Below are 72,089 nucleotides of genomic sequence, written 5' to 3' on the forward strand. Positions count from 1 at the left end.
AAACCAACCATGTTGTCAAACACCCTCCTAAATCATCAAAAAAAAATGGTGCTACATCAGCGCCATTTTGAAATCTGATTTTTCGAAAAATGCCTGATGTTTGGTTAACCGGTTTTTCAATAAGCGTTTTCTCGGACCATGTCTTGGAAATCAGGAAAGTTGTGGTCTGAGAAAATGTCGTTTTTACTATTTTCCTGTTTTTATTGTTACTATAAACAGTGTACTAACATAGCATTGAAAAATTCCTGTGTCTGAAAAAACATTTTATGAGAAAACAGCATGCCTATACAGCACCATTTTCTGAGAAAACGCTTCTCAGAAAACAAAATTGTTTCCAAACACCACCTTTGTTGATTCATTTAAATTTGCCTAAGGAACTATGCTTTTGGCATGAAAACCCTAGGCGTCTAATGGAGCAACAATAACTGTCCCCCAGCACCCTCAAAGCCCTCGTACCTAGCTAGGAATGGTCTCAAAATGATCAATGTTCCTGTGAAACATTTTCTTCGAGTTTAATAACATCGGCATCTAGCCCTTCTATCACCATAGATAGGCAAAGTCCTAACTGATAGATTTCACATGTGAACAGTTGAATTTGTTTGGATAATTTTTAGTCCCCCTTTGCTCCTTAGCTTTTCTTAATCAAATTGTGTTGGCCTGTTAACTGAAGGTATTATCTTAGGGTTTTGCTCTCCAAAGTCTATAACCACTGCATCTATCAGCAGCTAGATCTATTGCTTCGTTGTCTTTTTATAAATGAGCTGTCTTCCCCCAAGGGATTAGAGTGGATGTAAAATCCTATCTCTCAAGAAAAGCAAGGTATAAATCCAGTAATATAACAAACTGCAATTACACCTATGCTTTTTAGGTTGTGTTTGGGAAGAGTGCAAATGCCGGTTTAATGCATATATGCATTCGTGGTTCAATTTTGCAGGTGGTTTGTAATAATATATTTGTTTATCGATAACGACAGCAGACATAGATTCTATGGCATGTTTGCATTCAAATGAGAGCAAAAGTTTGCATCCAAAAAATGAATGCAAACTTTTGAACTCAAGTTGTTCAACGTAGAAAAGGTGAATTCCAATCTTGAAATTCTTGTTTGTACCTCTCACAAGTCACAATTAAAAACCATTATAAAACTAAACCAACTTTACATTTTTTTTGAATCAGACAATTGGTTTTGTACCGCATTTATGTATTTATACTCTTCGCAAATGCATCCTTGGTAACATGGACACTCAAATAACAAGAAATCTAGCAAAATAGGGCATAGAATATCTTCAAATATTCGGGAGACTTGTCTCAAATATCTAACTCAACATACTAATCAACCAAAGATTTATAATTCAAATTAGTTTCTCTCTTCTAATAGTGAAATAAAATGAACAAAAAGGTGTAGAAACTTTTTTCATAATCCTTGTTCTAGTACTATATTCGCCAAGGGAGATTAGCTTTAATTTACTATTGAAAACAAGGTTTTAAGTATCGATTGTATCGGGAGTTTCCCGATACGCCCCTACAGAGGGTATATCAGGGTTTTGACCGGTTCAGGGCATACACGGATCTTAAACCACCCCCTCTGAATCGGATTTAAAAATAAATAAAAAACTACCGATACTGTCTGATACGCCTTTACCAATATATCGGACATATCGATATTTTGAATATTGATTGAAAATATATACAATTATCATGCAACAACTTTCAACAACGATATAGTGTACGTAGTACGTAGCTCTAGAAGTTGAAATTCCTGCTTTCAAAAGAAGCCCCTGTATTATTAATAGAACTAAAAGTCAGCTTGAATAGATTGGCACAGGTATCTTCCTATGTTATATTCAAAGAGTTGAGCACCACGTGCATTTATTGATTTATAGATACATATATGGAAGAGGAGGGAGAGAGAGAGAATAGAGAAGAGAGAGGAAAGAGGGAGAGACTAAAATTTGTAATGGTTGACTAATAAAAAGAAGTAGGAATGGTTGGTTGTCATTCATGGCGGAATTGGCATAGGCTGAACAGTTCAACCAATAAGTTGACCGGTAAAACCATAATATCCGTTAGGGGTATTTTTGTCAATAAACATTCTTACATTGTTTTTCATGGGTATTTTTGTCAATATCCGGTAAAAGTAAATCCATTGTCTTTCAGTTTCAGTTGGGTTCTTAACAACAAACTAAGGAAGGGGGTCTTTTTATAATTTCTTTGAAATGTCAAGAGAGGATTTTGGAAAGATCGAAGTGTACAGAGGTAAAAACATTTGGGAGGTTTATGCAATTTTTGGAAGAAGGGATGAATTTAATACATTATTAATGGTTCCATACTTCAGCTCATTCACCACAATGAAAATCATTTATAACAAAATGAAAAACTATTTTTCGTAATTTTTAGACTAACTACTACAATAGTTCTCCAACTCCACCCTCCCCATACCATTAGATATCGACACCTCTTTCAACAATTCTCAGTTCCTTAAGTTATCTAGTGCACCAAATTTTGCATTCATTTGTGGTTCTGGTTCATATTCATTTGGTAAAGGGAAAAAACCCTAAAAATCCGTCGGAAATGCCCGGCAAATACAAGCAAATGCTCGATCAGTTCTTCTGGGAATGTGATCGAAACTCTTCCTGACCATAGAAACACACCAGAGGTTGAGAAAATTCTCAACGACGACCCTGTGTTCGAGAAAAAGGAGAATCCAACGGAGGAAGAGAGATCAATGATAATGCTCAGTGGTGGGAGGAATTCAGGAAGATCAATGATACTGTTTGTGCATGTACCTCATTACTCTTCTTTCTCCCCTCATGGTTTCCTTGTAACATTTCTCTTTAAAGTGTCTGTGCAATGTACAAAAATCCTTCTGGTACACATTAATTTTTTATATGGATGCAACAGTGGCTGAAATTTTAGGTGCAGCTGAGTTGGCCAATGCCCACAAGTTTATCAATGGGTTGCAACAGGATTGAACAGTGCAACCCAACCAAGCTTTCTTCCCTCTCTCCAATTCAATTCAATTTGGGTATAGGAAATATGAATCTAGTTTATTCAATTCAACCGAGTCAGAACAAGTGGTACAGGATGCATTGGACAGTGTTATGGTGGATAGAACGACAATTGTGATGGCACATCGGTTATCTACCATTAAAGGTGCACACCTAATAGCAGTTGTTAAAAATGGGGTAATCGTAGAGAAAGGAAAGCATGAAAAATTAAAATAAGAATCAAAGAAAGAGTTTTGACCAATCAAAACCCACCCATGAATTTTGATAAATAACACCTTAAATCATATCGTTTCCATATCATAGTCGAACCCTTGTTGCTTCTTCGCTTTTTTCATGCCTATACCGCCTGTCCTATATTCAAATTATATAATACAAGTAGAATCTTTAACAAAAAGGGCCTCTGTGGTGACAACTTGATGGTATATAGATGCACAACCAAAGTTAGAAGCATCGGCACTACAAACCAAATAACAAATGATCTCACAAAACCATATTTTGCACTTTATTTTTTGTTTACTTCCAATGGTAAATGTATGTTGCGGATCTTGTCCTTCCAATTTACAGGGATGGTTTAATTGTTCGATAGAAAGGGAGGCCACGAGATTCACAATAACAATGCCTTCTCCAGAGGCCATAGCAGATAGAGATACACACAACAATGATCTGCAGTGAGCCTCAGGGGATAACAGGTTTGCTATCATAAGCTAATCTTGGTTCTAGTACATCGGGGCAATAACGTTGTGAGAGAATTTCTAGTTGTTCTGCAAAAGACTCGGTCTTATGCTCACCCAAGTAATGGACCATTTGGTTCCAACGTTTCCTACAAAGATCTCCGGACCTGAAGAAAAATGAAATGACAAGCATATTAAAAGAATATAAAGAAGACAAGTTTAAGATACAAACAACGCACAGATTCGAGGAACAATTTACAAGATGTAAGGTTGCAAATATCTATGAAAATTGAAACACACAGACAAGCCTCATTACGCACATGCTCTCTCTCAAGAAAGAGGCTGGAGAAACAAGTAAATCGTGTGTGTGTGTGTGTGTGTGTGAGGGGGAGAGATGAAAATTTTGAGAGTTGACAAAAGCACATGTGCTTGTACATTTACAAATATAGACAAAGTTAATAATGTAATAACCTTTTTGCCTGTGTTTGTTTGCAGTGCAAATGCCAGTTGGATAATACATCTATGTACTCATGGTTCAGTTTTGCAAGCATTTGGTATGAATGTGTACTGGAAATGACAGTTATCACAACTTCCAAGATAAGTTTGTACTCAAAATTAGAGCAAAGTTTGTATCCAAAAAATTGATACAAATTTTGCACACAAAGTTGGACAATGTAAAAAAGGTAGATTTCAGTCTTGCAATTCATGTTTGTACTCATTATAACTAAAAACCATTTGGTAGGAATACAAAATTTATCAAAACTAAACTATGCATTCATGAACTGGTCAAAGGGGGGTTTTGAACTGTGCATATTTGTTTTTGCACCGGAAACAAAAGCAACCTAAAGCACAATTTTAAAGACATCAAGTTGTATAGGCCACTATTTGAACTAAGGGTGTGTTATGATTGCCTTGGTGTTCCATTTGGTTCACAGATATGCCACAGCAGGAAAGAGCATTCTGTACCCTGTCACAACCAGCAATACATGGTTCTTTCATTTGGTAGGCTAACAGGCTAACACAGCAGGGAGAAGCCCCAACCCTTAGAACCCCCAACCGGTGAAAGTGGGACTTGATCCCAAGACTCCACTACAACCAGCTAAAGAGTAAAAACTTCACAAGAAGGCAGCTGGCACCTTCAGCAAAGCATGGTTCCAAAATCAGCAAAATGGGCGTTTTTTGAACACAATGTTTTATAGCTTTCCCAACCAGGAGATGTTATATGGTGACTCTCACACACCAATGTAGTTCTAGCAATAACATCTCTACTTAATAATGACTGTATTATGATCAGAAGTAAATAGTGAACATACATATACACAAGAACCATATATTCAAGACTCACATATCATGCTTAAAGAAAAGCATTGTCATTAAAAAATGGTATGGTTCCAGAACCATACCAGTCTTTTTCAGAACCACAAACAAAAACCACTTAAATGGGGTGTCAACAATTTCCAAGGGCAGAACCCTTGGCAGTTCTACAGGATTTAAGATTGAGCCAAACCCTCAACTATGAAATGGTAGTGGTGAGCTGGTATTTTTTTATAAATAAAGGAAAAAAATTATTAGGGAAAAGAGAAAAAGATTAGAAGGGGTGATAAGATATCACCCAAACCCATAAAATATCGAATCATAAACCAGAACACAGAAAACCCTCAAAACCACCCAACCCGAGGCAAAAAGTGCAACCAAAACCTTCCCTTATCCTTTCCTCCCATCATCCCAAGCCCAGACTAGAACCGCCCCAAGATAAACTTTTTCCTAAGACTAAATTTAGGATTCAATCATTTCAAACCTTCCTCTATTCAAAAATTACATTCTTTTTTTCCTCTTCAAAGCCCTTCTAGTCTTCTTTACCCTATTCTTAATTCCGACCCCAAATAGACCTCCCCTCAAATCTATCAAATACCTTCAACACAGTCACAGTTCTGCAACTATTCTGATGTTTGAATCGTTTAACAGCAGAAGAATTAGCCTTAATCCTTCTTCTCTGCCCATAGTTATCATTAATCCTTTCATAGTTCTAAAACCACATTCTTCTCAAATACTTGCCCCTCTGTCAAAACCACACCCTTCTCATCTTCAATTTAAGTCCCAAGAACAGAGTTTGGACCTTCAGCCTTCTCTTCCAATGATCCCCCGGCCAATTCTTCCACTTCCATAAAGGCTTTTCTAGCAAATTCCTCTCCACTCAGGAAAAATAAACCTAGAATTTTACTAACCTCCACCCCTTTGTCAATAACTGTTTCCAGATCAGCTTTCCCCTTGACTTCATGAGTTTCATCCATCATAACCATATCTTCCTCCACTTCCTTTTCGTCATTCAAATCTTCATTGAGAGGTTTCGCCCTATAGATCCTTTTACTTTGATAAACCGCTGTTTCTTCAACCCCACTCCCTTCTGCATCCCCCACTCTCTCCCCTCCTTCAATAGACCCAATCTTATCCATCTTCTCCTCTGAACTATCCTCATTAACATCCCTTATATTCTTCCTTAAATACCTCTCTGCTTCTATGTTTTCCTACCTTTTCGCTCTCTCCACCACTTCTACCCTTCTGTCCGTGGCAGTCAAACAAGGCCCTGTTCCAGTGCGAAATTGGGAATACAAATATCTCATGTGGGAAGTTGGCAAATTGGCAACTGAACTGATTAACATTCCATTGAATGCTTAGATGTGCCAATGTAATGGATGACAATTTGGCTTAGATAAGGAGCCTACGAGGACTAAACATTCTGAGGGATAGTTCTATTGGGGAACTAATTGTAAGAATTTCCATTATCGTCACCATCCAAGCCTTATCCCCACCATATGGAGCCGGCTACACTAATCCTGTTTTGCCAGTCCATTCTGTTTAATGTCATATCCATTTCTAATCCCTTGGCACTTAAATCATTTCTTGCTACTTCTACCCTTGTCCTTTTTGGTCTACCCTTGCCCTTCTAGCCCCTTCAACTTGTAATAAATCACTTATGGATATTGTGATGGTCTTCCATGTTCATGACCAAACCATCTTAGTCTACTTTCTCTCAGATCCTATCCATTCTAATTTTTCCACTTATCCATCTCAGCATACACATTTGTGCCACACTCATTTTCTGAACATGTTTCTTGATTGCCCAACACTATTCATCCATGATCAATTAAAATGATATCATCAACAAACATGCACCATGGAGCAACCTCATGAATAGGTGAATCAAATCATCCATGATCAATGCAAATAAATAAAGGCTAATTGCTAAACCTTGGTGAAGACCCAATGTAACTGTAAAATATGTTCTCTTACAGGTGTTCTAGCATTGGTTTTTGCACCACCATGCATATCCTTAATTAGGTCTATGCACCTACTTTGAACCACTTTCTTTTTTAAGACCCAACAAGGATTTTAAAGGTGTGGGAGGCATACACCTGGAGGCATGCCTCCAGACAAGGCACCCCAAACGCCTTTTTAAATGAGGCATCCTAGAGGTGCACACCCCATGCACCTCATACAAAAAAAAAAAGACAGAAAGAAAGAAAAAAGAAAAGAAAGAAAAGGGGAAGCAAAGAGAAGGGGAAAGAAAGTTTGGGCCCCTTTTCAGCTAGCGTTTTTTTTTGGATAAATACCCTTTTCAGCTAGTGTCATGCATCTTCCTTCTTTTCAATATAAGGCACCTTCTTCTCCCTCCCTGTTGGGGAGGATTACGCCTCTTACATTCTGAACTACCTCACGCCTCCAATTTGTGTAACACCTCTCATCACGCCTCTGCGTTTTAAAACATTGGACCCACCTTATTATCTCTATAGGAACTTATCAAATGCTTTCTCTAGATCAATGAAGATAATAAGGAGATCTCTGTTTTGCTCTCTAAACTTTTATATCAATCTTCTTAAAAGTAAGATGGTTTCCAAGGTTAATCTTCCTGGAATAAACCCAAATTGGTTCTCTGATATACTTGTTTCATGTTGTATTCTTCGCAAATTTTCTCTCCCAAAATTTCATAGTGTGGCTTATGAGCTTAATCCCTCGATATCATAACTAGAGCTGCAACTTGGGTCACATTAGCACAAACCCAGGCCGAAAAAGTATGCTTGAATTGAAATTCAGGTTTGAGTTAGGGCTGATAAACGCAAGCCCAATTTAACTTCAGATTGGGTTAGGGTTAAAACCTTGACCAACCCAACTCAACTCGAACCTCACTTAACTTCATATTTGCATGTATAAATATAATATAAATATGTATTCATGCATGTAAGAACTTATGTATATGTGTATTCACTATTTATGCATGTATGTATATGCGCAACTATGAACCTATAAATGTATATTTATGCATTTTTTATACAAGTATTTTATATGCATATTTATATATCTATACTTGCTTGCATGTATATTGTATGTTAAAAGTTTAGTTTAAAGCCATTTTTTTTCTAAATCATGATAACCATGTTCTTTTACACAATGCTAATATTGAATTAACATGAACCCTTAGAATCTAGAAAATAACTACATTTGGCAAAAAGGAAAGTAGAGAAGTTGGGCCAACCGAGACTAACCTAAGCCCGACTAGAACTGAACCCAATCCTAACGGATTGGGTTAGGGTTGGGGGTTCAAAACTCAAGTTAGGTTAGGGTCATAGTTTTCAAGGCGCCAAGGCAAACCTAGGTGATAGGGGAGCGCTTAGTCGCCTAGTCGCCACCTAGGCACTGCTTGTCTTAAAAAGAAATGCACAAAAGGGGAATGTGCCCCTATTTTTTTCCATTGAAATAGAAAATAAAGAAGGGCAGAGCCCCTATTCTTGTCTTAGAAGAAAGAAAATTCTCAAAAATGATGGAGAAAGGGTAGAGCCAAGGTTCAAAATATCGATATAGTCTGATACGCAATCAAAGCTCGTATTTATTCTTTTAGCTTTTTTTTTTTCTTTATACCTAGTTCAGGGGGTTGGTTTAATGCCTATCTACCCCCTAAAATAGGTGGAACCCTGAAACACTAAGTGTAGGGGTGTATCAAAGGGGCCCTGATACGATCGGGGCATACGGGGTGTTCCACTACCTAGAGGCATGAGGCATAATTCAGAATGTAAAAGACATAAGCCTCCCAAACACAAGGCGCATAAGCCTCCCTTTCCTTTTCTTTCTTTTTCACTTTTTTCTTCTCTTTCTTTCTTTTTTTTTTCCCTTTCCTTTCTTTTCCTTTTCTTTTTTTTCTTTCTTTTTCTTTTTTTCTGTCTTTTTATGTGAGGTGTGCATGAGGCACATAAGGCGTATGCCTCTAGCACACCCCATGAAAAAAGCATATGGGGCGTACACCTCTTGCACCTGAGGTGTACACGTAAGAGGTGTCAACACCTTTGGCATATGCCACAGGGCGGGGCGCGCAGGTGCCCCCCCCCCCAACGCCTTTTAAAACATTGATATATATCATATGGTGTATGAATGAGGCAAGCCCCAAAATGTGCCTACACACTAGGCGACACCTTGACAACTATGGTTAGGGTTGACATCAACCCGACCTAACCTAGCCCGACCTGCACCCTTAATTATTACTTTGTATATCGCCTTTGTTCTTAAATATAGGCACCACGTCAATCTGTTCTGTTTAAAGCCAATATCCACTATTAAATAATTAGTCCTTAAACCATTTCTTACTACCACCCATGTCCTTTTTGGTCTACCCCTAGCTCTTCTAGCCTCTTCCACTTGTAACAAATCACCTCCCTTACCTTTCCATACTTCTTTAGAATCCAATCAAGATTTAATGCTTTTCCCTTCTTTATCTTATTTAGCACCTCTTTAACTTTAGTAGTTCTAACTTTACAAAAGTATATATTATTTTTAACACTATTTATATTACTAGTCTCTCCTCCATTAGCATCCTCTATATATTATTCATTTAATAACTTCTAAAAATAGCTTTTCCATCTTTGCTTGATTTCCTCATCTTTTATCAATACCATTTAATCTTCTTCTTTAATACACCAAATATGTTTTAAATCTCTACCTTTCCTTTATCTCATCTTTGCTAGTTTATAGATTCCTTTTCTCCCTCTTTAGTGCCTAGTTTATGATAAAGCTCATTATATGCCCTAAGTTTGACTTCACTTTCTTTTCAACTTCCTTTTTATGATTTTATATTTCCTCAATTTTTTTTACATTTGTAATCTTTTGTCATACTCTGTAATATGCTCAATTTAATCTAATTATATTTTGAACCTCTTCATTCCACCACCAAGTTTCTTTAGCACATTCCCATTTCCCTTCAAATTTTCCTAAGATGTCTTTTGCTAGTTTAAGATGCATCCTAAATGCAGATATATAACAAAGCTAGCCTTCTCTCCAAGAAGCAATCAATCTCAATTCTTGGGAACTAGGAGTCCTCAAGTGTGGGGGAAGCTCATTGCTCAAGGAGATTAAATTAGAGCAGAGATCCTAGCTCTTCTCCATAACCTTTGACAGATGTACTTTTCAAGGACCACCTCGAGTGGATGAGAAGGGAGATTCTTAGATAATTATTAGATGAGATGTGAAGATGCGGTCCCTTTAGTCTCCCAAACACTATATTGAGAGGCTAAATTGTTGGCCTCCAGAGTGAACATTTTTTTATCAATAACAAAAGCATTTCATTAAACAATAAAAATAATTACAAAGGCAGGGAGATAAACTCTCTTAACTCCTCCAAAGTGAACATTTCATTCAAATGGATCAAAAATTAAGTTCTCAAGCAGTTTGGCCAGGGAAAGAGTGAATTGTATTGTGATTCAGCCCCCACGGGTGGAGTGAATTGCAATATTTGTTGACAATGTTTAATTCTGTTTCAATAAAATTGCATTATTATTCATAAAAAAAAATTGTTGACAATGTTTAAATGGAAGGGTGCATCTAGGTGCACAAGCAAAGCACATTTTGAGGCATGCACCTTGCCTGAACCTACATACAGCCACTTTCAAATGGCATGCATATTGCACCTTGCACCTCAGCACAGGCACACCACACCGTTTTCAATATGCTTTTTTTTGTAATTTTTTGTTTATTATGTGTTCTGCACCTTTGTAATGGTTTATCAACTTCTAAATTATCTTTTATTGCTGTTTGTACACTAGTAACAGTTTATTAACTTTTAAAATAAATGAAAACAACGACATTTCAAATACCCAAAGCTGTTGTTAATGCAAATAGAATCTCAAATAGAAAAATCCCTTTCACAGACTTATTTGGGCTTCCCTAAAGGGGCCTGATGGAAATGGAGGGCCAAACCCCTAGGATTAAGGATGCATGATGTTTAACAGCAGACCATCTAATTGAAGTAATGCAAATAGGAGATAAATAAATAGATTGGAAGTTTCACAATGCTTAAATTGTTGTTGGATGCTCAAAGCTTATCAAAAAAAAATAGTAGGATGAACAAAGCACCTTCTGAAGACCCACACATGTTGGATTTTAACTCCCACATTTCACTTTGAATATGTTTTATATGTTATGCTTATGTATTTTAATTTGAGCCAATAAGCATTTTAAAACAATTAATTTCTTTTAAAATGCATGTTCACATTTTTATGTATTATTGAATTTTTTAAAATCATTTCCAAAGTTTGCACCTTGCATCTTAGGCACTAGAAGCCATAGAACCAAAAACCTAGATCTAATAATACCCCACCCGTATAGCATCACTTACCCAAAACTTTATTGGGTAACCAACAAGAACATTAGCCGAAGGTGCTGATAAAAAAAAAAAAAATAGCTGAAGGTAACATGGTATATTTTTCTAGAATGTGTGATGAATATATGTGATGGAAATTGAAATAAGTATCAACCACTAAACAGAGAAGGATTGATCCAATAGAACTGAGTAGCAAAAAGGTTAGAGTCCAAGAGTAGCCCACCATTAGCTGAAAAAATAAGCGGGGGAACCATGGCACATAAACGACTTGGTAGTTACCAAATATTATCTTTCAGCAGAGGATTCCACATATTACCCCCAATTTCATTAGATTTACCTGTGCTCAAGGAGATTATCCCAATCAACATCTTCCATGCAGCAAGCATCCAGGCTAAGAAGTCTGCAACAGTTAAACATAAATAAATTAAGCAGAAAATCATGTAAGTACAAGTTTGGGCCAAGGTCACACAAAAGGCAAGGATAAAACTTCATCTCCTAGAAAGCACCATCTTGGTTCTGTTTAAGCTTAACAACTAGTTTATAAAACCCTCAGGACACACTTGCAAGAACTAAAGCATCATCTACCTAAGCCACAAAACCCCCAAATTTAAATTCTTGAACTGAATTTTAATGAATAGGCCATAAGTTTTTATTACTCAAAAAAGAATAATATGCTACAAAAGATCTAAGCAACTAATTTGAAGAGTTTGGGAGGACAAGACCATAACTATTTTCTATACCAGCCAAACCCAATCAGGTTACTCATGTTGACTTGATTGAATCGGTATAATCAGAAATAAAATATACTCCTCAATGGATCTTGAAATGAACTTGAATTGACTGAATTGAACAAAAAATTGAAAATTTGTCAGCTCAGATAACTGTACAACTTCAGTCTCTCACAAGCTCACTAAGACCATTACTTAATGTCAGTCCTGCGTATCTGCAGTCTTTGGGAGGAGTGCACTAAATACAAACCTAACAGTCCTTAATGTGCACTGTATCCACAGGTTTTGGAATCCACTGGATCATGGGTCCATCAATGGCTCTTACAATCAACTGATGATGATCCTAACCATCTCATATGTATTACTTTGGATACCAAACAAGTATATGCTAGAAATGACTTGTAGAGATCTGAATCATCTTCTAAGGTTTATATTAGCCTAGAAAGTCAATGGCATGCATGTCCTAGAGGGAGGGAAGGTAGCTTCTGCTAATCCTCCTTTACTAAAATGGGAATACCCTCAATGCCATTAATGTAGCATGGAGTCTCAATGTCCATAATCCTTCAAATGGTTGTTCCCAATGCAGCCAATAGCCAAATGCATGGAGTCCCAATGTCATCCACACAATTTGATTCTTTAATGTAGACAATGCCCTTGGCAGTGCCTGCCAGCCCACTACCAAGGATAAATACATTTGTGTACCAGACAGGAAGAAACCTTTTGCGTTTTCACTACATATGGCATCTTGTTCAACAATATATGAACAGATAAAAGAGACTGAGAGAGAATTAAGATCATTACGCATTCAGCAACCGATAATCATCAACATCAGCCCAATTTCCTTCAGATACCATGTATGATGTTAATTGGCCATACCTGGAAAAAAAAAACACAAGTTTCAGGCATCATAAGAGAAGGAAAATTTGGACATCAAGTTTCTATTAAAAATTTTCCAAACAAATTCGACCCTCTTAAGTTAATTCTAGATGGTACCATGGTACAAGGCTGCAATACTATTCACTCTTGGCAACACTAAGTTAACATAAATGAAGAACAAATCATACTGTTTGAGGCTAACTTTGCTGGACAGAGATAAAAGACCATATTGTTTTCTCTTCTGTTAATAACACATCAGAAACTTCTATGAAATAAGAAAAAAAAGGAGTGAAAAATAGAAATCCCTACATGGAGGAAATAGGGCTGGTTCATAATTGATCAAAAAAAAAAAAAAAAGAGCTGGTTCATAAGATTAGATCATCCCAGGCACAAAGTATATCCCAAAATAGCAATATGACCTAATCCAGGATCCAGTTCCATGAAATGGAACAGGGACCCAGTTCATTTGCCGATAATTAGGACCCCTCTCTAGCCAGAGTCCACCCAAACCATTTGCTGATCTTTGGGGCCCAGTTCCATGAAGTGTTTATACTGAGTCCTGATCTGCTGAACTTGTTTGTGCTGCACTTGCATTCAGTCAACAACAGGTATCCCATGTGTGGTCCCAGTCAACAACATGTGTGGTCCCATATGCATGGGCATTTACATAGGTTTAATGCAAAACCTGTCAGACTGAAAACAAGTGCACAACAAGTGCAGAAGATCCCAATATGTTCATACTAGCTTCCACAAGGAAATGATCGATCTGCCATGGACCTAATACACCTCCTGCACCCACCCAATGACAATTTAAGTTTCCTTCAAACTTTAATATGCTACTATCTCCTAAAGAACACTCTATTGCAGACCCTTATGTTCTCCCACCAATGCCTGGTCTTCCTCCACTGCAGACCCTTTCGTGAAACTTTCTTGCCTCATGCTCATGACACATGACAGTATTTTCAATAAAATTTTTCCTGACAAGACATCCAAAACCAAGGTAATAGCTACTATTACATCCAATGAAAGGCCACATGATACTAACCCCCAATGGTTTCACTTGTTCAGAAATCCTCGACTTTTTTCTCTTGTTTTGACAAACAAAAGGTGGTTTCTCCATTTCATGTTAAAATCCAAAGGTCAACCAGACAATAAAATGAAAATGTACCATTTAGAGCAGCAAAGATGACCAGGTCTAGTCCCCAACTTGTCACTAATAGCTCCCCAACGGATATTATCTCGTAACTGTACAACATCCAATGAGGTATTGATTTAGCAGATAAAAAAGAAAAAACATACAGTTATAGTTGAAGTCAAGATGAACATGAAAATCACAACATTATGAATTGTGCTTGCAACAGAAAAACTAAAATGACAAGCATACAAGCTAGACTGAACAAAGATAATAAATGCACCAACCATGCCATGCTTAGATTTCCTTTCCTCAAAGGCCTTCATGCGCAAGTCCATGTTCACTAAATCAAACAAATTCTGGTATTCGTCTTGGGTCCACTGTCCTGTTTCATTCAGGAAAAAACAAAATGTGACACTTGAAAAGGAGAAAGATTTTAGCATAGATGAGGGAGAGAGAGAGAGAGAGAGTGTGTGTGTGTGTGTGTGTATCTGTCAAAACTATTAACCCCATGGAAAAAAAAATGCAGACACTGTGAACATTAACTGATTCAAAATAAACCAAACTCTGCCCAGAAGCTATCATGTTGAATTTTGAGTTAAGCCAGACTAAAGTTGCAGAGGAAATTATTTATTGCATAGAAAAATAAGAAGAGAAGGAATATATTATTGCTTATCAAAATAAAACTAGAACTCTTCCTTTCTTTCATTTTTTATAATTGAATTAGATTTTATTATCAAAAGATAAAGACTAATACAAGCATACCAAGGGGGTGTGAGATGCAGCCACACCAACTAAAGCTGAAAACTGAAAATTGCAACACAGACCAGAAAAGAGAATCCCCAGTAGCCCCTTCTTTGTCTAAAAAATCTACCATTGCATTAGCCAATCTGTTGACCCATTGTTACCTAATTATCATATGCGGTGTCAACCACTTAACTTTCTTTAGCAAATCCTTGTACTTCCAATTAACAGAATCTGGATACTGCAACCACCCCACAACCACCTTAGAATACCCTCTTATGACTAAGCTCATCATATCGAGTAGTTTTGCAATCTGAATGCCTTGCACAGCAGCTAGCAGCTCAGCCCTAGTAGGCCCTGAAAACAAAGACAAGACAGAACCTTCCTCATTTCTCAAGACCCCACCTACTCCTGAAAAGCCAGGATTACCCTGACTGCTCACATCAAAATTCAGTTTTATAAACCCTTCCAAAGGTGGAGTCCAATAAGGGGTCAGTTTCTTCCCATAAAGCTCTTTGCCACTTCCAACCAGTTCCTCCAAAAGTCATCAAAGGTAAAGAACTGAAAAGGAGTTCGAGGTTTTCAGCCAATATACTGCCCTTGTTAGGATGCACTCAATTAATTCCAATAAATTCCTTTCCTTCTCTTGGAAGATTCTAGAGTTCCTCTCTTCCCAGATTGTCCATAAAGTAGCTGCTCTAATACACTTCCACATGATTCTTCCCCTTTTTGTGGGCCAAACAAAGGAGGCCGAATCAAACAGCAGGCTCACTTCAATTGGCAAGTTCCTCCACCCATAGAATTCCTCCTTTCTCAATAGAGAGAAAATTATTCATGAGAAAAAATATGTAAAGAAAGAACAATTGGCCCAGTCAACAATTACGTACTAACATACTCAACATGCTGAGGTAACTAAGGCAAACTATGCACAATGATCATATTCACATCCTACATAATCAAAATCTTCCAAGTGTTCCAAAGCTCTAAAATCTGGTAGGTGCATATATGGTAAAATTTTGTTTTTACCTTTTCTCCTGTTAATCACTTTCAACCTGCGCCATGTATCTTTTACATGGAATCTATGTCTACCAAGTTGATCAGCAACCATCTTCCAGTCTGCTCCATGTTTTTCATAAACCCTATAATACAGCTTGTTGGTCATTAGTATGAAAATTTATTAGTAGGAATTACTATAAGAACTGAGAATTTTCACAAAAATAATAAAAGATGACCATTGTCTTACATAAATTTTTGCACACATTATCTGTATCCAGTCAACATATCATGACAAGCCACAAACACATGATTGTGAATGGAGAGAAAAAAACAACTCTATGATTAAACACACCTCTTTATAAGTTCATATTCTTCAGGAATCCATTTTCTGTCATCAGCCCTTTCAAACAAAAGATGTGCCCTGTAGTATACGCTCACATAAGGTCTCCAAGGCAATGCAGTTCCTGCAATCAAAAGCCCACGATCACCAAGCTATTGACAACTTATTTGTGTGTACACACAGTAATTGAATGGAGTTACACTGTATCGTGAATGGTAAAATAAACACCTATATCCTTCAATATAATGAGGAACACATAACAATAGCACATGCACACTGTACCATGCACAAATTTCTAAGGCATATTCTATTTCTTCTATAAAAATTGTCCATTATCTACATTTTACTCCTCTTCTAGCAATATCAATCTTGGAACTTTGCTTTTGAGAGAGGCCATAGGAATCATGAGGTATCAGATGTCATATCACTTATTAACATGGTTTTAAAAGGCACTGAAGTGCATGAAGCAAGGCAAGGTGCAGCCAAAGCACCTTGCATCAGCTGCCTTCTATACTATATCTGAGGCTAAGCCTCAAGTTTAATGAGGCATAGACCTTACTGCCTTTCGCTTCAACTTGGTGAAACCGTGAAAAATAAAAAATAAAATAAACTATATAACATTTTCTAAAATCGACAACATGGTTTGTTTTGTTTTTGAAAACAAAAACAATTGCAACATCAAGCCCCGATACAGGCCATCTCTCTCTCTAAGTCCACCACTGGGCTACGCCCCATTTGCTTAGCATAATCATGAGTTATTTTTTTAAAAAAAAATATCTTTTCTTTAGTGGATGTTTGTCAATAAATGCTAAAATTAATGACAAAGTTGTGGAGGTGACTGTGTCAATGGAGGGCAAGTTCGAAGTAGTGGGAAGGTGAAGAAAGGAAGTTTCGCTCGAAGCAAAGCAATACAAACTAGAAGAAGTGAAAACAAGGTCTCTGGTGTTCCTGAAGATAAGAGAAGAAAAAAGAGCCACAGTGTATCTCCAAAAGGAGGTAGCATCTTGGCTGAAAGGCTTCCTAGACGTAGCTTTAGTGTCAAGGAAAACACAAGCCTGGAAGAACTCAATCAAAATCAATGGAAAGGTATTCGTAGCTGCACTTCAATTCAATAGGAAGGGCTGGTTCGCAACAGTATCAGAATGGTTCGGCGAAGGTAGAGACAAATGATTTGTATCCCCATGGGAAAACAGAGTAAGGGGTGGATGCTGTTCGTAAGGGAGTTGCAGATCTTTTTATGGAGAAATGAAAAGAGACCAAGAAATATCCAACCCAACCAAGCACCAGAAAATCAACCACATCCAGATGGTGAAAAGGATGTTGTAGGTAATGAAGATCAAACCTCCCAGAACTGGCGTAAAAAATATGTGATACTTGCAAACAAAAGAGTAGGTAGTTGGGGCTGTGTTGCAGAGGAGATTAAACGAAAGCTGAAAGTGGGTGGACACTTCGATCTTCAACCGTTTCAAGAAGATAAGGCACTTCTAGAACTAGAAGTAGACAATCTGATGGAAGAAATACATGTGCTTCCTATTCAGACTTCTGAAGGAGTAATGGTGATCAGTCAGTGGTGTCCAAATGCTAATCATGTAGACCAGAGAGAAATTGTCCGCCTCAAAGTGCTAGGGCTCCCATTTCATCTTTGGTCCCTTGCAAACTTCAAGAAAATCGCAGAACTGTGCAGAGGAGTCCTGGAGGAATTGGACTTGTCCAATCTCAGTGCAGCTTCGATGAAATTGGGAGGAGTTAAATTAGAGTCAATACCGAGAACAGTAAGGTTGGAACTAGGTGAAACGCATGAGGTAGTCTGGTTGCTGTCGTCGGTGGAGGAGAGACTCTGTAAAAGCCTGCGGGAGGTAGAAGATGATGGTGTGGCAAGTGTCAAGGAAGGGGTAAGTATGGAGGAGAAGTCCGACTGTTTTTACAAGAAGAAGGCAAACGGGAAGACTGGAAATCGAAAGAGGACGGTCAGAATTCTAAAGGGGGACTAGAATCTGGGCTATCCATCTCAGATCAAGGGGCTACTAAAAGGCCCTATGCTGAAGTGGCAGCTGGAGGGGGCGGAAATAAAGGAGAAATTTTTGAAAGAGCGCTAAAATTTGACTTAGGCGTTAAACCGGTCAAACTAGACAACCCAATACCAAGTTATAATCCAAACAGGTCACGTGACCACTTAAAAATGCATGTGAGCAGGCCGGCCCAAAGGATTGGGGATGTTTGTTGGGGTCTATCATCGTCCAAATCGAACCCTGCAACCCCCTTTGTTGCAGCGGTTGCGGAAAACTCTATCAAGACCCCTTTGAGAGCATTCGGCAACGCTGGTGTAGGAAGTGCCCGGTCGGAGAGCAGTTGGAAATGGAAGCCGGTTGTGAAAACAAACTCCACAACCCCAGACAAGCCGAACCCAAAATTTAACAGGCCCGAGTGTGAAGAATTTGAGGAAGAAGATGATTGGAAAGACCTAAGGCAAGATGATGTTTGGCACGACGAAAGTAGCATCGGAAGTGGTTCACCCACTAAAACTTACAATATGTTGAACGATGAGATAATAGGTATGTAGATACTGTTTGAAGAACCCTCTAGTGCCTCCATGTCGGCCCCAAAAGAAGAAACAGTGGTGAGACTTGCCTCAATCTCTAAGGTGGACCTAGATGTAGCCAACAGTGGTCCAAGAGAAATACCAAGGGAGACACAAGTTCAGGATATTCAAGACAGAGAACCGGATATCAGCACTATCCGAAGCAAAGATACACAAGAGGAACAGAATTTAGATGCTATCCCAGTTTTACCTGCCAAGGACTCTCACTTAGCAGGCGTTGATCGAAGGAAGGATTTGGACTTGTCGAATCAGGGAACCCCTACACTTTTATCTCATGTTCCATCTTCTAATCCTTTGTTTCCTACTAAAGAGGATTCTAATTTGTGCTTGGCTACCTGTGCAGGTCCTGTCAAAACCCCAACTACTATGGAACTCTCAATCCGAAGTGCCACAGTCTTGGAGCCAAACAATCTGGTGGTTGATAGGGTAGAGGAAGAGAGGGCTAGAGTTGTATCTTTAATCCTGGAAGTTCTAGCTGACCCAACCTTAGGTTTGGATTGTGCTGATGCTAGCCTAAACCAACTCATTACCCAGACAAAGCCAACCCAGAATGACACCCTGGAGGGAACAAAAGAAGGTAGGCAGGAGGAGAAGGAGGGGTTAGAAGGAGCTAGGATGGTCGGTATAAAGATTGATAGGGAGCATCTATAAAATTTTGGCGAAGGTTCTGGCCAACAGACTTAAAGAAGTCCTAGAAGACCTAATTTCCCCAAACCAATTTGCTTTTGTAAAAGGGAGACAAATTGTGGACAGCATTCTAATTGCAAATGAGTGTGTAGAAGACAGAAAATCTTTTGGGAACCAGGGGGTCCTTGTGAAACTAGATCTGGAAAACGCGTACGATAAAGTGGATTGGTACTGCATTTTAGATTGCTTAAAGCTTAGAGGCTTTGGTAGAAAATGGATCAGGTGGATTAAAGGTTGTATTGGTTCTCCTTGGTTTTCAGTGTTGATAAATGGTGAAGTGAAAGGTTACTTCAAGGCTAGTAGGGGTCTCAGACAAGGTTGCCCTCTTTCCCCCTTTCTATTCACTTTAGTGATGGGCATCTTTAACTATCAATTTGATAAGTCTATTCTTCTTAACTTGGTGAAAGGATTTGAAGTGGGAAGGGACAAGATTCACATTTCACATTTACAATTTGCTGATGACATAATTTTGTTCTTGGATGCCTCCATAACTAACATCACAAACACTAAAAGGATAATTGAATGTTTCGAACTTATCACTGGTTTGAGGGTTAACTTTTGCAAAAGTAGTATAGTAGCTCTTAACTCAGTAGAAGTGGAACTTCTAGAAAATTTCAAATCTTTGTTGGAATGCAAAGAGGAGAATCTTCCTATTTCTTATCTTGGGATGCCTCTTGGAGGGAATCCAATATCTCTCAACTTCTGGAGACCAGTGGTGGAGAAATGTGAGAAGAAACTATCAACTTGGAAGAAGTGTTATCTCTCAAAAGGGGGTAGGCTTACTCTCTTCAAGGCCTCTTTAGCAAATCTGCCAGTCTACATCCTTTCAGTCTTCCAAATTCCAACCAAAGTCAGAAATCAGATTGAGAAGCTTCAAAGGAACTTTCTTTGGGAAGGAGGTGGGGAAAAAAGAAGCCACTTAGTCAATTGGAAACAAGTATGCAAGCCTAAAGAGGAAGGAGGTTTGGGAATTGGACACTTAAAAGAGAAAAATTCTTCTCTCTTAGGCAAATGGCTATGGAGGTTCCCTAAAGAACCCAATGCTCTATGGATAGCTGTCATCTCAAGAAAATATGGATCAAATGCAAATGGGTGGGATAGCAATCTTCATTTGAACAGGATAAAGTCCACAAATCCTTGGAAAGGTATCATCTCCATTCACACTTCTTTCTTTCCTTTTATAAGGTATAAAGTGGGAAATAGTTTTAAAATAAAATTCTGGAAACACCTATGGTGGAGGGAAACTATCCTTGAAACCTCTTTCCCTATGCTTTTTAACCTTACCCTTGACCAAGAAGCCACTATTTCTTCCTGCCTTCCAAACCAAACTGCCGAGAACACCCTAAACCTCCATCTCAGAAGACCCCTAAGGGATTCAGAGATTTCTGAATTAATAGACCTAATTCAGACCCTTAAAGAAGCCTACATCTCCCCCTCCTATTCTGACACTCGAATCTGGACCCTACACCCTACTGGCGAAAAAGTATTTGGGAAGACTGTCCATCTCTCCTCATGTTTGTATTTTATGCTCCAGTGAAGGTGAATCAGCATATCACATTTTTCTTCACTGCAAATTCACCCAAAAGATCTGGTTCCATTTCTTGAAAATGGCAGGTTATAGATGGGTTATACCAAAGCACATTATTGACACTTTGCATCAATGGCAAGGAACAGGGTTAAGTAAAAGGGGTAAAGTTTTTTGGTAATCAGTGCTACATGCAGTGTTGTGGGGTGTTTGGGACGAAAGAAACAACCGCCTCCTTTGACAATAAATTCAGAACCCTGGAGGAATTAATTTCATATATTACTTACCTTTGCAACCTCTGGACGGTGAACTCAGATCTGTTCAAAGGACTTTCAGTCAATGATCTTAATAGAGATGCTTACCCCTTTCTGTTTCTCCCTCATCCCCATCAAACGTCCTTGAGGCATCCCGACCCCATCGGTGAAGCAGTGATGACCCTTAACTTCGACGGAACAGCCTTAGGTAACCCTGGATTAGCTGGTATTGGAGGTACAGTAAGGGACGAAAGGGGCAATATATGTTGGACTTTTAGCGGTCCAATTGGCTTGGCAGATTCTACAAAGGCTGAAGTGATGGCTGCTCTCATAGGAATCAGGATAATAAAAAATTTGGGAATCCAGAATTTAAACATTGCAGGTGATTCAGCAAATACTATAAAATAGTTAAGAGACAAAGAAGGGGGACCTTGGAGATTGAATCACTATCTGACAGAGGCTAGGGATTCTTTGGACTGTTTAAATGTAAATTTAGTTTGGATTCCTAGGAAACACAATCATACTATGGATGGTTTAGCCAAATGCGGTGTGTATTTGGAGCATTTGTATAGCAACAAGCTTCCTCCTTTGTAATTTGTAGGGGTTCTTCCCCTACTTTGTACATCTACTTATGTACCTCCTCTTCATTTAATGAATTCTGGCTAAATTTTCTCAAAAATAAGAAATCAAGGTATCAGTGGCTTGTAGAAGGGGATGGAAACACTAAGTTTTTTCACTCTCTTGCAATTGGAAGAAGACAGAAGAACTTAATCCTTAGTGTAGAGGAGGAAGGAAAAGTGGTAAGAGAAAGTTAGGGGATTACAAGGATTTTTGTAAATCATTTTAAGGAAATTTTCTCAAGCCCACATGGTGTGTTGCCAAAATTGCCAGAGCTAGAAGGGGATGTTCTGTCAGAAGAGCAATCTCTTGCTCTAGAAAGAAGATTTTCTTTGCAAGAAATCAAGGAAGCTATTTTTTCAATGGACAGATCTAAAGCCCCTGGGCCGGATGGTTTCTCCATGGCCTTCTATCAAGAGTGTTGGGATATGGTGAAATCAGACATCTTGGAAGTCTTTAACGAATTCTTCTCCAAAGGGGAGGTTTCACCAGGAGCAAATGCCACATTTATCACTTATGATTCCAAAGAAGAGGGAGCCATAACTCCTAAAGACTTTAGACCAATAAGCCTCATTGGGAGTGTTTACAAAATTTTGTCAAAGGTCTTATCAGAAAGACTAAAAAAGGTGTTACCGTCAATCATCTCTCCTTTACAAGGTGCTTTTGTAGAAGGAAGGCAAACTGTGGATCAAATCTTGGTGGCTAATGAATGTGTCGTGGAAAGAAGAAAGGGTAGAGAACAGGGCCGAGTTTGTAAAGTAGATCTAGAAAAAGCCTATGACCTGGTTAATTAGGAAGTCCTTCTAAAAGTACTAGAAAAACTGGGATTTGGAGCTAGATGGAGGTCTTGGATCAAAGGATGTTTAAGTTCAGTTCATTACTCAATCCTAATCAATGGTACAACAAAGGATTTTTTCCCGGCCAAGAGAGGAATTGGGCAAGGTGACCCCCCTATCCCCATTATCGTTTACCCTAGTGGCAGAAGTGTTAAGCAGAATGGTGGCAAAAGTTGACGCTCAACGGATCAAGGCCTTATTAGAGGTTGGAGGTTAATAGAAATCGGGTGATTGTTACCCATCTCCAATTTGCAGATGACACCATATTTTTTGTGAAGGAAACAATGAGGAAGTGGTGGAAAATTTGAAGGTGCTGCTGAATAATTTTGTGAGAGTAACAGGGCTGAGGATAAATTGGACCAAAAGTGGAATTGTAGGGGTCAATTTGGAGGAAAGAAAACTAATAAGATTTGCGGAGATCTTGGGGTGTGAGATCAGAAGTTGGCCTATCAGTTACCTAGGTCTACCCTTAGGAGGAAATCCCATGTCAATTGGGTTCTGGAAACCAGTTGTAGAAAGGTTTGATAGGAAGTTAGCCCTTTGGAAGAGGAATTATATTCTTTGGGTGAAAAACTCACGAATATTTTCAGACAAGGAAAGAATCATTGGAAACTTATTAGATCTAATCCTGTTAAGGGTGACACATTGGTTGAAAACTATGGAATTGTTCTCATATTTTTCTGTGGCTGATGTGGTGAGAAACTGGAAGGAGCTTCCTTTGCCCTCTACAAGAGGACCTGTAGTCCTTCGTGGTCCCCTCCTCCTTCTGGGTTCATAAAATTGAATTTTGATGGTAGTTGTATAAGGAACCCAGGGCCTTCTGGGATTGGGGGAGTATTTAGGAATGAGGTGGGGGCTATTATTGCTATGTTCTCAGGCCCGATTGGGAAAGGAGACTCTCTTAGGGCTGAGATCCTCACAGCCCTGGAAGGTATCCAAAGAGCAAGGGAGTTGAACATCAGATGTTTGGTTCTTGAAGGTGACTCGGAGGTGGTGATTAGGTGGCTAAGGGGAGAGTTAAGTCTTTTTACATCCCCTTTGTACCTAAGCTTCACATAGTTTCATATCTTTAATAAAGTTTCTTGTTATTGATCAAAAAAAAAAAAAAACCTTGATTAGAGCCACTCTAGCAAACCTCCCCACCTATTTCCTTTCAACCTTTAGAATCCCTTCTAAGGTAGGAAGGTGCTTAGAGAAGTACATGAGAGATTTCCTTTGGGACCCAGGAGAGGAAAGGAAGGACCACTTGATCAAGTGGGAGCAGGTTAGCAAAACTAGGGAACAAGGGGGTTTAGGAATTGGGAACATCCTATTAAGGAACACAACTCTATTAGGTAAGTGGCTTTGGAGGTTTCCCTTTGAGGGCGATAGATTATGGCACAAAGTGATTGAGAGTATTCATGGGGTGGTTGGAAATGGTTGGGATGCAAAAGTTTCCCCTCGCAGTTCTTCAGCTTCTCCTTGGAAAGCAATTCATGAAATCTACCCTACTTTCCTCAATTCCATCCAGTTCGATGTGGGATAAGGTAATAAAATTCTGTTTTGGGAAGATCTATGGGTAGGGGAAACCCCACTGAAAGACCAATTTCCTAATCTCCTTGCACTATCTAACCTCAAAGGGGAAGCTATATCCATGTTGGGAACACCGTGTCCAAACAGTGTGAACTGGAATTTGGGCTTTAGAAGGGGGGGGACTAAGGGAAAATGAGTGTGAGTCTTTAATCCAATTGTTGGACCTCCGAGGGCAAATCCAATTGGACCCTTCGTTGGAAGACTCTAGAATTTGGTTAGGATCTCCAAACGACCTCTTTTCTTGCTCCTCTTTCTTCAAAGTACTTGCTTCCCCCAACCTTCTAGGTGGAGTTTTCCCTGTGAAAGAAATTTGGTAGAAGCCTATTCCCCTAAAGATCCAAGACTTCTGTTGGGAAATATTCTTTCGTAAGGTAAACACTTGCTATATGCTGTAGAAAAAAGGCCATATATTTGCCTTTCTCCTATTCTTTTATGCATCGAATTTGGGAATTCTTTTGTACTCTATTTGGCTGCAGGCGGGTTCCCCCTCAAGATGTGGCAGGACTCTTCAACCATGAAATCTTGAGACAACGAAAGAAAAGAGGGATGGTAATGTGGAAAGCAACAAAGGCAACAATTTGTTGGGTAATATGGGAAGAGAGGAACAACAGAATTTTCTTGGAAAAAAGTAGAACAATAGAAGAAGTGATTGATAGTATCAAGGTGAAAGTAACCCATTGGGTAAAACCCTTGGATAGCTTTCAAGTCTTCTCAATTACAGACATTCTAAGAACATGGTCCGAAGTAGCACAGTCTTCAAGAGTAAGAGATAAAGGCTGGAGTGGAAACCACCAGAAGGCAAAAGTAAAGCTGAATTTTGATGGGTGCTCCTTTGGAAATCCAGGCATCTCATGAATAGGAGTATTAAGAAACTATGAAAGGAGGATATTGGGTATGTTCTCAGGACCGATTGGCACCGGAAACTCGTTGAAGACGGAACTATTGGCATTACTACAAGGGTTAAAGCTAGCCAAACAGCTAGGATGCAGACATGTTGAAGTAGAAGGGGACTCAAAAGTAGTAATTTCATGGGCAATAAACAAAAGCCATACCCCATGGACGTTTAAATATGTGATTAGGGAAGTGAAGAAGATCGCAAAGGAGGTTGAGGCTGAATTTAAATGGGTCCGAAGAAATGCAAATGGGCTAGCTTATGGCTTAGTAAAATAGGGGGCATTGGGACAGCAATTATTTTGAGCTGCACTATAATGAGGGAAAGAATAGAGTGATTAAAGGGGATCAACAGTCCCATCACCAAGTTGTATAAACTGCTTACAATCTGAATTTTAATAAAAATACATGTTTACTGATCAAAAAATAAATAAATGCTAAAATTAATTATTAAATCTTATATATTAATAATAATAAGATAAATTAGATTGATTTTTTGAAAATTAAGGTATATACATATACGTTTTACTTTTTCCATCATTTTTCAATGGGTTAATAATTGTTGGCAGATTACTCCTTTGATGACTTAAGGAGAAACTAGGCAGCAATGGCTTCTACAATCTCCACAAAGAACAAATCACAAGCTGAATGGAAACCTCCACTGGATGGAGTGGTAAAATTGAATTTTGACGGTAGCTGCCAAGGTAACCCAGGGCCATCCGGAATAAGAGGGATTCTGAGAAACAAAGACAGCAACATGTTGTCTTTATTTTCAGGACCAGTGGGTGTTGGTGATTCTGTAAGGGCAGAGTTACTAGCAGCGGTACAAGGTATACAGATGGCCAGTCAACTTGGAATGAACAATTTGATAGTAGAAGGGGATTCCAAGGTAGTGTGGGCTAGCTGACAAGTCCAGAAACAGCTTGTTGGGGCTACAGGGATCTGTTAAAGAAAGTTGTAGTCGCTCAGGATTGAACAGACACTTAAAAGGAGAAGAAAAAAAATAAGAAAAGAAGAGGGAGAAGAGAGAGAGAGAGAGAGAGAGAGATTTTGATAAAAGAGAGTTGGGTTGATGATGTTTAAACAGCCGCCCCCCTCTTAAATTTATATACATAGTATCATACTTGTAAAAGGATTGAATTGCTTACATGGCAAGATAAGATAAGATAAAGCTGAAAAAAAGACTAATCCTAATCTTATAAAAGACTAGTCCTAATCTTATCATAAAGAACTAATCCTAATCATAACTTATTGCTGATATACGAACAGTGGGGACACCTTAGTGGGGTCCACATTAGTGTTCTCTACACTCCCCCTCAAGTTGGGAATAGATGTTTGTCATTCCCAACTTGCATAGATCTGCTTCTAACTTCTTCCTTGAAACTGCCTTGGTGAGAAGGTCTGCCAGCTGCATGTCGGAGGTGATGTATGGAAGACATCTTGAGATGTAACCCTTTCTATGATAAAATGTCGATCCACTTCAATATGCTTAGTCCTGTCGTGTTGTACCGGATTATGGGCTATATTGATGGCAGCTTGATTATCACAGTACAACATCAAGGGTTTCTCATAAACAATACCTAACTCCTCAAATAATGATCTCAACCATAGGATCTCAGCTACACCATTTGCCATGGACCTATATTCAGCTTCAGCACTGGAACGAGAAACAACATTTTGTTTCTTACTCCTCCAAGAAACAAAGTTACCTCCTACAAAAGCACAATATCCAGAGGTAGATCTTCGATTATCAACACACCCAGCCCAATCAGCATCTGTGAAAACTTCTATCTTCATGTGATCATTATTCTTGAAAAAAATGCCTCTACCTGGGCACCTCTTCAAATATGCTAGTATCCTCTCAACTGCAAGGAGGTGAGTAGTCCTAGGAGAGTGCATATACTGACTAACCACACTGACTGCATAACTGATGTCAGGTCGAGTGAGACAAAGATAGAGAAGTTTTCCAACTAACCATTGGAAAATAGCTTTATCTTCAAGGGGTTCTTCACCCTCTGCACTGATCTTGTGATTTTGTTCAATGGGTGTGTCAGCAGGCGTAACACCCAACTTTCCTGTTTCTTCCAACAAGTCAAGAACACACTTTCTTTTCTTTGAGAAACAAAAATCCCATGCTTGGATCTGGCTACCTCAATGCCCAAGAAGTATAGTTCTCCCAAATCTTTTACCTCAAACTCTTGATGAAGGAGCTACTTAAGGGACTCAATCTCAGTATTATCATTTCCTATTACTACAATATCATCCACATATATAGCAAGCAAGGTTAAGGAGGAAGAATCCACTCTCTTAATAAACAAGGTGTCGTCTGACTGGGCCTGTACATATCCAAACCTTTCAAGGGCTTGTCTAAATCTATCAAACCAAGCTCTGGGGGACTGTTTTAATCCATACAAGGCTTTATTCAACCGACAAACCTTCTTTCTTGTCTCTGTACCATAAAATCCAGGAAGCAACTGCATGTAAACCTCTTCTTGCAAGTCTCCGTTGAGGAAGGCATTTTTAACATCCATTTGATACAATGGCCAAGAGTAACTGGCTGCAAGAGATAATAAGACTCTAATAGTGGTCATCTTTGCTACTGGTGCAAAAGTTTCCAAGTAGTCAATACCATATGTCTGAGTAAATCCTTTTGCAACTAACCGGGCCTTATACCTTTCAATAGAACCATCAGCATTATGTTTCACAGTGAATACCCATCTACATCCAACCGGTTTCTTACCTTTAGGTTGATCAACTATCTCCCAAGTATTGTTTCTGATGAGGGCATCCATTTCTGCTTTTATTGCATCTTTCCATTCTGGTACTTCCAATGCTTCCTATATTGTTCTGGGAATGGGAACATCGGCAATGGATGCGAAAAAAAGACTTATAGGAGGGAGACAAATGATCGTAGGACAAGAACTGAGAAATGATGTGAGCTGTAGATGAGGTGCAACGACGCTTGCCCTTACGAACAGCTATGGGAAGATCAAGATCATCTAATGAGGGTGAAGGCTCCATGGTGGGATGTCTTTCATCTGTAGTATCTGTGGTACCTGGATTTGGCTCTGTAGAAGGAACTAAGGCTACTATGGTACCGGGATTTGGATCTACAGAGGAGACTGGGACTGGCCTGCATTGTTGACGTCCGAAATCAACATGTCTCCATCGTCTGTGATAGACTCTCACATCCCTGCATCTCTGACAGCCCTCCCCATTACACCCCTCTTCACTTAATGGGATAGGTAAAAGAACTTTCGACGAGTTAACTCCATCCTTACTACTCTCCCCCTAAGGAGAAACCCTTGGATAATAGGGTACATCTTCAAAGAAAGTGACATCCATTGAGACAAATCTTTTCCCAGAAGCAGGTTCATAGCAGCGATATCCCTTTTGAGTTTGTGCATAACCAAGGAAAATACATTTTGAGGCCTTAGGATCAAACTTGGAACGATGAGGGCCAAAAATCTGAACAAAGCATGTACAACCAAAGGTTTAAAGGGGAATGGTAAATAACTCTTTATCAGGATATAAGAGGGTAAATGGTGATTTCATGTCAAGAACCCGTGAAGGAATCCTATTGATGAGATACACCGCTGTAAGAACAGCATCCCCCCAGAAACATATAGGCACATTGGAGGTAAACATAATGCTTTTGGCTACCTCCAATATGTGTCTATTCTTTCTCTCAGCAACCCCATTTTGTTGTGGTGTATGAGGACAGGTACTCTAATGGATAATCCCATGTTCAAGCAAATAGGAGGCTAATGGGTTTGCAAAATATTCTTTTGCATTATCAGATCTAAAAATTTTGATTTTGACCCTAAATTGGGTTAAAATCATAATCCGAGTTAATGCTAGAACCTCATCTCGAGAATGGATGAGATAAATCCATGAAAAACGAGTATAATCATCAACAAACAATAGGAAATATTTGTACCCCCCCCCCCCATGGCAGTGGTATGGTAAGGTCCTCAAACATCAGTATGCACAATTTCAAAGGGAATATTACTTCTATTATTACTTAATGAATAGGTTGTCCTGCAGTGTTTTGCAAGTTCACAACTCTCACATTTCAAACTAGACATCTGGATAGATTCAAATAAACTAGGAAACAAACTCTTCAAAGCCCGAAAAGATAAATGACCCATCCTATTATGCCAAAGCATAGCCTAATCAACAGACTGAGAAACACAAGACCTCTTAGTCTCACTATCTTCCCAATGAAGACTCCCTCCAAGCAGATAGACTCCATTTACCTCACGGCCAGTCCCAATCACCTTCCTTGTCTCCAGATCCTGAAAAACACATCGATCTGGAAAAAAGGTTACTGAACAATTCTGGTTTTTTGTAATACTACTAACTGAAAGCAAGTTAATACTAAGCTTAGGAACATGCAAAACCGAAGATAAGGAAATAGCATTAGACAACTTGATGTCTCCCTTGCCAGAAATAAGAATGAGGGAGCCATTAGCAATGGACACTTTGTCTCTGCCTGAAGATAAGTGATAGGTAGTAAATAGTGACGGCAAGCCAGTCATATGGTCAGATGCTCCAGAATCTATTATCCATGAATGTTCTATATTACCTGTAACTGAGGCATGGTGAGCTGAGGCCCGATTACCTGAATGAGCAAAAGCTGAGGTAGGGGGTCCTGATGGTGTCTAAGGAGGTGGAGCTGAATTACCAACTTCATTTTCCAGCTAAACTAGAGCAGCTCAAACAGTAGCTAGAGTATCTAGAGGATTGCCTCTTGTGCTAGATGATGTTGTACTATCAGTGTTAACAGCCATATTTGCTTTCCCCTTTTTGTTTCTAAGTTTTGTTGGAACTAGATGTGGATGTGACTTCCAACAGGTCTCTTTAATATGTTTAGGTTTCTTGCAATGCTCACATACTAGGTCCTTCTTAGCTTCCTTTTTCATGTCTCTTTCCTTATCACTCCCAGATTTGGGCTTAACTGCTACCAAAGCTGATTCAAAAGGCGGTGATTGTAACATAACTTTTCTCGTAGTCTCTTCGTTGTGCACTAAGGAATAGGCCTGGGACAAAGTTGCACTATCTCTTGTCAACAGTTGTTGCCTCACAATATCATATTCTGAATTTAGACCAGCCAAGAACTCAAACACTCTATTAGTTTCAATCTGCTTTCTGTAAATCTGTGCATCCTTCTGACTTTCCCATTCAATTGATTCAAGTTGGTCAATTTCATGCCACAGGGATTTCAAGATTGAAAAATAAACAGAAACTTGTTTCTCACCTTGCTTTAGATTTTTAACCTCACATTTCAGCTCATAAGCCCTAGCAACATTAAGGGGCTGAGAGTAGGTTTCTTTCACAACATCCCATATTTCCTTAGTTGTTTTTGTCCATAAGTAATTTTGGTTGATGTGTGGCTGTATGGAATTGCACAGCCATGTCATCACTAAAAAATTTTCCTGAATCCACTTAGCATAAGTGGGATCCTCCACATTTGGTTCCTTCGCATCTTCTAACAAATAGTTCAGTTTTTCCCTTCCCCCAATAGCCATCATGGCTGATTGGGCCCACTCTAAGTAGTTTGAACCATCAAACTTTACAATTGTAATCTGGAAGGTGTTTTCAGTCATGCCACCTGAACCAGTCCCAAAAACACCCCCTCTTGGTGCTTGAACTCCATTCTTGGTTAGGGGTTAAGCAAAAAACACCTTCTATTTACTGTAACAATCAGCCTACTTGATCTGAAAAAACTAACGACAGTAGGTCTAGAAGAAGAAATCAGATTCAGCGAAAAAAATCCAATTCACTGTATCACTGTATCAATCAGCCTACTAAATCTGAGAACTAATAACAGTTGGCCTAGGTACAGAACTCCAAAAACAAAGATCAGAGAACAGAAATCTGATAGCAGCCAAACTTAAAAACAAGTCTAATCACTTATCCAAACACAGTAACAGTCTTGGATTTCAGGGTTATCTCTTAAAACCCTAGAAGAGAAAAAGAAAAAAAAAATCTATATAGCCGTACCTCACAAATTAAGCTATCCTTGTTGCTGCCCTCAAGAAGGAATAAGACCTTACCCAGGAATTTCTGAGAAAAAAAACCTGATCTTGATTCAAAAAATTCTTGCTGAAATTCTGATAACCAACTTCAGTTTGCTCAAAAATGATCTTGATTCTGATCAACCCGAGAAACTCTTGAAACAGAATTGATCTCGAAGAAAAATATTCTTGATTGCCAACTTCAATCTTGATGAGAGAACCAAAAATCTGATTGGCACCTCCAATCTTGATCAAAGACCTAACCTTGATCACTTAATTCTTATCTGACTCTTCCTAATTACAAAGAGCACCTTCCAATCCTTGGACAGTTGCTGAAGACTTCTTGTAATCTCCAAGAATCAGTCGAATGAAAAAACTCGGCCCTAAATAATTCTCATGTGGTTGGCTGAATTAATTCCACATGAGAAACCCTAGATCGAATGCTCTGATACCAAGTAGTCGCTCAAGATTGAACAGACACTTAAAAGGAGAAGAAAAAAAATAAGAAAAGAAGAGGGAGAAAGAGAGAGAGAGAGAGAGATTTTGATAAAAGAGAGTTGGGTTGATGATGTTTAAACAGCCGCCCCCCTCTTAAATTTATATACATGGTATCATACTTGTAAAAGGACTGAATTGCTTACATGGCAAGATAAGATAAAGCTGAAAAAAAGACTAATCCTAATCTTATAAAAGACTAGTCCTAATCTTATCATAAAGAACTAATCCTAATCATAACATATTGCTGACATACGAACAGTGGGGTCCACATTAGTGTTCTCTACAAAAGTTAAATGGATGACAAGAAATATGACTGTCAGGTTTCAGTGGGTCAGCAGATCAGCAAATGCAATGGCTGATTCTTTGGCCAAGCAAGGGGTGTCAAGGGGAGATCTGTTTTGGTATACTTTGTAATTGTGTTTCAGGCTTGTGTATGTTTAGTGTATGGTTCAGTCGTCGGGGAAAGTAACACCTCGTGCCTCCTCCCAGGCTGACTGTACTTTCGTTATTTGAATTAATAAAACTTCTCTAAAAAAAAACAATTGTGTCCCAATATCTCACACTTCATATAAACCATTAAAGTATGGTTTTCGATGTTTAAATAACTTAGTTATAGTTATATAAAACTTGTACTTACTCTTAACAGGATTTTTATGATTTATTTGATTTTCCTAGTGTATGCATGCATATCTTGATTTTTTGTCTGTATCCAAAGTGTTCCAATACATCTCTTAAAATTGCCTTTCCAAAACACCTTGTGTTTCTGATACTTTGAACCTTGGCATATAGTAGTAGAAATACAAGCATTATACCTTGGATTCTTTACTCACAAAACATGACAAAAATAAAAATAGATGGATGTAGCTAAGGAAACCCAGATCAATCATGTCTATAGGTGATGTCTTCAGATATGGCTGGAGAGGGGAGCAAAATCATTACACATTGGTGGTTCCCAGGCCCAATGAGAATCTAGAAATTCCATAAGGGTAGTAGAACTCTGTGCTTCAGGGGGTTGAGAATGGAAATGGCATCAAATTTTCAAAACTTGCTGATTGAGGATTCAGAAACCATCATTTCATGGTTGAAGGAGAATGGCATGACCTTGGCAACTAATACAAATCAGAGAAGCAAGGCATCTGCTTCACATTCATAGAAACAGAAATTTACTGGATTCATTAAACTGCTAATTCCCTTGCCAACTCCCTAGCCCTCAAGGGAGTTATTACACAGCCACTAATGTGAAGCAGGTATCCATTAGACTGAAGCTAATTTTCCACTGTTTTGCTCCATTTGGGGGTCATATTGGGAGTAACCGAGTAAGAGAGAGCAGCAACGGGCTATCTCAAAATTTTCCGTGAAACATACAGAAAATTGTATGATCTATAAATTTATACAGTATAGCTTTTATTATCAGTAAAATTATTACCAATTAATGATAAAAATGTTAACGGCATGAATTATACCAGTTTATATATTTTAAAAGTTTTAATATATAAAGTATACTCTAGAAGTGTCTGCAGTATCCAGTGTCAATATCAGGTACATATCATCTCCAACACTAGAGATGTTATCAATTATTGTTCTTAGACCAAGTTCCTTATCATCGAATATGCAACCGTTCCTATTCTTCCAACGCACATCAAACAGCCTTGCATTTCTTTCAACAATAATAAAGGATTTTTTATGATAGATAAACATTAAATTACAGTGATAGTCTTATTATAGCAAAAGGGTAAAAAACATAGGAAAACCCCATAAACCAAACTGTTAATTCGTTATTGGCAATTTCCTTTCTTGTGAAACCATGTTTAGGAGTTTCAAATGATTATCCTTTTGTTGACTTCAACTTGGTGATTCATCAACATTCATGAGAACTAATGTCTCAAGCCAAGGCACAGTATCCAGTACTAGCACATAGACCAATCGGTTTTCCGGTAACTTATGGTTTGCAATTTCCAACATGGTGAAATATCCCCACTTTGGTGCCTCATTAGCATGTCATGAGAAATGTCATGTTTATGTGTTGGCACAGTATCCAGGTGCTGGCATAGCTAGGACCTATTAGTTTTTAGGTATACCTTTGTAACCATGATTCATATATATTGACTTTACTTATCAAAAAAAAATGTTCCACAAACAAAGCAAAATTCCCCTATTTTCCCAAGAGATGAAATAAAATTTCCTGGAATTAATAAAAATATCCATATATCCATCAATGTTTCTCTAATGTTTTAAAATTTTGATATATCAACAAACCCTTCAATTAATTATCTACTACTTCCACTCTGAATTTAATGGAATGTGATATATTATTTATCAAAAAAAAGTATCTACAACTCCCAAGTTTTGACAGAATATCGGGAAAATCATCACTAGTTTTGTCAAAATCAACTGGAAACCATCATGAATCATAGACCTTTGAATCAACAACTTCAAATCTAGGTTTTCAGAATATAAAGTTCTTTTAAAAATTTTAGTTGAACTATTAACTCTTAATAATGATCATACAATAACACCAATCATAGAAGTACTTAATATGGCCTCACAATTTAAATTTGAGAGTATTTTAAAGAACTCAGATGTGAAGGACTTCCAATTTAAGAGTTATATTTAGTTTTCAAGGATGCTTACCTTGCATGATAATATTTAGATGTTCCCATTAATGCCAATTTAAGATTCTAAAATTTCTTATAGATTCATAAAATTCATATTCTTTATAATATTTTCTGTATTTTCCTAAAGGGCAGCCAAGCACATGAGGCTTCCATCAATGCGGGGTCTGGGGAGGGATAGATATACGCAGCCTTACCCCTGCATATACAGAGAAGCTGTTTCCAAGATTTGAACCCTGGTCAGCCAGGTCGCAATGTAGCAACCTAACCTTTGCGCCAAGGCCCACCCTCATTTTCAGAATTTTCCTAATTACCTCAAATTTTCCAGATATCTTAGAAAATTCTATGAAATTTCCTCATTTGCACATGCCAAACTGCCTAATAAAACCAAAAGCTTAGAACCATGCTTGACGCTTCTCATAGAATAATTAGAACGGGTAAAAGATGGAGGGCCATACTATAAGACTATCAACATCATATAGAACAGAATATTAGGAAATCAAGAAAACCCACAATGACAAAAAAGCCCTTTAAGTGGCAAGGATATTGACTGTTGAGATAGACAAGTAAAAATGCTAGAAAGGGAACAATTAGTGTCAAGCATATAAATGAGAACGTAAGGCAGTTGTGGCTGGGGATGGTAATATAATCATAGAAAACCAACTGAGACGGTCTAGCAATGTGCATAAAAAAGAAACCATCACACCACGAAGAAGCAGTGCTTAAATGCAATTTTATTCATTGAAAAGATCGAGGAGAAGGCTGAAGAAGAGATGGGGTTTTTTATGAATAAATAAAATTTATTACTTCAAGAAATAATGGAGAACTTTGAACTCATACAACAGTCTGTGGAGAGGCGCAAGCTGCAGCCTCTTTCAACTGATTTCAAGGAAACTAAAAGAAAAGAGCAACCATTACAGCTGAGCCCAAAACAAAACTTCTCTATTTGCCCCTTGCTTGGCTAACCCATCAGCCAAAGCATTTGCTGATCTCTCCACCCATTGTGTAATAACAGACATATTCCTTGTCAGCCACTTGAATTTTTTGGCTTCACTCCTGTAGCACCACATAGTATCCTCAAGGTTCTTGAACCACCCCACCACCACCTTGGAATCCCCTTCAATAATAAGCTGTCCTACATCCAGTTGATTTGCAAATTGCACTCTTTGTAGGGCTGCTAACAGTTCTCCTCTGACTGTTAGCAGCCCTACAAGAGATGGGTTTAAGCAACGAGAAAAGACCTACTGGTACAATTTCACAGGGAGCATAGGCGACTAGGCGATTTTTAGAGGTCGCCTCGCCCAACGCCAAGGTGTTTTTGTATTAGGCACTCACCCATATTTATTATATTATTTTTTTGAATGTGCATATATATTATATCATTTTATTGGTTTGTTTTATTTTATTAGAATACACCCTGTTGTATGTTACCATTTTTTTATTAAAGTAATTCTCTTTTACATTGAAACTACAAAAGTTTCTTTGGGTTTGAGACTTTGAGTTTTGAACCGAGAGCTGAGAAGAGAGCAAGAACTAAGAGGTTTCCATTGTTCAGTCCAAGTCTTCTTCTTCTTCTTTAAGAAATATTTTTGGGATGAAACAGGGGCTCCACCTCCTCCTCCTTCATAAAATCACACAGGTACTCCTTCTTTCTTACTTTTAACAATCCTCCTCCATTTTTTTAGCCTAAAACAGGGTCTCCACCCCCTTAAACACAGTCCACATTGTCCTCTTGGACAACTTATGTTGGGAACGAAACAGGGGCTCCGCCCCCTTAGTTTTCTCTCTTCTCTTAGCTGCACTCCCCCATTTTTGTTGGCCTGGATGCTAGTTATGCCATTTTATGTTTTATTCGAATGATTTTATTGCTAATAGCTAGCATACAGGTATGTTGGTTAGTATAAAAAACCAATAAAGTAGTTTAAGAGGGGTAGGAATATTTATTTTATACCTTCAAATTCCATTCCCTAGGCATCGCCTAGGCGCCAAGGCGACTGAGTGCCCTGTGGTTGCCTAGGCTCACTAGGCACCTTGACAACTATGACAGGGAGTTAATATTGCAAGCAGGATTTTAACAGCTGACTCCTAGCAGTTAATATGAAGCTTCATAAAGTTCAGTATCCTAGACTTCAATGAATATTTTTTGGTGCCTTTTGCATTATCAAATAATGTAATGGGGAGCCCAAATTTTGGTACATAACTGTCCTGATAATTTCCTTCTCTGTAAATATTACACACAAGGAAAAAATTAAATAACAGCTAAAATTAATAGTAAAAGAGACTAACATAATTATGTGATAAACATGGTTTCAAATGTCGCTAATGTCGCCCGACATATGTCAATGTCGAGGCTCACCAGCATGAAAATGGATGGTAATATAAAAATTACATTATTTCGGTCGACATTTCCTATTTTTCGGAAATGTCGACCAAATCGGTCCAAATAACAAAAAAAAAACAGTTTTTCCTATTATGCGGACAGGATGTCGACTAATGTACATTAAAAATATAATATATTAGTATATTATATTATTATAATACAATATATTAATATAAATTATTCCATTAATAATTTCTATTGAATATTTCAAATAAAAGATTTATAAAAAAGAATTAACAAAATATAAAAACAAAAGAATAAATTAATTACTTTATAATATAAAACATAAAATGTTTTTCAAGTAATAAAATATTAACTAGTTAATATTTTTTTAAATATTTATTAAAATCAGAATATGTTTATTCAATTTTATAATAAATCATATTCTACATTTAATATAAAAAATCAGAATAAATTTATTAAAGTTTATACTAAATCATAAGTTATTATAAGTTTAGTATTAAAAATCATAATAAATTCATTAATTTTATAAGAAATCAGAATTTATCATAATCTTAATACTACAAAAAAGGAGAATCAGTTTATTAAATTTATAATAAAACATAATGTATTATAACTTTAATATTTAAAAAATCAGAATAAATGTATTTCTATGTACTAGTGTGAAATAAATATATTAGAATTTATAATAAATCAGAATTAAAAATAAGAAAAGAAAATATCAGATAACCTTGTAAAAACATCAAAATGCATAATAAATCAGTAAATCGTCATTTACTAATTTGTTACTGATCTTAGTCTCTTAGCTTTATATAATGTTGGGAATAAGATAATAGTCTAGAAATATGTATTAATGCTTCTTTTATCATTTTACAAAATATCATTGCATATTTCCACATATTTCATAATATTTCCACAATGTCTCTAATTTTTACAATATTTCCCCTCAACATTTCCGACATATGTCCTATATTTTGGTAAGCGACATTTCCATCGACATCAACGTTTTAAACCTTGGTGATAAAGAATAACCATAAGTTGCATGCAATGATGAAACAGACAAATTTCTGAAGCAAAAATAGTAAATGAAGGAGCCTGAAACTCAAGATTGAATGGAGTAAGCTTCCTTTTCAAAAAGAAAAATGCATGTAAGCAACCACAAACAAAACTCACCTATTTCTTTCCAGCAATTCTTAATTTCTGGATACAATCTACAATGTAGAACCATCTTCAATCCTTCCTCCCCTAAGCTATGTCTCTACAAATACAAAGGATCAATCAAACTCATGGAATGTTACCAATCAGTGATACATATCATGAACTTTTTATAGTAAAAATATAATTCATTAAGAGAGGAAAGATACGATCTCTGGTAATGAGACATTACTAAAATATCCTAAGGAAAAATAAACAAAACAAACTCCAGGTCTCCACTTTCTTCTCAACACAACAGCTCAACACCCAGGAAACAAGATAAAATGCAAGGAAAGCACATCTCCCCTACCATTTTCAGACCCCAAAAACAACACCACTCACTCTTCCCACCAGTGGTAAAGATCACCAAAATAAAAGCCTAAGACTCCATCATCAAACCTTTAATCCAAACACTTCAATCTCCAATACCATATCATGAACTAGTTGAAAGAGTTTACCTACCAAAATAAAAACACTTGGTGGTGAATTGCCAACCACATCTGTGTCACCACAAGGCAGTCCAATAAATGATATATATAAATTATTAAAATGAAACAACACAAAAGAAGATCAGTGAAAATATTACTTAAAATTCAGTAAAGCAGGTATAACTGACTGAAGTAAACCAAGATTTATGCCCATTTTGTGACAAAGAAACACAAAGAAACTACCCAGAGTAGTATCAGGAAACTAGCTTTTTAGTGTATAAAGGGATAGGACTACTGAACTAGTGTAGAAGATGGAAATCAAGATGTTGCCTAAGCCATTATACATGCAGTGTGTAGTCATCTAGGCAGTTATAGTCTTATAGATCCCCAACACCCAGACAAATATGCAAGACCTCAGCACACCCAAATTTTCATGTTTTGATATCTTAAAATAAACCGTTTAGCTTTTGATACAGGAGAACATAACACGTTAACTCCTAACAATGTAAGGTTGGACTCACAAGCCAATCCCTAAACAAAGTTGGGTTGGATTCTTACCTCCAATAGTTTCTTCTGCCTCAGAAGGCTTCTCCAACCAATCTGCCTTTTTCCCTACTTAGCATAGGGCAATCTAAACCCTCCATTTCCACTCTTACCTGGGGAGAATTTTTTTATTAGCAACACGGAATTTCTATTAAAATTAAAAGGGAAAGAAATTACAACAAGAGGTTGTTAGAACTAAAACCCAATACAATAAGAATCCCATCATCCTGTCAAAATTGGGCCCAATACAAATGATGTCTATGTACTCCTTGCTTAGCAAATTCATCTGCCTAACCATCTGCAGACCTAACCCATCATGCTTGAATATATATCTGCCTTGACAGCAACTTGAACCGTCTGAATTCATTCCTACTACTCCCTTTTTCAGCCATCCAAAGACTTTCATTGATTCTCCTTCCACAGCCAGCCTTGTGATTCCCATTTCCTTCACTTTTTGCATTCCAACAATAGCTGCCACAAATTCTGCTCTCACTGAATCACCCTGATCAATTGGCCCTGAAAACAATCCAAAAATGTTTCCATCCTCATCCCAAATCATTCTCCCAACTCCAGAAAGTCTGGATTGCCCAAACTACAACCATATAGTTGAGTTTCAACCACCCACCCATTGGGGGAGACCACACCTCAAGGGTTTTTTGTTTCCTAGAGGAGGAATGAGCAATTGACCCCAAGTTTCTGAAAAAGTCTTCCAGTGAAAAATCTGAAAACAATTTCAAGGTCTTCACCCAATGTGCTACTCTTATTTGTAACAGTCTCAATCATTGCCTACTTGTTCTTTTCCTTCTCATGAAAAACTTTCAGGTTCCTCTCCTCCCAAATTGTCCACACTACTGCTGCCCTGCACATTTCCACATGATTCTGCCTCTCCCCTCTGTACCCCTCAAAATAGATGGGTTAAAGAGCCTTTCCAAACTAACAGGAGGGATCCACCTGCAACCAAAGAGATGATAAAACCATACATAAATACAGCAAGCAAAGGGACAGGAGATTAAGAGGTGGTAAGCAGTCTCACCATTCAACTTAACACAAAATGCACCATTTGGGACTTGGGAGACAAGATCCGATTTGGTCTTATCTTTTGCAACATTTTTTTATCAAAAACAACAATTGAGACTAGAGCCCCCATAAAGAAGGGGAGATAAACTTTCTTAACTCCCCCAACTGAGACTAGAGCCCCCATAAAGAAAAAACAAGAGTTACAACTGAACCCAGAACATAGATTCCCTAACCACCCCTTGCTTAGCTAACCCATCAGCAAACGAGTTAGCATATCTCTTCACCCAGCTGAGATTATTTTCCATGTCCTTAACCAACCACCTGAACATTTTCCTTTCATTGCTGTAATTCCATAACCCAGTCTTGTCTTCTTTCAGCCACCCTACTACCACCTTCAAATCCCCTTCAATTACAAGTCTCCTAATGTTCATTTCCTTTGCTCTTTGGACACCGAACATAGATTCCCTAACCACCCCTTGCTTAGCTAACCCATCAGCAAACGAGTTAGCATATCTCTTCACCCAGCTGAGATTATTTTCCATGTCCTTAACCAACCACCTGAACATTTTCCTTTCATTGCTGTAATTCCATAACCCAGTCTTGTCTTCTTTCAGCCACCCTACTACCACCTTCAAATCCCCTTCAATTACAAGTCTCCTAATGTTCATTTCCTTTGCTCTTTGGACACCTTCCATGACTGCAGAGATCTCAGCTCTGAAAGAATCACCCATCCCAATTGGGACTGAGAACAAGGCTGAAACAGTCCCTTTCGCATCCCTAAACACACCCCCAATACCTGAATGCCCAGGGTTCCCTCTACTATTACCATCAAAGTTCAGTTTTATAAAACCAGAGGGGGGAGGAGTCCAAGACAAACTCAGACCTGTTTTGACCTGGGTACAGTTAGCAATCTTTCCCCACTTTCTCAGCAGATCATGCACCGTAAAGCCTGTGAACAACTCTTAAGATTTCAGCCACTGTACCACCCTTACATGAATCAGATCTATCAGGCTTTCAATGCTTCTCTCTTTTTCAAAGAAAATCCTTGAGTTCCTTTCTTCCCACAATGACCAGCATACAGCAGCCCTTAGGCATCTCCACATAGTCTTACCTTTTTTCAGATGCCACCTGAAAAAGGAAGAAGAAAATAGGCTCTGCAAATTCAAAGGGGGGTCCAGCTACACCCAAAAAGGGAAAATGCCCATTCCCAAATAGTTTTTGCAAACTGGCATGAAAACAATGGGTGAAAACCAGTCTCCTCATCTGTTATACAGTGTATGCCTTTAGCTCCAATCAGTCTGTGATATGGTACTGTACTTGATTATAGTACTGTACTAGGTGTCGGATTGGACCGTCTTTGATATGCCAATCAGTGAGATCCATTGAGGGTCAAATCCTGAGTATGTTGGGGCAGTCTGAGAATTTACTTAAGTGGGTGATCATAGTGATAGGATCGGCCCCTTTGTCGAACAAAGTGAAGGATACGGTTTACACTCTCTCTGATGGAAACCTAGACTGCCGACAATGGATTTTAGCTGTGTTTTATGGAAAAATGTTTGCAAAAGGTTTTAATTCCCGGGATCCATCCCAGCAAAGAGTGTGACACTACACCTTGTAGCCAGGGGAGAGGTCCTTCCCTGCCGGGCAGTATTTAATCATTATGGGCCGAGAGGTTAAATGTAAGAGACCATTACAAGGATGATTACCTGATGGGCTTTATCTTACTTAAGTCCATTATCCTTGGGCCTTCATAGGATGACTGGATTAAATGATCATTTAAGTGTAAATGGTGGGCCCATTTTGAGCCCATAGTGATGTGCTCAGGTGTTCACTGCGTTTAGCAGTGAATTTGGCCAGGCCTTTTCACAGAGGTTGGGCCGAACCCATGTGGGCTTATGTGAGGTCATTGTGGGGTCCCACGCCATACAAATCAGGCCTAAGTTGGCCATGCAACACCCTTGGGTCATGAGCCTTATAGATAATGGACCTAAGGCCCATAATTAATATGATTAATTAAGTTGTCACATGTCATGTGACATGGGACGAATCTAGGTTTAGAAATGGGTATGGAGCACTCATCCTCTAAAGAGGATAAGGATTATCTATTAATAGAGTCCATGTCCAAATTAGATTTGGATAATCTCCTAATTTGATTAGGAGAAGTGCTCCATAAAGAGATAAAAGAAGAAGAGGGTGAACTAGACTAGAACACCTCTCAATTCTGCTCTCTCTTCTTCTTTTGTCTTCCAAGAAACCCTAGTTCGACCACAGCTATTTTGAGACTGATATAAATCAGTTTTCTTCTGATTTTTGCAAGAAAAATTCAGAGGAATTTTGTGCTCACCTCCTCAGTTCAATCCAAGCAGTTGGATTGCAGTTTTGCTGAAAACTGTGTTGCTGAACCGGCTTCAAGAATACACTGCGCCATTTTTAGTGGAGGCTGGTTTTAGGACTAATTTGGAAGTGAACTTCCACCTTGGGATATGCATTTGTGGTATCCATATCAGGTACACATCTCTCTCTTTGGTTGGTTTCAAATATGGTCCAGTTCAATACAAGACCGATCCTGAAAAATGCAATTTTTCAAAACATAAGGAATTCGATTCATGAAAGGATTAGGAAATTTTTGAAATTTCGCCCAACCATCTAGCATGGATCAACCATCCATATGATGGATCCTAACCCTTCCTTCAACAGCTTTATAGAGAATACACCAGTGAGAAGATAAACATGTCTTGGGTCTCTTTCTTTGAAGCAGATCACTAGTGTTGATTCTTTCCAGAAAAGCTTCCCAACCCTAGGAGGAATTGACTTGCACCAAATCTCTTTGACAGGGAAAGGAAGACCTATGGGTGTAGCTGATAAGCTTCCCAACAAAAGGCACCGACTTTTGGGGGGATAGGGACACTCCACACTTCTTTCATAGGAAAGGAAGAGGAAGAGGAAGTGGCCACAAGAAAAGAGAGAGAGAGAGGGATTTACAAGTAAACACCCCTGATTGACTGACTTACCACACCTAACTATCACCCACTAAGACATCAAAGACTAAGTTATCCAACAAATTAAGCAAGCAGGACACTACGGGTATTTCAGAGTAAGATTTCCCACAAGTCCCAAATTCCAACCTAGCTCAAAAGAGGAGAGAGACCTCAAAAAATCAGACGCTGATTTTTCTTAAGGCTTGAGCTGCTTGACGAAGCATACAAAGAAGGAAACACATCTTTCAAGGGGATCTCCCCAGCCCACACGATCCTAGAATCTCAATCTATTATCAAACGCCAAATCAAACCCAATATGCTCAAGAAATTGAGGTAGGATACCATGCACTGCTTTCCGTGGTGCAGCTTAATTAGCTCTTTGCAGAATACTAGCATCCCATTTGTTCCTTGAAAGCCCATGAATACTTGAGACCACTTTGTGCCACAACCTATCATTCTCTAGGGGGAACCGCCACAACCACTTACCTGCATTTTTCTCATTGATGTTTCCTAGACCTAGCCCACCCTCTTCTTTTCTTTTAATCACCTTATCCCATCTCACCAAATGATCCTTCTTTCTGTCTCCCAACTCCCACAGAAAATCTCTCTTCAATTTTTCTACTTTCTTCACCACCAATTGAGGCATCCTAAAAACAAACATGAAGTAAATGAAGAGATTTGCCAAAGTGGATTTAATTAGAGTGATTCTCCCACCAAAAGAGATATAGTTCCTCTTCCAACCAGCTAACCTTTTCTTTTCTCTCCAAAACCAGGTTCCAAAAACTAACAGACTTTGGGTTGCCACCAAGAGGTAAGCCTCGCACCCTAAAATCTCAACCAAGGAGCCTAATTCCTCTTCTTCAAAATCAATACCAACCACCGAACTCTTTCTCCAATTAATTTTAAGATTAGACACTCTTTCAAAGAGACTCACCACCAATTTCAAATTTTAAACCCCTTCTTTGCTCTCCCATCACAAAAAATCAATATGTCATCTACAAATTGGAGATGAGTGACCAACATAGTATCTCTTCCCACCATCCACACCCTAAGAAAGTACAGCCGACTAGCCCTAGAGATCAGCCTACCAAGAAGTAAGAACCTCCACCACCAAAGTGAAAAGGAAAGGGGAAAGGGGGTCCCCTTGCCTTAGACCCCTAATAGCCTCAAAAAAATCAACCACGACCCATTTACAATCACTGAGGAGTGGCTTGTTTGCAGGCAGCCCTTGATCCACTTACACCACCACTCTCTGAATCCACAAATCCTCATGATGTTCAACAAAAACTCCCAATCCACAAGATCATAAGATTTCTCCAAGTACATCTTAATAACCACTCCCTTTTTCCTTGATATTTTTGAGCCTCTACACATTCATTTGCAAAAGAATTTGATCCACATTTTGCTTGTCTTGAATAAATGCCCCTTGGGAATGAAAGATAATCGCAGGAAGAACTTTCTTAATCCCCAATGACAACACCTTAGCAATTATTTTTTAAATGCTAGTCAGCAAGCTAATTGGTCTAAAATCCATCGGATGGTTAGCATTAGCCTTTTTTGGCACTAGGGTAAATAAGAGTTCATTCCCGAACTAATTATACCCCTTCTACGAAATTCTTCAAACACTTAAATCAGATCCAACTTGATTATCTCCCAACAATCTTGATAAAAGCCATTGTAAATCCATCCGGACTTGATGCCTTAGATCTATCCGTGGAAAAAATTGCTTCTTTGATTTCCTCTTCCTCAAACCTATTCTCCAAAAGTTAGGTTTGAGAAGCTTCAATTGATTCCCAATTTAGTCCTTCAATTGACCATCTTTCATTAAGAGGCCTCAAATAAAATGATTGAAAGTAATCGGCAAAGGCCTTAGCTATCTATGTATGATCTATGATTTCCAAGCCATCAATTTCTAAGCAAGAGATAAGATTTTTCCTCCTTCTACCATTAACAATTGCATGGAAGAATTAAGTGTTACCATCTCCCTCCTAAATCTATTTCTCCCTCGATTTTTGTTTCCAACTTATTTCCTCTCTAAGAAGGGTCTCCTTATTACCCTTTTTCAAAGTCAACCTTAATCCTCTATCTTCCTCTACTAAGAGACCTTCAACTTCCTTTCTATCAAGTTCACTAATTTGCTCTATCAAAGTAGCCTTCTTTTCCTCCACCCTTCTAAAATGCATCTTGTTCCAATCTTTAACGTCTGCCTCAATGATTTAAAAGGCGCGCCTATGCACACAGGCAAGACGCATTTTAGGGTATGCGCCTCGCCTGGGCCCTAGGCAACCCTTTAAAAAAGTGTATGCTTGGTGCGCATAGGTGTGTGCTTGATGCGCCTTGCACCTCAGCCCAAGTGTGTGCCTTTTTAAAATTTTACACTTTTTTACCTTTTTGGAACCTAGCGGTTGGGTTGGGGGTAGAGCCCCAAAGCTCCACAATCCCCCTATTTGCTAATGTTGTTCATTCATTCATTCTAATAAAATATCTTCTTAAAAGGCAATTAAAGTTATAAAATCATTACTTTTTTATGTGAGAATTAAGAATTTAAGACACTAACATGGACTTGTTTGGGCTTGCCTCAAAGGGTGTGGTACAAAGGCAGCTCGTAGAATCAGGAATGCAATATGTTTTACATCAAATTAGCTACTTGAAGTAACGCAATTGGGGAAAAAAAGAGAATGTGGGTTTTACATGCTTGAAATTTTTCATTTGAATACGTTTTACATGTTATGTTTATGTATTTTAATTCTAGATAAGGTTTTTTAAAATATTTATTTTAAAATTTAAGTTTATATTTTTTATTAATATTATGTTTAATATTTTTTATTTTTTTGCATTTTTTTATGTTTTGGCATTTTTTTTATTTTCTGGCATTTTTTTATTTTTTAGCATTTTTCTGTATTTTTGCGCCTTGCTTCATAAAGGTGTGTGCCTCGCCTTGCACCCTATGCCTCAAGCGCAAATTGCATCTTCACTTTTAAAACATTGGCCTGCCTTCAGCTTTTGTAACTTCCTCAAAAACTTTTGTCCCTCCCATTTAGGCCATTGTTGTTGTTCATTCCACCAGTCCTTCACTTTTTGCTTAAAATCAGAAAGTGTAAGCCACGTATTTTCAAATCTAAAAGGGGTGGGACAACCAACAACACCTTGTTGAAACACACAGATTGGCCAATGATCAGAGGTTGGTAATGTTCTCCCTAGCAGACCCATCCAATGTTCATCTCAATCTACAAAAACCAAGATTATGTCCAACTTGGAGCAAATAAGGTTTGCTTGAAGGTTTGACCGTGTGAATCTCCAATGCCCAAAGGGAATATCTCTCAAGTCAAAGGAATCAATAAATTTCCCATACTAAGGCCCCTCCCATAGACCCCTAATGTCTGCCAGCTCTTCCCACATCAGATTTCTTTCTCTATAAGAATTAATCCCATAAAAATTGGCTAAAACCCAAACAAATTCATCCTAAACATTCTCCAATTTAACCAACACAGTAAAGTTCCCTATCAAATCCTCGATGCAATGTACAATATCTTCCTTCCATTCTATTATTATTTCCCCTGAAGCACCCCTAAAAGGAGTAAAGCTCCAATTGATTTCTCCCTCACCCCAAAAGCTTCTCACCCATCTACTATCCAGCTCTTGAATTTTAGACTCCTGAATTAAAAGAATGTTGAGCTTCTCCTTCTTAGTAATTCCTTAGACTTCTCTCCTCTTTGTCGCACTTCCTAAACCCCTCACATTCCAGCTGATATTTTTTATTGTAACACTTTAAAGGTCAACCCAACCCTCCCAACTACTTATCCTCCATCTCACAAGGTACCTCCTTGTACCCTTCCAGTTTCTCCAACACAGCAGCTTCCTTCTACAACCTCCCTTAGTCCCTTTAGTCTCTGTAACATCCTTCTAATCTTCATTCTGTAAGCTCCTCAACATCGTTACATCCAAGGTTGGGCACAACCGCACAAGCAGTAACACCAATGTTAGTAGCAAAAAACTGAATTGACAGAGGTATCAGGGTTATCTAGGGGGAGGATTACCAAAAGTGCTCTAGAAATGGTCCACAAAGATCTTTGCAATTTCATCTTGTTGGATAATTTCCTCCCCTCTATCACCAATCTAGTAACTAGATTCTTCTTTCTCCCATTGGCCATAACATGGAAGAACCTCATGTTACCATCCCCTTCTTTTATCCATTTATCTCTGGTTTTTTGTCTCTCAAAGGCATTCCTCTATTTTCAACAACTCTTCTAAATCTTTCTTCAATCCCCAATTCCCCATATTTTTTTCTTTCTCCTCTTCACTCAGTCCCCTATTAGCCTCCCAATCATCTAATTCTAGAACTTGATCTAAAGTTTCTTGCTTTTCCCCCACAACCCCAAACATTTATTTATTCCATACACCTTCCCCTTGACATTATTCAACTTTTTCCATACCCCAATACCTTCCACCTCTTCATTCCACCATGATTTGATATTGTTCAATAAGGATGGGTGGTATAAACACATGTTCTCAAACCAGAAGAGATGTGGCCCAGCCCCAACAAAATTACTGCACAATTGAATAGGGCAATGATCTGAAAATGGACTAGGGAGAGCTTTACATTCCAATCCAGTCCAATGAGCCTCCCACTCATGCAATATCATGAATCATCTAATCTAAAGCAAGCGGGACTTGTTTGGAAAGTAGTCCATGTGAAATTAGCATGCAAGAGAGGCAGATCTCTCAATACACGGATGTTTATAAACGGGTCAAACTTTCCCATACATGTTGTAATTCTCTGATCGTTCTTATTGGATTCATGAGTGAACCGAATGACATTGAAGGAAAAAAAGTAATACAGTACACATATAGCATCCCAGAGGGAGATAAGTTTATCTCACCCAGAAAAGGAAAAAAAGTAATTACAATTGCCCAGAAAAGGTGTTCCCTGTTTACCCCTCGTTTGGCCAAAGTGCCAGCCAAGCCATTTGCCAACCTAGGTACCCCCTGAGAGTTTATCAAAATATTCCTTGTTAACCATTTAATTTGCTTTAAAACATGTCGATAGCTCCAAACTGTTGTCTTCTCATCTCTGAGCCACACTATCACCACTTGAGAGTCACCTTCAACAACTAATCTTTCTATAACTCACTTCTCTCTCAGTAAATAGTTGGAACATACACATTTGTCAGCAACCATTCAAAATTGCCATTAACATACCTAAGTCTGACAAATACCAAGAATTTACTGATCAGATCCTCCACTCCTTCATAGACTTCTGTAGCCCACAATGTAATGATTCCACCAGATACCCCCAAGAAAGTGCATCTGCCCACCCTATCTTCCTGATTGGCTAGAATAATGATAATCCCCAGCAAACCCTTACTTCTTTTTTTATTTTTGATCAGCAACACAGAAATGATTTCATTAATAAGAAGAAAGTATGGTTACAACAAGAGATCCCCAGCAAGCGTTTACTGAACAGCCAAAATGATAAGATAAAGTACAAAGAGAACTAAAACAAAACTCAATAATAGTATTGAGAAATCACTAAGCCTTCCAAGAACAACCAAAACAAATTCATACAATAATGATAATCCCAAGCAACCCTCTATGGAATATCTCATCCCAATACAACTTGGTTCAAACCACTTCTGAGCAAGAAAAGATACAGGTGGAAGAACTGGCAGATCTTGAAATCTACCTGAATGAGATGTGCACTATGTGTTCAACAAAGATCTACCTTCTCAAATATGTATAGATGTCATGGGTCTTCCTCTCCTCTCATCCATTTAATCACTACCTGAGTATGCCCACCAATAGCGACATACACAAAGAGAACATCAACCTTAAAAAGTTAAAGCCCTTTGGCAATATCTCCCAGCTCTGATGGATGTCCACATTCCCTTCACACCTCAATTAAATACACATGAAAGATACCACCTAATAGATTTCTCAAAGCACCTCCAACCCCCAACTATCCTAGATTCCCAAATATCAATCATTGAAGTTAAGCTTGCATGTCCTTCAGAGGGGGAGGCAGACAGATGCCAACGTTGATATATAATCTCTAATAAAGGTTAATCAAGAAACATATAGGTCCATTGAAAACGTGGATTCAGCCTTAAAAGTGCCCACTTTATGAGTAAAATGTCAAAGATTAAGCCTGTATCCATTCTACCCTGCGGAAACCGGGACCATCACTGGGTAATGGCCTTAGGTTGTTCTGGAAACATGAAGCCAAGCCCCTAACCATGTTAGCAACTGAGTAATCAGCAAACTCATCCCTATTCCCTAGTACATAGCCAGGGATAGTAATAGCAATCAACATCCCTACTTGCATTTCCTTGTAAACCAAAAAGGTATCAAATTTCAAAACTGCTCTATTTTTCTGGAGATCCAATACTAACTAAGTATGTGGCCAGGGAGATTCTGCGGTGATTGCTTATACTTGATTATCTGTGTCTATCAAAGTCAATCATGCATGTTAGGTTTCATCTAAGCAACAAACAGTTTTAAAGGTTGCAAACATATCATATCTGCATTTGAGGAGCAGCTGCAATTTGGTATTTCTCTAATTTAGGATGGATCCAACACTTCACAAAATCAAGCTATAGGTTCACTGATAATTATGATAAATCACAACAGTAAAGTGGGGGGGGGGGGACAGGGCATAAATTTAATTAGTTAATATTAGGAAAGGGCATCAGCAAAATGACTAACAATAGAGAGTAAATAATTTTTAATTCTTACATTAAGTAAGGTAATATTTCCAATTCAACTTCCATAGGTAGAAACCAACATTAATGGTATATTAACAATTTATACAGTTGAATATAAATCACCAATCAGTTTTAAACAAGACCAAAAAAGATTTACTTGAACAAATCTAAAATAAGGCTATAATAACTAACAAGTAACAACTTTGTAAATTAATCTTCACAGAACTTACCTCTATATAGTTTAAAACAGCCTTTTTGACAATCTCATCTTCTTCCTTTGAGAACCGCTTACCACGCACCAAATCCGTTTTTTTGTTTTCTTCCCCAAAGTCTGTGGCATCAGGTGGAGGGAAGACCTCTACATGACTTGAAAACTTTACCCTCTTAGATGTTCCTTTAGTTTGGCAACCTTCACTTCTGTCCTCCTGCTTACAAATCCTTTCCTTTGCAACCTTGGCCTTCTTCCTCTTGTTCTTGCCATCATTTTGTTGTGTCTCAGTATCAAACACTTCCTTCTCCAAAACATTCTTACTACAGGGGAGTACATGAGCTTGATTATCTGCAACAATTTTGTCCTCTCTATTAACCTTTCTTTTATTACATCTTTTCTCATAAATGACTTCTTTAAAGCAAGATTCACTCGTATTTTTCTTTTCTTTCTTCTTCACCTTTTTTGTACATTTTAACTTTTCTGAACCATCTTCTTTGGCATACTCCATTTCCCTTGAAGTTTCCTTTTCATCTGCAATGCTTTTATTTCCCTTAGCAAACACTTCATCGAAACCTTTTATTCTCAACGACTCAATTCTGCTGCCTTCTTTGTTCATTTTCTCTTTTTTCTTTTTTATTATACCCCCACGCTCCCCCTCATTTGCACGCATACTCTCTTCTTTGTCAGGGCTTTTCCGCTTCCTGGTTTTGCTATCATTTTCAACTTCTTTATCACCTACCCAAGTAGAAGCCACAACCTCTTTATTCTTTCTCCGCTTCTCCTTTTTCCTCTTCTTTTTCTCATCAGTTGACCATCCCACCTCAGCTGCAACCTCTGACTCCTCATCTTTACTTGTCCCCAAATTATTGTTCTTCAGACACTCAATAAGAGATGTATCCTTGTGAGTGATTTTACCTTCCATGGCTTTAGAATCTCCATTGTAAAGGTGCTCATCTTTCATCAACTTCTCTCTTTTTCTTTCCTTTTCCTTCCTGTTGACTTTCACATTGGTGGCTTCATTATCACCGTTAGGCTCTCCATACTTCATAGTTCCCAATTTCCTCTTCTTTTTCTCACGCACTTCTCCACTTTCAACTAAGGCATACTTGTCATCATTTGTTCCCAAATCATTGTCCTCATTTTTGTGTTTTTCCCTATTCTTCTTTTTCTTCTTTTCACAATAATCCTTCCTTGTTTCTACCTTGTCATCCTCTACTTTCCTACTGGTTGAAGTATTACCATCAGTCAACTCTTCCCCAGTGCTTAACTCACATTTCTTGCCTTTCTTACGCTCCTTTCTCTTTCTTGTCTGAGGTATAGCATCCTCCCCTTCCATGTTCATACACACTGAGAAAACACTTTGGCAGATTCTGTGTCCTAGTTAACAAATAGAATTATAGAGAACCTATATCCTGAAAGAAATAAGGCAAATAAGTAAAGAACTAAATAAAAGTAACCATTCGGACATTCTTCAAATCAACCCAAAAATAAGGTGAAAAAAAACTGAAATTGCTAAGATGTATTAGGCTTTTTTGAGCATTGCCAAAAATAGTTTTCAAGGCGCCAAGGGATGCTAGGCAACCATGGGGCGCCCAGGCGCCTAGGGAATCTAAAAATAATAAACCCATAGATTTCTGCTCATCCTGAACTAGTTTTTTTGGTGTTATATATTAACCTACAAACCTCTGAACTGATTTTTGTGGCTGTGGTTCTCGCAGTCTTGTTTCAAGTAAGCAAAACAAAATAGTAGAAAAGAAGGGGGCAGAGCCCCTGTTTCAGAAACCAATGATGAGTAAAAAATTGAAAAAAAAAATGCAAAAAAATTAAGAACGAAAGAAGGAGCGGAGCCCCTGTTTCAGTCCAACAAAATGATTCAAAAAGCTTGGGGGAAGATTAAAAAAATGGAAAATGTTCTAAACCAACAAAAAATAGAAGGAAATTAAAGCGTAAAACAAAGAAGAAGAAGAAGATTCACTCACTTGATTAGAGGACTGTGTAGGGAACGATGAAGGGCACATGCTCTCTCCTCTTCTTGTCTGTTCGGTTCTCTCGTCAGTAAACCCTCGAAGTTTCCTCACAACAAAAGATACAATAACATGCAGCAGGTTCTATTATAAAACTAAAAACTAACCAATAAAACTATTGCATATTTTATTTTCCTTTTTATGGTTCAACTATGATGTCAAAAAGACATGATAGAGGAACAAATTATAAACCAATCAACGGACATCATAAAACTAGTAACCAATCAGGCAACGTTTTAAAAAACGACCCGGAACCGTTTTGGTCACCGGTTTCTGGGTTGATGGTCCGACCATCCGGTTCGAATAGAATGACACAAATTAAATAATTAAAAATAAGAAATTGCCAAAACCGTTAAATGGGTTGACGGTTTGACCACCTGAGTAAATGAGTTGTTGACTTTTTTAATGATTTTTTGCCAAAGAACGAGTTTGGGATAAAACGGAACCGGTTGCTTGGACGATTCCCTAGTCGAACGATCCGACTGTCCAGATCAACTGCAACTCAAAAACCATCAGGTGGGTTTTCATCAAATTCATGGGGTTGTGATTTGTGATTGGCAAAGCTTTTATATATGAATGAATGAATGATAGGGATTTTAAAAGTTCAATCCACTATAGAATTGGTCAATTTTTTTTCTCAATGTATTTATGCGTAGCTCCCCTTATAAACATCATCCCCCTGAGCATCTTTCCCCTGATATTGTGTGATTGTATTATGAATTATTAGGTGGAGTGAACAATAAAAACCCCATGATGATATTGTGTTTTTCTGGCATCATAGATTTTCCCTTATATTTAGTAAATAATGTACATTATTTTCGTTTGTAGTTAATTGGCTGCTACACTATTTTTTCGGGTGTTCATGGGGTCGATTTGGTTTGGTTGCAAACATTTAGGCCAACCAAAATCGATCATGTTGAATTGATTTTGGTTAGGTTTTCAATTTGATTGGGCCCATATGTTGCCCTTAAGATGGAAGATGGATAAGCACCCATTCAGAAGATAGATTTTTACCATGGTTGCATTGTTGTAGGTGATACATTTCACCACTCGACAAAGGTGGCGTTTGATTTCACTTTTCAGACATCTGAATATGAAAATGTTGCTTTTCAGACGCCACCCTTGTTTGGTGTTGCATATGAAATAGGGTTTGAAAACTTTTTTCATATCTGAATTTTTTAAACTAAGGCCAACCACTTAACGCGTTCAAACGCGTTTCAGACATGGCCAAAAGTCAAAACTACCCCTTCCCATTCGACCTCTTTTTCTCATCTTCATACATCTCTCTCTCTCCACCCTGTCCTCCGCCACCGCCACTGCAACTTGCAACGACAGTTCTCTCTCTCTCTCTCTCTCTCTCCGCCCTGCCTTCCCGCCATCGCCGCTGCAGCTTTCTCTCTCCCCTTGTCTTCCTCTCTCTCTCTATCTCTCTCTCTCTCTCTACCTCCATCTCTCTCTCTCTCCTCCATGTCTTCCTGTCAACAACTCTCTCTCCACCATGTCTTCCTGTCAATGGCTCTCTCTCTCCCCCTATCTTCCCGGTTCTCTATCCCGCTCTCTCTCTACCCTGTCTTCCTGCCACCGTCGATGCAAGTTGCAACGGCAGCTCTCTCTTTTCCCAGTCTTCTCTCTCTAGCTCTAACTATCGCTCTCGCTCTCTCTCTCTCCCTTGTCTTCCCACCACTACCATGTTGCAGTGGTGGTTTTTTATTAATTATTAATTATAAAGGATTTTTATTAATTATTTTAATATTTTTTATTAAACATTAATTATTTTTTATTAAATTTACCTGTGCTATTTATTATTTATTAATTATTTTTAATAACTAGTAATTTTAATTATTTCATTAATTTTTAAAAATTATTTTAATTTTTATTTGTGTAAATTATTAGTTATTTTAATATTTTTATAGTCATTAATTATTTTTTTAATCTTAATCGTTTCATTTATTAATTAGTAATTACTTTAAAATTTTTTAAAATTATTTTTAATTTTAAAAAAATATTTTAATTTTTATTTGTGTAAATTATTAATTATTTTAATATTTTTATAGTCATTAATAATTTTTTTTCATTTTGATCGTTTCATTTATTAATTAGTAATTATTAATTTTTTATTTTTTATTTGTATTGTTTCAATATTATTTTGATGTTGAAAATTATTTTTTATGAGATAATGCAAATTGAACTCAACATTTCCAAATAGTATGTTCTATGTGTAAAATAGTAAAATTAGTAAATTTCATATGGTAAAGGGTTAATACAACACAAACAAACTTATGGATCCAAATCCTCTAAAAAGTAGAAAAGAATCTATGCCTCTTTTCAGATTTTAGACACTTTTAATATCTTTTTAACTTTTTAGATCTGAATTTTCAGATTTATCAAACACCATCTAAGTAACGTTTTACCATGGTTGCATCATTGCATGTGATAGACTCCTACCATAGATAAGTGCCCTGTTCGTCATAAGCCTATAAATGATACCCAAAAATCTAAGGTCCAATCCAACTATCTCGGATTCGGATGATATATTTATGTAATAGGATTGAATTCGAATCTAACCCCATCCAATCCAATTAAAAGTTGGATCCGATTATATTACAATATTTATTAGTTTTAATATATAATTTTTTTATAATTGTATTTAAAATTTTAAAATATATTCTATATATTATACTATATATGAATTTATATTTATAATAAATTTAAGGGAAAATTCTTGATTAGTACCCTGTACTTTGGGTCTAGTGCCACTTTGGTCCCCAAACATTAAAATGCAACAATTTAGTACCCAAACTTTTAAAATGTGACAATCCAATACCTGTTGTTAACCAGCTGATGGTGCACGATCTGAACACTCCTAGCTGGCAGGGGGGCCGCACTCCAAGCTAGCGATGGACGGTACCTAAGAAGAAGAAGAGGATGAAGGATTCCCGGGGAGCTCGCCCGACGGGAACACTTTGATGCTTAAGTTAGAACTCTGAGAGAGAAAATTGCAGAGAAGATGAAGAAAGCTAGAGTGCAGATAGCGCAAATGCAATTACCTTTGTCCCTTGGGGGTCGGGGCCTTTTTATACTGATGCCCTATCAAATCTGGCATAACCGCCTCTGATTCTCTGCTGCAGCCGTTACTGCCAGACCTGAGGTGGTGGGCGTAGGTAACCGTTACAGGGTACGGCCTTGTCAGGCATGAGGCGTTGTTAAAGTTGGCAGGCACGGCGCCGCCTGGCGAGAGACGTGGGCGTAGCCTCCAGATTCGGTAGGTACGGTTGTCAGAAAGATCTTCCTGCAAGTAGCCGAGCTACCTTGCATTGAGCTTCCTTGTACCGAGATGTTGGTGATGCGTCGGGGTGCCTCTGCTCGAGGCGGGCCTTTGAGGCAAGTATGGACAGGAGCACTAATAGTGCTTACCCGGAGTGTCTTCAGTTTAGGGTGTTCCTTACCCAAGGATCTTAGATCGGGGTGCTCCCTTCTTGAGGAGGAGCTCGGGGGATCCTTACTTGGGGGGGAGCTCGGGACTCCTCACTTGGAGGGACCTCGGGGAGCTCCCCCTTAGGGAGAGCTCGGGGTAACCTGAATACCACCTTGTAGTGAGTTGCTGCCCGCGCCGAGCTTTCAGGCTAGGCTCTAGCGACTTCATCACACCGAGTTGTGGCCAGGATGTCATGTCGAGTTGTCACTTATGTCGAGTCATGCCCACGTGTCCCCTTGTTACGAGGTCGGGCCGAATCACCCTTCATCAATTGCCCCCCACTCCCAGTGCTAGGGGTCTGGACCCAGTGTGGGGAGTTCACGGTGTGACGGGTGGATTTGGCTCGGAGTTCAGGCGTCCAACTAGGCAACTTGTCGGTCAGACCAGTTTGCTGCTCGACTCGATCAATGGTGACCCGAGTCGCGTACAGTTCACGCATGGACGTCACGCGATTTATAGACTCTGTAGACGTCAAAAAATGCGCTAAACCGATTTCACCTCGGAGGTCGCGTATCCGGTTTTCTTGAGAGCCGTCAGATCATCTTGATCTTGACCGTTGATGCCCGAGCATAGCGGCTATAAATAGTGGGGGTCCTAGGTCATTTTTCCCTGCCATAAGTTCTTAGCACTCGCCTTGAGGTCGCGCATAAAGTCCTCATCTCAAGTTCTTCAGCTCGTCCAACTTTCCCAGTTCGGTTGCGTTTCCTTGGGTGAGTCTCCCTAGCTCCTTCTTTCAGTTCGTTTCCAGTTTTTCAATTTCGTAGCTAGCCTCCCTTTGGCTCAATTCAGTCCGTAGCTATGTCTGACCATAGCTTCGACAGTCTCTTAGACGAGCCCAGGGTGGGTGCCCCGGCTCCAGCAGATAGTCTCTTGGATGAACCCAAGGTGGGTAACTCGGGTCAAGTAGGTGCCTCCGAGGCACATTCCACTTACGAGGTGCGGAGGACCTCGGGTAACCCGGCATCCACTTCTAGTCAAGGTCGGGTACTGGACAAGTTCGATCCTTCTACTATGACGGTAGACAGGCTTAGGGGCCTGATAGCTCGGTACAACCTTCCTAGGGAGTACACTTACAACCTTCCTGTGGGCGACTTCCCTTGGGAACACGGTCGTGATGAGATTGTGATTTTTGGGGAGCAGCTCGCGGCCAGACTCTGCCTCCCATTGCACCCCCTCATTGTTGAAGTGTTGAATCACTTTGATGTAACCATAGATCAGCTCCACCCGAACTCTGTCCGAAACGTAGTCGGTATAATTTCAATCTACTTCGACTACGCCCTTCCTCTTGACCATGAGATTTTTTTCTTCCATATTGTCGATAAAGAAAAATGCATCTAGCGTCCTCCCCGAGAACAGGCGGACCTACTTCCTGTCCCCCCGCCCGGGCTTCAAGTTGTTACATAAGCTTCCTAGTAAAGTCCCAGCCTGGAAACGGGACTACTTTGTAGTTCGTAACACTGCGGGGTGGCCCTTCCCTACTCACTGGAGGGTGGCCATTCAAGACTCCGGCATTAGGCTGGACTGGGATACAAGTGAGGTACTTCAGTCTTGGGCGGAGCTCGGCTTCGACTACAAGGACTACCTTGCCGAGAACAAGCTTATTGAGGCCGGTTTGAGTCCCGGTAGGCCACCTCGTCTAGAGTTTGTAATTTTCTTTCGGTAGCCAGTTTCTACTTCTTGGTAGCATTACTGACGTCGAACTCTGTTGCAGGTCCCATGGGGAAATTCAACGCAGAGAAACTCTTCGGAAAGATGAAGGGGAGAAAGAAGCGAGCTGCAAAGAGAGCTCGCATTGAGTCTCCACGGGCTTCTATTCCCGAGCCCAGGCTACCTGCTGATGCTCCTTCGGTGATCAACTTGGAGGAGTCGGAGAGCCTTCCACCTCGGGGGCCTGAGGCAATTTCCGAGGCCACTGCCGAGCCCTCCCTCGAGACTGCTGCCACTACTTCGGGAAGTGGGGAATCAGCCCGAGGATCAACCCGAAGTATTCTGAACCTACAGCCCCCGAAAGAGCAAAGGGGCTGCGTGTGTCGAGGAGGTCTCTAGTTGGGCCGAGATATCGCCTGCTCAGCTCGGAGCTCGAGCAGCTACCCATTGCATGGTGGTAAGTCTTGTTGCACTTTGACTTCAATTTCTACAATTGTTCCTTTACTGATGCTTACTGGCATTCTCTTGGCAGGTGAACAATGTTGTGCATGCCCTGACCTACCAGTCTGAGCAGCACTTAAAGCGAGCTCTAGCTGCCGAAGACTCAACCCACGCAGCCCACTCCGATCTGAAATTAGCTCATGGCCGAATCCACCGTCTGGAGGGCGACGTGCTGGCTCAGAAAGAACTAGTTACGTCGCTGATGTCTAAGAAGGAGGAGTGGTAGCACGAGAGGGAGGGGTTGCTGCGCAAGGTGAAGAACCTTGAGTTGGAAAAGGGAACCTTGGAGTGCCAAGTCGAGAACCTCGAAGCAGATGTCAAGGAGCGAACTAACATCCTTCTTGGCGCTATGGAGGAGGCCAAGGCCAAGGCTATCCAAGACTGCGTCAAGTCGGAGGAGTTCGACAGGGTAATGCTGGATGCCTACTGCAAGGGCTTCAAGCTCAGTAGGTGGCTGATAAAGCGCGAATTCCCACAGCTCGATGTAAGCGCTATCACTACCTCGAGGGTCACAGGATAGGTAGCCCGTTTAGCCGCCGAGGACCCAGACTCCGAGGAGGAGGAGGAAGTCACTAACATTGGGGACTTCTGCCAGGAATGATGAGTAGTTTCAGCCCTTGAACTTTGAGCCCATGAGCTCAGTTTCTCCTTTCTTCTCTTTTTGTACCGAATTCATTGTAATGAAACTCTGGTAATGAAATACGTTTTTGGCTAAGTGTTGTGCATTTGACCTTCTTGTGCAATTATCCTTTTTTATCAGAATAATGGGTGTAAGGGTTTCCCCAAACTGTCAAGCTATCGAGTTAAGTACCCGAAGTGGAGGCTTTTCAATTGTTGTTACCCCGAACTGTCTCCTAGTACTTAGTAGGGGTAACTTCAGGATGTACACCGGGGCGAGCAACATAGTAGGGTATATGTCCAAACTGTCTGCACTCGAGCTACTTAAGCTGACATTAGTTATCCCTAACGGGTTCAACCTGCTGTATTCCCGGGCGGGCTATGCATCATAGGGTTCACACCCGAGCTGCCCGTGCCTTGGCATTAAAAGTACTTATCCCATGCTAACGAGGCGACTAGGTCTTATGTGGTGCCGAGGTCTTTTGTTAGCTCGGCGCTTTGGCCCTTAGGCTGGGGGAGCAACTTATAGTCTGCTCTCCTAGAGTTTGCCTATGCCGAAGAAGCGATTGGGCGCAAAGGTCCTTAGCTCGGCTTTTTATCCCTTAGGCTGGGGGAGCGACTTAATAGTCCACTCTCCTGGAGTTCGCCCATGCCAAAGAGGCGACTGGGCACCGAGGTCTTTAGCTCGGATTTTTAGCCCTTAAACTGGGGGAGCGACTTAATAGTCCACTCTCCTGGAGTTCGCCCATGCCGAAGAGGCGACTGGGCACCGAGGTCCTTAGCTCGGCTTTTTAGCCCTTAGGCTGGGGGAGCGACTTAATAGTCCACTCTCCTGGGCAATCACAGGTAATATTGCCTTGGGTTGACAATGTTCCATGCCCGAGGTACCTACTTCCCTTCTAGGGTTTCGAGCTCATACGTTCCTTCCCCGAGCACCCGCTTTACTCGGTAGGGTCCTTCACAATTTGGCCCGAGCTTACCAACACCAGGCTTAGGCACCATGACTTTACGAAGAACCAGGTCTCCAACGCGGAGGTTTCACTTCTTGACCCTAGCGTTATAGTACTGAGCTACTCTCTGCTGGTAGGCCGCGATCCTAATGTATGCGAGGTCCCGTACCTTGTCAAGTAGGTTGAGGTTGGTGCGTAGCCCATCTTCGTTGGTTTTGTCATCGTACACTTCTAGACGTAGTGTAGGAACCTCGATCTTGGTCGGGATGACTGCCTCGGTGCCATAAGTGAGGTTGAAGGGGGTTTCGCCTGTTGTGGTCTTCGCCGTGGTCCGATAAGCCCATAGTACACTAGGTAGCTCATCTACTCAGAGTCCCTTAGCTCGGTCAAGGCGTGCCTTCAATCTATGGAGAATGGCTCTGTTCGTGACCTCTGCTTGACCGTTTGCTTGAGGGTGTGCCACCGAGGTAAAATTTTGTTGTATTCCCATATCTTTGCACCAGTTCTGGAATTTTATGTCCTCGAACTGCTTACCGTTGTCAGAAATGAGTACTTGGAGTAGACGGAAACGGTAAACTGTATTCTTCTAGAAGAAGTTCTGCACATTCCTTGTTGTGATCGTTGTGAGAGGTTCGGCCTCCACCCACTTATTGAAATAATCAACTGCTACCACTAGGAACCTCCTCTGTCCTGTCGCTGGTGGAAATGGTCCGAGTATATCAATCCCCCATTGCGTGAAAGGCCACGGGCTGGTGGTGGATGTTGGCGTGCTTCTGACATTTGTTGCATTTTCTGACGAACTCGATCGCATCTGCCTTCATCATTGGCTAGTAGTAGCCCTGTCGTAGCGCTTTCTGGGCGAGAGCCTTGCCCCCCAAGTGTCCACCGCACAGGCCCTCATGAGTGTCGCGGAGCACGAGCTCGGCCTCGGAAGGTCGCAAGCAGCGCAGATAGGGGAGCGTGTAAGATCTTTGGTACAGCCATTCGTCTATCATGACGTATTTGGCTGCCTGACGCTCTACCCTTCTAGCAACATTACGATCTGTAGGGAGGGTCCCGTGCAGCAGGAAGCTCGCGAGCAGATCAATCCAGCTCTGCTCTGCTTGTACAACAGGACCAACCTCCTTTGCCTTCCCGAGAATGCTAGGCCGAGGAAGGTTCTCTATGTACACGGTTCTCATGGTATTATCAGTTGTGCTGGCCAATCGGAACAGGGCATCGGCCTCAGCGTTCTCTAATCTCTGGATTTGCTTGATGAAGTAGGACTAGAAGTTGAGCAAAGCCTCTCTTACTTTGGCTAAGTAGGCGACCATGGTCGGCTCGAGAGCTTCATATTCACCTGTGACTTGGTTGACCACGAGTTGGAAGTCACTGTAGATGACGATGTGCTTGGCTTTCACTTCATTTGCTAGAGCCAGCCCGACTATTAACGCCTCGTACTCCGCTTCATTGTTGGATGCAGCGAACTCAAAGCATAGCACGTACTCCAGTTTCGCACCGCTTGGCCCGTACAGAACGATTCCAGCTCTACTGCCCTGCTGATTTGACGAGCCGTCCACATGAAGGCTCCAAGGATCCTCATCCCAGTTCGGGTTTAATCTAACTAGGAGAGAAGCCGCACTGGTTGCTCCCTCGCGGTGCTCGGGCTCATTTGGCCTGTGAACTTCGATGCTGAAACTACATTATGCGACAAAGTCAGCTAAGGCTTGGGCCTTGATAGCAGTTCGCGGCTTGTACTGTATGCCGTACTTGCTGAGCTTGATGGCCCACTTCGCCAACCTACTAGACACCTCGGGCTTGAGCAAGACTTGCCTCAAAGGCTTATTGGTGAGAATAACGATAGTATGAGCTTGGAAGTATGGATGAAGCTTCCGAGCTGCAACAACTAGAGCATACGCCTACTTTTCGATCTCTGGATACCTCGTCTCTGCCCCCTGCAACACTTTGCTAACATAGTAGATAGGCCGTTGGACCCGATCTACCTCTTTTATTAGTACCGAGTTGACTACCTCATCGGCTGAGAGTCCGCCGACCTGACTACAGGTTGCGAGGTGGGGGGAGTAACTTGTCTTTCCCTCCTACCATGGGATGAGACCTGACTCCCAAGGGGGTTCTGAGTTCGGGTGGTCTCTCCTCGGTGGGGGAGACGTTCGCCGCGACGGTGGGGCTGGACCTGCTGTGCAGCGGGGTGTCGAGGTGGGACTTGCTGTTGATGCTGAGGTAGCGGTGGGAACTGTTGTTGGTACTACTGTTGGTAGACGTGGTGGAGCATTTGCTGCTGGTACAACTGAAACTGATGGACCTGCTGCATTTGAGCTTGCATGCAGTGTACCAGGTTTTCCAGTTGGTTCTGTCCGGCCACCGGGAGAATTGACGGTACTGCAAAGGTCGTCTCTACCGGCGAGGGGAGTGGAGCACTTACCGGCGCCCTGATTTGAGGCGCGCTCAGGGTAGGGACTCCGCCCGCGGAGAGGGGTACAGTGAACTGGCCAACACAGACGGTAGGGAGCTGAGGTCGTCCCCCGGAGGTATTTTGGTCGGCACTTCATCCGGCGTTGCTGGAGGAAGCCATAGAAGTCTTTCCGAAGTTGCTTGGTGAGAGGCTTTTCTGAAGCAGTTCCCACAAACGACGCCAAATGATGGTGCGCGATTTGAGCACTCTTAGCTGGCAGGGGGCTGCACTCCAAGCTGGTGACGGACGGTACCTGAGAAGAAGAAGAGGATGAAGGATTCCCGGGGAGCTTGCCCGGTGGGAACACTCCGATGCTTAAGTTAGAACTCTGAGAGAGAAAATTGCAGAGAAGATGAAGAAAGCTAGAGTGCAGATAGCGCAAATGCAATTACCTTTGTCCCTTTGGGGTCGGGGCCTTTTTTTACTGATGCCCTGTCAAATCTGGCATAATTGCCTCTGATTCTCTGCTGCAGTCGTTACTGCCAAACCTGAGGTGGTAGGCATAGGTAACCGTTACAGGGTACGGCTCTGTCAGGCATGAGGCGTTGTCAGGCACGGCGCTGCTTGGCGAGAGACGTGGGCGCAGCCTCCAGATTCGGCAGGTACGGTTGTCAGGCAGATCTTCCTACAAGTAGCCGAGCTACCTTGTGCCGAGCTACTTGGGACCGAGCTACCTTGCATCGAGCTTCCTTGTACCAAGATGCTGGTGATGCGCCGGGGTGCCTCTGCTCGAGGCGGGCCTTTGAGGCAAGTACGGACTGGAGCACTAATAGTGCTTACTCGGAGTGTCTTCAGTTCAGGATGTTCCTTACCCAAGGATCTTAGATCGGGGTGCTCCCTTCTTGAGGAGGAGCTCGGGGGCTCCTTACTGAGGAGAAGATCAGGGCCTCCTTACTTGGGGGGGAGCTCGGGACTCCTCACTTGGAGGGACCTCGGGGCGCTCCCCCTTTGGGAGAGCTCGGGGTAACCTGAATACCACCTTGTAGCGAGCTGCTACCTGTGCCGAGCTGTCAGGCTAGGCTCCAGCGAGCTCATCATGCCGAGTTGCGGCTAGGCTGTCATGCCGAGTTGTCATTTATGTTGAGTCATGCTCACGTGTCCCCTTGTTACGAGGTCGGGACGAATCACCCTTCATCACCAGCCATTAAGTGGCATTTGAAAAAGACACAAATGCCCTTCGAGTGTCATCTAATTTTCTTTATCAATCATTCAAACGTTGACAAAAAATTAACAATTTCAGATCCTTGCCTCTTTTATTCAAAAAAGTTAGGGTCACTAGAATGCCCACTCAAAAGGTGACCCCAACTTTCTTGAATGGAAAAGGCAAGCAGGATTTGGGACCGGTAATTTTTTGTCAACGTTTAGATGGTTGACAAAGAAAATTAAATAACACTTGAAGGGCATTTGTGTCTTTTTCAAATTACACTTAACGGATGGTTAACAACTAGTTAATGACAGGTACTTGATTGTTACGTTTTAAAAGTCCGGGTACTGATCTGTCGCATTTTAAAGTTCGGGGACCAAAGTGACAGTAGGCCCAAAGTACAGGGTACTAATCGGGAATTTTTCGTAAATTTAATATGTTATATTTATATTAATTTTTTATATATAAAAGTTGACAAATAAATAAAATTTTTATTTTCTGGTATTTTAGAAAATTTATCGCTGAGTTAGATTAAGTCTAAATACGACCCAAGTCCATTAGGATTCGAATTTGAATCCGAGTTTTTAAATCCGGTTGGATTTTGGATCGGATTCAGATGTAGGTTCTTAGTAATTGGATCAAGCGCAGATTTTGTTGATTCGATTATAAGCCTAGTTAGTCACTTGGTCATGGTTGCACCATTGCAAGCAATACCAACCCCAGTTACACAGACTCGATCAGATTCTTACAAAGTACAAAGAATGTGAATTGGGTGGTTGAAAAAGTTGCTTTAAGTGTGAGTTGGCGGTTTACAGAATAAAGCAGGGCAGAGGAGAGCAAAAAAACAAGTGAGACCGATACATTTGGAAACGAGGAGTTGCAAGAAAGATGGAGAGGGAGAGAGAGAGAGAGGGAGGGAGGGAGGGAGAGAGGAGGAGGGGGAGGAGGAAGAAGGGCTTTGAGTTCTGAACCTTAGTGTCTATTTTAGAAGTGACAAAGTGGTAGCAGTGGTCATTGGATGTAATTTTGAAAATATGACAAACTTGACCTTATAGCCTTACTAGATTGTATTCAAATGGAAAGGGCATTTCCGTAATTAAAATTCAAATGGAAAGGGCATTTTCTTCTGGTTTTGTGATAGTATCTTGCAGAGTTAGTCTTGGCTTTGGATGGGATTTGGTGATTCTCCATTTTTGTCTAAACCTGCGAACATGTTCAAGAAGTTCTCTTCTGAAGATGTATCTTCACAAAATCAAGTGAAAGCATCTGTAAAGCGCAAGATCTGACAAAGTATTGCAGATGAGTACCCAGGCCTAGAGCCAGTTTTGGATGATTTGCTACCAAAGAAATCACCTCTCTTTGTTTCCAAATGCCAAAATCATCTGAATATGGTTGTGGTGAATCCCCGCTATTTTTCAATGTTTGTAATGGTCCTTTCGTGCCAACATTACAACTTCTTCATCAATATCCTGATATAATGAAAAAGTTACAAGTAGATAGGGGTGCAATTACATTTGTCCTTTCTGGTGCAAACATAATGTGTCTTAGGCTTTACATCTCCTGATGGTGCTTCGGATGATGGAGTGCCAGAGGAAACTCCCATGGCCATTATGGCTAAAGGAAAGAAACACACACTTGCAATTGGCTTTACAAGACATAAGAGCTATTAACAAAGGAATTGATGTGAACAACATGCATTATCTCAATGATGGTCTTTGAAAGGTAATTCATGGCAAATATCTCTTGCATTTGTCTTTGTCCATGAGTATTTCCTAGGTCTCAGTATGTTACTTTTAAATGTGTTCACAAGGTCCTGTGGATTATATCTTTGAATATACATTATCAATTGAGTATTTTCTTGGATTTATGGACAAGTTTTTTTTTTTTTTTTTATCCCATAGATTTCATTTTAGTCATTTCCTCATCATCCCCATGATCACACGAGTTACTAATCCCATAATTTGTTTGTTTAACAATAGAACCAAAGTAATAGATTACAACTCATTTATACTAGTTATAAAAGAGGGAATAACCCTTTTTTTTTTTCTAGAATTTTCACTGGACAGGTTCCACCCCCCTCGTATATGCATATAAATGGACAGGTTCCACCCCCCTCCTATCTATGCATATAAAGGGTATTTATGTCATATCCCTTTTGAACCAAATCTTCTCTCTCCCACAATTTCTTCCCCTAACTCTCACAAATTTCGGACTGTATATTGGATTGTTATAGAAACAAAATGCCAACTTTGTGTCACCCATGAACTCTTCCCTGTCTCCCACTCGAACTGTAATAGAAACCAAAAAGAAGGTGAGCTCCTTGGTCTTGGCTTGCAAGAGTATTCCAATAACTTAAAAAAAAATATATGGAAACATGATTTTGTCTTTGACAAGAACAACAATTTCCTTTAGGACCTGTTTTATTATTGTTATCCCTATAGCTCAATCTTATCTCTTTATTTCGTCTCCTCAAACCTAGAGAAGGCAAATTTCCACGTTCCTACTAGCTACTATATATAGTCAGGGATTGGGGAGTATGGTCTCCACCCAAAACCTATCATATTATAATTAAGCATGGTTTTTAAAAATGAACTGGTGATTGAACCAGTCAGGGGTCCGTTACCGGTTTGAACGGTCTGACCGTTCGACCCAAATGACCAGCCCGTTCTAACAAAAAAATAAAAAAATAAAAAAATTGGAAAACGGTCAAAATCATTCGAACAGTTTAAACGGTTAACCAACCGATTCAGTGGTTTGCTGACCAAAATCAACGGTTTTGAGGGAAAAATCGGTTTTGAAGGAAAACGGAACTGGTCAGGTGACCGATTCTCGGTTTTTCTGATCCAACCGTCTGATCCGATCCAATTTTGAAAACAGTGTAATTAAGTTGATGCCTGCCCCCACTGATCAAAGGTATTGGATCCGCCACTATCGCCAAGCCTCTTCTCAATGCTTAACGTTCTAGGACCAGCACTGCCAAAGAAGGGACTTTCATTCCACCTGCTGCAATCAAATTTCCACTTACCAATGGATAAAACCTACTGCCGCCCGATTAGAGTACACACTTCTAGAGGCATCAGAGTTTAGCTTCCCAAAACCAATAGGGGGTCTAGTCCAAGAAGGTGCTCTACCCATCGATTCATTGGAAAAGTTTTTATTTTGAAAATCCTACATCTCAGTCTGCAGTTGAACTTCTTGAGTGATAATTTTTTGTGGATATCCAGGAGAGCCTTGGAAAAGGATTTCGTTCCTCTCCTCTCAAATCAGCCTGAAAACAATAACCATTAAAGCTTTCATTTTGGAGTCATAAGAAATTTGATCTCCAATCCAATGACAGAACCAATTCTACAAGTTGTTTTGTTGTATCGAGTCTTCTAGAATTTGGATGCCCAAACCAAACTATATTGCCCTCCAAAAGGGAAATGAAGGGATCACATTGTGAACACAACTCCAAATAAAGAACTGAATTCTTAGATTGTGTTTGGCTTGAAGGAAAAAGTAGAGAGGAAGGAAAAGTTTAGGAAACCTTTACAAACCTTGTATAAATTTTTCTACATTTCCCTTCTTTTCTCTACTTTTTCCTTCAAACCAAACATAGCCAGAGTTAAATTCCAAATTTATAGTATTAGCAACTGCTATATCTCTCTCCATGGCCTCACTAATTGTTCGGGTTTCCTCCATAGGAAAGAGACTTCTAAGAGTATTTAAATTCCATGACCGGGATTGATGATTTTATCAATTAAGCAACTTTTTGAATTTGAGAGTCTAGGCCTTTCAGATTGAATTTTGGGACCCAAAAGGTCCACTCAAATATTAATATTTTCCCCATTACCTACCCGCCAAATCACTCCTTTCTTGAGAAGCTTCCTACCATATAAGAGACTTCTCCATACCCAAGAAGGATGGGAGCTAATAGAAGCATTCCAAAAGGATACTTGGGGAAAGTAGACATCTTTTAGAACCTGAGACCATTAGAGTCTCTTGATTTTTCATTAAATTTCAAGCTGTCTTTACCAAAAGAGAACATTCCTAAATCGAAAACCTTCCAACACATTTGAGCAGCATAACTTTTTCCAAGCAATCCAATGAATTTTCTTTTCAGACTTCTTTTGACCCCAAAGAACATTTGTCATGGCACTGTTTAACTTTTTACAAAGATCATATGCCTTTATCAACACCTCCCTACCTGGGATTAAAAGAATAGCTCCCTTCTAGGAATCCCCATTTGATTACATTGAAGATAAAATATTTAAAAGTATCCCTGTTTTGCTTCTACCCATAGCCAAAGGAACTCCAAGGTATCTTGTTTTAATGTCTCCTTGAGGCATTCTTAAGATCATGGGCGTCATATTCCTAGGCCATGACGAAGTGTTTCAACTAAAATAAATGGAGGACTTGCTTTTATTTATTGTCAAACCTGAACACTTAGTAAAAAGATTTATAGCTTCATTAATAATGTGACATTGATTTAGGTCAGCCCTTGAAAATAAAATGCAATCATCCTATATAATAGACATGTTCATGAGCCAAGTATCTCGACGACTCGGCCCAGCCCAACCCATTATTTTTTGAGCTTGGATAAAATTTTAGGCCCATGGGCTTTAAATACCAGGCCCGATTATTTTTCAGGCTGGGCTTGGGATTTCTCAAATAAGCCTGACCCGATACTATTACATATAATAAAAAAACACTTATGTTATATATAATAAATATATATATATATATATATTTATTTATTAAATTATTAATAAATATTAATTTATTGTTAAGAAATACAAATTAGTTTATTAATTTATTAAATTATTACTAAATTAATATAATATTAATTTATAAAAGTATACTGAAAATAAGACTTTTTGTGTACAGATTGGGCTTTGGGTCGGGCTCGGGCTTGGACCTGCACATTTTCTATTGATAAAGAGGCAAAGCCCGACTCGGCCCGACCCATGAATAAGGGTGTAAAGATGAGTACAAGAAGGTCCCCTATCATCCTTATCACTTTTATTTCATCGAATTCCCTTTCATTCAAGGTTTCTCATTAATTTTGTATTTACTCCTATATTTAAGTGTAATTTCTGTCATTAATTAGTTAATTATTCCCGTACTTAATGTATAGTTTTAAATTTGAATTTCAATTTTAGTGCCTAATTGGAATCTCTTCTCATTAATTTCATTATTTAATAACCATCTTTCTCATTAAATTCATTTTGTTAGTATAAAACTACAAACTTAGTAATAACAAGATTTGAAACTTAGCCATTAGGCTTTAACAACTAGAGGTTCACCAATAAGCCACACCCATTTGATTTCTATAAGTTTATGAATTTTTATTTTTAAGTAAATTTTCTCTTTTTTCTTAGTGTATGCTTATCAATAAATGTTAGAATTAATTATTAAAATTTATGTATTAATAAATATTAAGATAAATTATATTGATTATTTTAAAACTAATGTATATCAATATACATTTTAGTTTTTGTTTTTTGTTTTTTCACATTTTAGTTATACCATCATTTGCCAGTAGTTACTAAGTATGTCCCAATATCTTGAATTTTATATGGACCATTAAATTATAGTTTTTTTACTTTTAAATAACTTATTTACAATCATATAAAACTTGTAACTATCATCATTAATATATTTTTTTAGGATTTATTTGAGTTTTTTAACATATTTCTGTGTATCTTGATTTTTCGTCTATATCCATATGTATCCAAAAGTATCCTAATATGTCTCTTAAAATTATCTTTCCGATACACCTTACATTTGTGATACTTTAAACTTTGCTTTCATTAAAACCTATGATTAAGGTATTAATTCCTATTTTCTCTTGTTAATTCCTATATTTAAGGCATTTATATTTCTCACCATTAAATTCCACTAATTTTACATAAAATATTTTCTAATTAAATTTATGTGGCTATATATACCATATAATTTTAATACTATAAAAAACTATGTTTTTTAAATCCAACCAAAAAAATGAAACCATCTTCCATTTGGGTAGTAGGTTGGTGGTTCAACCTTCTATGTCAATTCACAAACAAGTCAATCAATAATGTCATAATTAAATGAAATATAAAAAATAGATGTAATGCAAAAAAAAAAAAATAAAGAAAAAAATTCTATAAAAAAATGGAAAACTCTAATATTATATGTTCATCATATTAAATAATAAATAGAAATCACATCAGTGCCCTACACATGCTCCACAACCTCCAATCATGTATTGGGCACATCTCCTCATGACAGGTATGAGAGATGTTCCCAATGCACGATGAGATGTGCATGTGGGGTGCGCTCTATGGGACACCAATCTGAACCCCAAAAAATAAGCACATAATGAATAAGAAATATGTTTATTAATAATGAAAATGAAAATTTTCCTTTTCAAGAGATAAGTCAATGATTCAATCATCTAGGTCAATTGGATAAGTTGATGCTATAATATAATAACATCTTTAAAATAAATAGAAATACAAAAATTATACAAATTTGGGCATGTCTCTAATATCATATTCATCACAATAAATAAAACTCATTTTTATTAATGATGGAAATGGAATACTTAATTCAAAATTGACCAGAAATGAAACCACATTTATGTGAGAAAACCCATGATATCATAATTAAATAAATAAATTTGAGAATATATAAAATACAAAATTTATAAAAAGCTGTAAGAAAAGTTTGAACACATCTCCATTCTCTCATATTATATATTCATTATATTAAATAAAATGTGTGATAATAATAACAACAACAACAACAATGGTTCACATCCGCCCCCCACAGAGTTGCCCCCCAAATACATCCCATGTGTTGTGGGCACGCTGCCTGTCCGCCTACACGCGGATTAAAGAAACTCGTGCAAAGCTAAGGGGACGGCCGTTAGCTCTGCCCCGTTAACTCCCTCTCGCCCAAAAGGGCATTATCCCCTAGGCTATTCTGTGTTCGTATCCTCTTTCTCCAGACTCTAATCTTAGAGTTGAAACTTAGGTCTTGAACTAGTTGACGAATTCTATATTGTGGTCGTGGCTGACTCTGAGCTTGGACTAGTCCTTAGAAACATGGGTGAAGAAGTGGCCTGCTAGAAGTTGTCTCTCGAATAGAGCATTTCTCTTTGGTCTCCCAAATAGAGCATTTCTCATGGAACCCTTTGTATTCGACCAAGGCGCAATTCTACGATACTGGGACGGCCCACGACATTTTGAACAGATGCAACGGAGAAGACAAAGGGTTGAAGTATCCGGTGCTATCAGTCTATATCAATAAGAGGAAGGTAATTCGAGTGAGGAGGTTGTAGTGGAATTTTAGAGGGAACCAGACCATCTTTGTTGATGGGTTGCTAGTTGATATGATGTGGGATGTTCATAACTGGTTCTTCAATCCAGACTCTGGATATGCTATTTTCATGTTTAGGACAAGAAGCGAGTTGGACAGCCAGTTGTGGTTGGAGGAGAAGACAATGCAGAAGGACTAATAGAGAGTTGAGTTTTCTTTGTTGATCTATGCTTGTAAGAGCCCATAAAGAAATTTCTTGTTTACAATTTTTTTTTTCAATTTTATTTTCTCTGACTCTTTCAACTCTCTTTCTTTTGGGGAGAGTGAATGTAGTTATTCATTTGATGATGATTATAGGAAAGAAAGAAAACAAAAAATACTTGGCGATGACATTATGGTTTTTGAGTTGCAGAAATGTGTATTGATAGAACTTGAAATTGGATGGTTTTGATCATACTTGGAGTTGTTTCTTTTCATCTCTTTCTTTCTTTTTCTCTCTGAACTCCAAGTTTCTAACCCACAAGTTTTTATTTTTTCCCGTTTTCCACGGGAGGAAGTGGACACATCAGTTTGGATTCTCGTAAGAAAGAATTTTATTTAGTGTAACTGTAACAACACTAACAACATTGGTAGTCTGGTATGATTGCCATGCGAAGCAAACAACAAGAAAAGGATAAAAGGAGAAGCCGTCCAAACCCCAAAATGAGCTTTTGGGGATCTTGAAAAGATTTCAATGGTTCCTTTTAGGAGAAAAAAAAGGAACCACAGTCTCTAGTGGTGGTGGTAAACTGGTAATGTTTGATTCACGTTCATGGCCTACATCGCCAATGGAAGTAGTTAAAGTTTTTGTGAAAAAGAAGGAAAAAGTTGTAAAGATTGCAGGTGAGAAGCTTTTTAGGGGAACCATCTATACGGAGAAATCAATTGATTTCGTTATAGTGAAGAAAAACAAAGTCAAAACAAACAAACTTGAAGGGGGCTCCCACTTCGGCGGGTTTCAGATCTAAGAACGGTAGAAAATGAGAGAAAAAAAAACAAGGTCGAAAATGAAAAAAACTTATGGAAGGTCGAGGATACTTACCTCCTGTCGGAACGGCCATCGACGCCGACCGATGGAACTCGAAGGGGGCAATCTCCGGCGGGTTACGGAAGGTGGAGGTTTCAACTCCGAGATTAGAGTTTGGAGAAAGAGGATATGAACATAGAATAGCCTACGGGATGATGCCCTTTTGGGTGAGAGGGAGTTAATAGGGCGGAGCTAACAACCGTCCCATTAGCTCTGCACGAGTTTCTTTAATCCGCGTGTAGGTGGACACGTGGCGCGCCCACAACGCGTGGGATGTATTTGGGGAACAACTCTATGGGAGGCGGATGTGAACCTAACAACAACAACAACTATAACAATAATAATAATAATTTTTTTAAACTACCCCTACTATTTAGCTAATAGACTAATTATACCCTTACCGTTTAACTATTGTCTTGCACCACCCTTACTATTTCTAACAATTGACATTTGAGATGTTTGGAACCGTGGCCACTTTTCAAAAAAATGGTGCCGCGTTGGATCCACATAGGCGTTTCAACAAACACCCCTGTATCTCATTATTTGGTTCAGCCGATTATTAAAAAATCGGGCATGCCTCAAAAATTGGGACCCCACCGATGCATGAAATGCCAAATTTGGTGTTTTATGCATCGGTGAACCGTTTCCCCCAACGGTTGATTGATGTGTATCCTATGTGGTGCTTACCTGTCAGCACATACATGAAAAACGGTGATGAAAATCACCTTACCAAACAACATAGTGTTGCTCACTGCCTACGTGGCAAAAGCGTTTTTTTTTTTTTTTTTGTAAAAAATAGGTCTTGGAAGAATGGGCTTTTTTTCTTGAAAATCAGTCCCAAAAAGCACCCACGCTTCCAAACACCATGATTGTCGTTAAGTGTTAATGGAAAAAACAAAATGTCAAATTTACCCTCTACCATTCTTCAAATTGTCAAAAGAAAACCCAAATAGAACCCAAAATGAAACCGAAGTAGCACGCTGAAATCGATGTTTGTGACGAAGACGAGGACGATGCTTGTGGCATCCAATTTTTCCTCTATCATTTTCCATTTTCCTCTAACGACCTCAGATGACACATAATCTCGTCTTTGTCGTCGGCCATCTTAGAGAATATAGAGCAGACTTGTGAGGCTGCAGATTGGGCGAATTGATGGATGAGTTCAGGGAGGTTGTAGAATCATCAATAGCACTGCTATTTAGATCGGAAGGCTTACAATGCATCAGTCTTCCCGAGCCATGTCCAATAGATTTATCAGTTGCCCAAATC

The 72,089-nt window shown here is 39.3% G+C and overlaps 1 protein-coding gene and 1 pseudogene across 1 annotated transcript; one reads left to right on the forward strand and one right to left on the reverse strand.

Annotated features, from left to right (window-relative positions):
* Nucleotides 1–3,485: 3,485 nt before the first annotated feature.
* LOC104593532 (myb family transcription factor) lies at nucleotides 3,486–51,782 on the reverse strand. Its single transcript, XM_010253425.3, has 10 exons — nucleotides 51,639–51,782; nucleotides 49,679–51,071; nucleotides 37,761–37,845; nucleotides 16,147–16,258; nucleotides 15,825–15,937; nucleotides 14,342–14,439; nucleotides 14,091–14,167; nucleotides 12,848–12,922; nucleotides 11,656–11,718; nucleotides 3,486–3,843 (listed from the first exon to the last, which is right to left on the reverse strand). The coding sequence occupies exons 2-10, from the start codon at nucleotides 50,999–51,001 to the stop codon at nucleotides 3,681–3,683; spliced, it is 2,109 nt and encodes a 702-aa protein (XP_010251727.1). The 5' UTR covers nucleotides 51,002–51,071; nucleotides 51,639–51,782; the 3' UTR covers nucleotides 3,486–3,680.
* Nucleotides 51,783–61,766: 9,984 nt separating this feature from the next.
* Nucleotides 61,767–64,756, forward strand: LOC104593698 (uncharacterized; annotated as a pseudogene).
* The last annotated feature ends 7,333 nt before the right edge of the window (nucleotides 64,757–72,089 follow it).

This window comes from Nelumbo nucifera, chromosome 7 (genome assembly GCF_055504915.1).
Source record: "Nelumbo nucifera cultivar China Antique chromosome 7, China Antique-T2T, whole genome shotgun sequence".
NCBI classification, from domain to species: domain Eukaryota; kingdom Viridiplantae; phylum Streptophyta; class Magnoliopsida; order Proteales; family Nelumbonaceae; genus Nelumbo; species Nelumbo nucifera.

Excerpts from the sequence above, each read along its gene's own strand:
- LOC104593532 (XM_010253425.3), bottom strand. The coding sequence starts at position 51,001 with ATGAACATGGAAGGGGAGGATGCTATACCTCAGACAAGAAAGAGAAAG. Across the intron at positions 16,259-37,760 it reads GAATTGCTGGAAAGAAATAG|GAACTGCATTGCCTTGGAGA; the intron begins GTGAGTTTTGTT and ends TTTTGATTGCAG. Across the intron at positions 3,844-11,655 it reads GATAATCTCCTTGAGCACAG|GTCCGGAGATCTTTGTAGGA; the intron begins GTAAATCTAATG and ends ATTTTTCTTCAG.